The 64,905-nt window shown below is 39.6% G+C and overlaps 1 protein-coding gene across 1 annotated transcript; it reads left to right on the top strand.

The window, feature by feature from the left end:
- Positions 1-25,882: 25,882 nt before the first annotated feature.
- LOC127619809 (mucin-5AC-like) lies at positions 25,883-63,355 on the top strand. Its single transcript, XM_052092807.1, has 33 exons — positions 25,883-25,961; positions 27,851-28,112; positions 30,628-30,742; positions 31,170-31,260; positions 31,682-31,788; positions 33,736-33,946; positions 34,050-34,178; positions 36,203-36,320; positions 36,487-36,625; positions 37,296-37,406; positions 37,629-37,698; positions 37,785-37,922; positions 38,211-38,375; positions 38,468-38,562; positions 39,652-39,778; positions 40,029-40,284; positions 40,438-40,490; positions 41,580-41,680; positions 41,787-41,938; positions 45,169-45,307; positions 45,594-45,710; positions 45,801-45,980; positions 46,117-46,356; positions 46,437-46,593; positions 46,707-46,835; positions 48,082-48,232; positions 58,825-58,922; positions 60,321-60,502; positions 60,980-61,265; positions 61,350-61,525; positions 62,003-62,249; positions 62,334-62,521; positions 63,122-63,355. The coding sequence occupies exons 1-33, from the start codon at positions 25,883-25,885 to the stop codon at positions 63,353-63,355; spliced, it is 5,043 nt and encodes a 1,680-aa protein (XP_051948767.1).
- The last annotated feature ends 1,550 nt before the right edge of the window (positions 63,356-64,905 follow it).

Raw genomic sequence — 64,905 nt, 5'->3', positions numbered from 1 at the left:
GAAGTTAAGCTCCGTCAACAGCATTTGTGGCATGATATTGATTACCACAAAATTCATTTCGACTCATCCCTCATTTTCTTTCAAAAAACCAAACATCGAGGTTCCAGTGAGGCACTTACAATGGAAGTGAATGGGATTAATTAATTGAGGGTTTAAAGTAAAGATGCACCGATACCACGTTTTCTCTTCCAATCCAATTCCGATATCATAAAACTCAGTATCGGCCGATCCTGATCCGATACCAGTGTTGTTGTTTTTTTGCATTATCAGTTTAGAATATCTTTACATTATTGTGTGGAACTCTTTAATATGTAAAGAAACACAAACCTAATAATATATTGTTATTAATATTATTATTATTGACTTTTAATTTTAAATACAACAGTAATATATTTAAATTGTGCACTTTTTAAACCTTCGCGCTTTTATTTTGACATTCTGAACTCTCCAGGACGTCCTGTATGTGTCTGTTTGTGGGCAAGTTCACAGTAGTTTAAATCGCTTCTTATTAAAATTCTGGTCAAATGCTCCTCCGGTGCCGCTCTAAATGCATATTATAAGTGAACCGAACTATTGAACATCTACATCTGAGATGTTGTTCGTGAGTAGCACTCAAATATTGCGCACCGCTGTGAAGGCTAAAAATAGCCGCGAGTGCATCAACAGCCTGTGCGTGAGTTTGTGTCAACAGAGCAGCGCCATTCACTAACACGCTGCACATACTATATATTTACTTATTAAACAGCTGTTTGTGATTCACAGCAGTGGGGATTTCTTTAAGACTGCAAGGGAAGCTCAGCTTCCCCTATAATGTCAAAACAATAATGGTCAAATATGTACTATTGTGTAAACAATTTATTGACTAAAAATGCGTTAGAACACGTTCATCTCGAAGACGAGTTCGTTCAGAATCAGCTACATTACATATAGCAGGTCGGCTGACTCGATTTACTTCTCATACATTCCCGTAGCGTCAGTGCATTTCCCTGTTGAAGCCGAGCGTCCATTGACTTCAATGGGGCTGCTCTGAACAGTTTTTTTCAGTGCTCCGAAAATAGACGGTCATTGGATAAATGCTGCGATTATGTCCCGCCCACGGACACTCAGCGTCTCTGGGGGTGAATGAGGAGTGGGCTGGCCCGGACTCCGGGCTTCCGCGTGATGATTGGAGGATCTGTCGAAAGACTGCATCTCCTTTTGATTGACAGCTGAATCTGTACTATAAGAAGTCACTGAAGCTATTTCGGCTCAGTCCCATCGTGGATTTCTCAAGTGTAGTCGAAAGACAAACTGCTGCAACCTATTTCTTCATATTTGTTTGGCGAAATTGCTAGTCAATTTGCATAATACATTTCACACAATTATACACCACATTCCTTGTTTCAGTTTTACCAAGTTTAATATATTTTTGTTTTAGCGCTCGTTCGTTCGTTCGTTCGTTCGTTCGTTCATTCATTCATTCATACAGTAGGCTAGGCTAGCGTCGTACGGGTGAAACTGTGCACGATGGCAGACGGTGCTAATATTGTCGACCTGATTTTGGCGAAGCCATTTGAAAGTCTTCCTTACGAGGAAAAAATTAGAATTAAACAGCAGGGCAGATCAACACCTAAGATTGATTTAGTGCAAAAAATAGGGTAAATAAGTTTATAATGTAGGCCGAAAATGAGCTTCCCCTCTTTGAAAGACCAGCAGCTGCCACTGATTCACAGAGATATCGCACGTCTTCAAGTGACTTTGAATAAAATGCACGAGTCATATGAACTACTTTAATGGTGTTTTTATGGTTCTTTTATGTCATTTTAGGAGCTCGACAGTAACGAAAATGACACACTTTTTCTCCCAATTTTGGAATTCCCAATCAACCAATGTGCTTTTAAGTCTTCGTGGTCACGTAGTGATTTGCCTCAATCCGGGTGGCGCAGGACGAATCCCAGTTGCTTCCGCGTCCGAGACCGTCAACCCACACATCTTATCATGTGGCTTGTTGGGCGCATTGCCACAGAGACATAGCACATGTGGAGGCTTCACGCCATCCACCGCTGCATTCACACTCAACTCGCCACACATCCCACTGAGAACGAACCAAATTATAGCAACCACGAGGAGGTTACCCCATGTGACTCTACCGTCCCTAGAAACCGGGCCAATTTGGTTGCTTAGGAGACCTGGCTGGAGTCACTCAGCATGCGATTTACTCACATAGTAGAGAGTTGCGCATATGCTGTGTAAAGGGATCAATGGAAAGGAGGAGGCGAGAACCAGCTTGATGATATAAATAATGGTTTAATATAAAACTGAAACAAAAGACACAAACACACACATGACGGACATGTCCGTAAACGATCTCTCTCTCCCGCACGATCCTCTGCAATCGACCTTTATGGGGCCAGTGTGTAGGATCACGACCTGGCCCCGCCCTCCACCCTGCCACATACTAAAAGATCGATCTTGAGAATAAAGAATTCAAATGAAGATTGTGATGCATCGTAAAATTTATGTTTTTACCCAGTCCTACTGTTAAGTTGTTTAAATATGAATTTTACGGTCATTTCAAGAGTTTAAGGTTTACGGTGTTACGTCACCATGGCAACGTTGTAAAATTACATATAAATTCACACAAAAAAGATTAAGTGATTTTATGACACTAAAATCACGTTAACACAAATATTGTTTACATCTTTTGTCTAAACCTTTGAAAGTTTACTTTTGTTTACGGATTGGCCCAATTCTCTAACTAAAATCTTAGCTTTTTTTTTTTTTTACAGAAAATGTGGTCAAATACACATTGTGCCACAAATGCTGTCAATTGAGCTTAACTTGTATTGAACCCATAATATTGCTTTAAGTCTACTCCTGTTGCGTTGGTTGATTATTATAACCAATCCCAGACATGTCCGTTGAGCAATGAAACGGCAGTTTTAGTCTTAAGACTTATCAGTATAAGTTTTAAACAGATGCTTGCTTTACAGTATGTTTCACCTCTGTTCGCGGAGGCACATGAATATTAATGCTGAAGAAACATCACGCGACACTCGAAAATAAGCTTTAAAACTAAAGCAAAAAACATAGTCGTCATTTGGAATTATTTTGGATTCGTTACATGTCGCGCATCTCATTTGCAATGTTGGCGGAAAGACACTGTAAACGAGCAACGTGGCAAAACTACAACACTCCCATTTTAATCAACAAGGCGTAGACGCGGTGAACGTAAGTGATTCATTTATTGTGCCATGTAGACTGCTTAATTTATAACGCGAACATTTGATATAATCGCGATTACAATATCAAGGGAAGTAATCGACATGTAGGATTCAGGTCATAATTGTGCAGCCCAAAATTGTAAGAGATCAAATTTTAGACTAGGCTATTTCTATTTAATTAGTCTTAGCTCTTTCTATCTAAAGATTGGTCTTTTGACTGCAGCCCGATCACATGTGAACATTAAAGCACATTTACAAGGGAATGACCTCAATATTTCTATTGCTCTTTGCATTTATCATTGCAACCTTTATGCATGAGAGACTCTTTGGTCTTAGTATAGAAAATAATTCATTTTCTTTGTAGCATTTACTCCTGATTGTAGTCCAAATAGGTCAGTTAGTTTCTCAAAATAATGTATTTGATTTTATTCTCATGCAGCGCTATGATTCTGTCATTTTCAAAAACAAAACAAATACAGCACACCAGTCTAAACTTGTAAAGACTGTATTTGCCAGTTTAGTTTGTGAATGTATATTGGTATACTGTAAATTTGTTCTGTCATTAATGATGCATTTGTATATATATCTATATATATATATATATATATATATATATATATATATATATATATATATATATATAGTGCATGTATTTGGCACAGCAGGGAAGTGTTTATGTTTGAACTTTGCATGTAAAGATTTTACTAGGAGTTCAAACCACAGAGGCCAATAAAAGCCAATGTTAACTGCAGACATTTGTTTACTTCATTTTTTTATGGTGCACTGTGAATTCCACGATCCATGGTTGGGTTATGCGGACGAACCAAATCACAGAGATAATGAGGTGCAAGATTGTTTAAGGATTTATAGATAAATGTTAAAATGTTAAAATCAATTCAAAATCTGATCAAGAGTTCTGATTGCAACCAGTGCAAGGAGATCAGGTTGGGAGTGATGTGTTCATATTTACGACTGACAGTTAAAAGTCGTGCCGCTGCATTTTGGACCATCTGCAGGTGGGATAGAGCTGATAGGTGCAGGCCAGAGAACAGAGAATTACAGTAATCCAAGTGTGAAGAAATAAAGTAGTATGGGCGGCTGTGGCTCAGTTGGTAGAGCGGGTCAGCCACTAATCGCAGGGTTGGTGGTTCGAATTCTGGCCCACACGACTCCACATTGGGGTCTCTCTTCCCTCCATCAAAGACATTTGCAAAAAACACTGTATCCGCAAAGCAACCAGCATTGTGGACGACCCCACACACCCCTCACACAAACTCTTTACCCTCCTCCCGTCTGGCAAGAGGTACCGAAGCATTCGGGCCCTCACGGCCAGACTGTGTAACAGCTTCTTCCCCCAAGCCATCAGACTCCTCAATACTCAGAGACTGGTTTGACACACACGTGTCCTGAGTTGCACTTTAATAACTGTCACTTTATAACTGTCTGCTTCCTCAATAACTGCTATGTGCATAGAACATTATCTCATAGTATGTTATGTTTACATTTTTAGAAACTGTCATCTTTTTGCACTACTGAGTACTGGTCGGCGCTGCACTGTCTATTGTCCTGTTCATTGTCAGTAATTTGTTGTACTGTCCTGTAATTTTTGCACATGTTTGCACGTGCACTTTATATAGGTATATATAGGTAGTTTATATAGGTATTTTATTTTGTTGTGTAGTCTCATGTGGTCCTATGTTGGTCCTTTGTTGTTTTTATGTAGCACCATGGTCCTGGAGGAACGTTGTCTCGTTTTGCTGTGTACTGTACTAACTGTATATGGTTGAAACGACAATAAAAACCACTTGACTTGACATGCCGAAGTGTCCTTGGGCAAGACACTGAACCCCAAGTTGCTCCCAATGGCAGGCTAGCACCTTACACAGCAGCTCTGCTGCCATTGGTGTGTGAAGGGGTGAATGTGTCACAGTGTAAAACGCTTAGAATACCGTTAAGGCTTAAAAAGACACTATATAAGTGCAGACCATTTAAAGGCATGGATCACAATTTCAAAAGTTTTCCTGGATAGGAAAGGTGTTGTTTTAGCTAGGTGATGTAGGTGGAAAAAACTCAATTTAACCACTTTGTACATTTGTTTGTCGAACTTCAGGCTACTATCAAAAAAAAGCCTAGGTTCTTAGCGTGAGAAGTGAGATAAGGGGTGAGAATATCAAAGTCAATGTTGTTCACTGTTTTAAGCACATATGGTCCAAACAGGATAATTTCTGTTTTATTCTCATTTAGGTGTAAGAAATTTTCTGTCAACCAGGTTTTGAGTTCCTGCAGACAAGCTAAGAGTGGGTCAAGAGCTTGTTTGTCATGACATTTTATAGGTACATAGATCTGTGTGTCATCACAGTAACGTTGAAATGACACCCCATATTTGTTGGAAGCATTTATAAAGAAAAAAGTGAAGGAGCGAGGACTGAGCCCTGCGGAACACCACAGGTAAGCTGTGCCACAGAAGAGGTGTGCTGGCCCACTGCAACAGAGAAGCTTCTATCTGATAGGTTTGACCAGAACCAATTCAGAGCCGTACCTTGAATATCAACACAATGCTCAAGGCGTGAAATAAGGATATTGTGCTGAACCAGGTCAAGTGCTGAGCTAAGATCGAAGAGCACCAGGGCTATGACATTCCTAGAGTCTGTAGTCATTAGGATGTCACTGAGTACTTTTAGTAGAGCAGATTCTGTACTATGTAAAGCCTTGAAACCTGACCTTGAAACCCTTTAACTGGGTTAAAACTGCCTTCTCCATAATCTTTGCAATAAAAGGAGTGGTGGTGGCGTAGTGGACTAAAGCACATAACTGGTAATCAGAAGGTCGCTGGTTCGATCCCCACAGCCACCACCATTGTGTCCTTGAGCAAGACACTTAATCCAGGTTGCTCCAGGGGGATTGTCCCTGTAATAAGTGCACTGTAAGTCGCTTTGGATAAAAGCTCAAATCTGCTGTGACTGCCATTAATCCAACTGACTACATCCTCAAACTCAGCAGCATCGCTTCAAATTCATCCATCAAAGATTGTAAAGGAAGAACAGTACGTTTTTCAGCAGGAAAACAAATCTGCTTTAATGATGTCGTTTGCATCAAACCAGCATGCCGTTTTCTGCACATCTGCAGCTTCTGCGGAGGAGCCCACACTCACTCCATCTGTCTGGTCAAATCTTCAATAAAACATTCATTCAGAAAGCACCTCCATACTCCTGTCATCATTTCAACACTAGCTAAAGAACTAGTCAATTATCCAGACAAAACTTTCACAAAATGTTTTATTGTTCGGTATAAAACACGGTTTCAAGCCTGGTGTAGAAAGCCTGCTGACCTCAAATCTCCTCTGTCACAACTTGCAATCAGCCCTAGTTCAACATCAAGTAGTCGATGATCTCCTTAACGAATAAGTCAAATCCGGTTTCATGATAGGTCCCTTCGTCAAACCTCCCTTTGAGAATGTTTGCATCAATCCCATTGGAATAGCCACCAGAAATGTTTTTGTTAAAAAACGCCTCATCATAGACCTCTCAGCCCCTCATGGCGGGCCTCACCAGAGCATCAATAGCTTGATCTCAATCAATGAATGCGCTCTTCACCATCATAACTTCGACTAAGCCTCATACAAATTTTAAAAAAAATTGGCAGGGAGGCATGGCTCGCTAAAGTCAACATCATTTCATCGTTTAAAATCATGCCCCTGCACCCAGATTATAAACCACCTTTTCAGACTCCTCCACCAAGCTTCCTTAGACTCCATCCTTCATGCCATTTCCCCTCGAATCCTTCAAACCAACTGGACGGCGTGGAAATTCTTTAAAAATGTTCCCTTCTCTCCTCTTTCGCCTCATACCTCAAACAATCAAAAATTCAGGAAACTCCATTCAGGAACCATAAATGGATACCTAAGCGGCATCCATTTCTCTACAAATTAATTTTTGTCCAAAACTCCTCCACGATAAACCATCCCCAGATCTAATTTCTCCTTAAAGATATTCGCAAATCCCAACCCACCAGAACCGACACCACGCTCCCTCTCACCATTGACCTGCTAATCAGATGTTTAAATACTCTCTGACAGGGCTTAATTTCCCCAAACACCACATAAAAACTAGACAAAATGTTCATCCTCACATTCTTTGGCTTCCTTCGCTGTTCAGAACTCACTACCACAGCTAAATTTGACACAAGAATCCACCCCACCATGTCAGACCTTCATATCATAGACAATGAGACAGTCAAATACTTTATCAAACAAAGCAACCAGATCAGACCAAAAAAGGGCATCCAATTTTCATTTTCAATTTACCAACTCCCATCCAGCCCTTCCAATCGCTAGCACACTCTCTCCATTACAGAAAATCCCTTACCAGAACCCCTCTCATTCCACTTTTTGTAGACAGCAAATACCTTGCAGTTTCCTGAGTCTGGTTGCAAAAACATCTCAAACCTGTCTTGATAAATTCTGGCATTCCTGAACAACTATACTCAAGCCATTCCTTCCGCAACCCAAAAAGGACTGCCCAAGCAATAAATATGCCTATTAGGCCGTTGGCCATCCGATCACCTCATGTACATCCGTACTAACATCTCCATATCACAAATGCACAACAAGCTCTCATCAGCTAACCATGAGGCGTTCATGACCAGGGCCGGGGTAGACGCTTGCTTATCCCTGTCAACCAGGCTGGCCCCACCATTTGGATGCTGCGGGAGTCTTTCCGGCCAGTCCGAGGGCCCCCATCTCAAAATGCTGGACGGGCCTATGACTACGCTCAAGGGTCCTCCTGTTCATATCGCAGCAGGGGGTTCTCCTGTTCAAAAGCATGCAAGCTAACTCACATTTATTTGTATCATGGGCTCTCCCGTTCGAAGCCAGGTTGTCTCCCCGTTGAATGCTGTGAGTGCCCTTCCCCTTCGAATGCTTGTTGGCCTTGCTTGCTTGAGCGGCCACCGACTCTCCCATGGGGATTGTACCATTTGCCACACGAGCCCATCCATCAAACCAAGCCAGGAGGAAGGCTTAAGGTTGGCCTGGACGGTCAAAATTCACCCCTCCGTCCAGGGCGACCATGCCCTTTCTCGTGGGCGCCCCCTGCATTAGGGCTTTACGATCCCTTCTACACACAACAGCTCTTCAGTATAAATGTGCTTTTACTAATACGAAAGCCATTTTGAATATAAGTGGTAAATAAATGGTAGATAATCTTGAGAGGAATATTTACCTAGCTCTAACCTTGGGCATAGCTCGTGCAAATACAGTAAATGCACACAAACAAAACTTGTCTCACTTTAAGCAACTTTGCTTATTCATGGAGGGACAATAGAGGGCAGCAAAGGACACCTGAAGCGATCTCTGTTCCTCTCTTCTAAAGTGCTTGTAATCTATAATAAAAATGTATTGAGATTTTATTCATCAAGGCTAGCGGTGGAGGAAACTTCTAATTAGTTGAACGAAATACTTAAAAAAAGAAAATAAATAAATACAAATAAAAGAAAGACAGCATGCTGAGGACATCTGCTGATATGCAAGAATGGTGAGTTAAAGACTTAATTAATTTGATAGAATAACCAGTCCTATGTCGTAACTTGTTAGCAACCTAGATTTTGAAAGCAAGTTTGAAAAGCAGTTTAAAAAAATACTGTTAGAATTAAAACCTAGATAAAAGTTTAAATGTAAAATATTCAAACAAATAAAAAAGTGATGTTGAAATAACATACTTGTCATTGACTAATAGGCCTCAGCCAATATGCAAATGAGGGGATTATCCTCTTTCCACTTCAAGCTCTCCTTTCTGTAATTTTGTAATTGTAATTTGGCACATTCAGCCTACATATTAAGATTCAACTTTATTGTCATTGTGCAGAGTACAGGTACAGAACCAATGAAATGCAGTTGTTTTCGCATATCCCAACTCAAATGCTTAGAGTTGGGTCAGTTGGGTCAGAGCACAGGGTCAGCCATGAAACAGCGCCCCTGGAGCAGATAGGATCAAGGGCCTTGCTCAAGGGCCCAACAGTGGTATCTTGGTGGTGCTGGGGCTTGAACCCCCAACCTTTTGGTCAGTAACCCAGAGCCTTAACTGCTGAGCCACCACTGCAAATGTCTGTTAAAGAGCATCTTAAAAAAAAGACACCAACTGAATATCTATTTGACATCTGAGAGAAAACTTCTTACAGACGTATTGCAGATGTCTTCCAGATGTAAACACACACATCAAATAGATGTCTGGGAGATGTACATGTGCTATCAGGGTAGAGGCGCTACAACAACAACAACAACAACTTTTATTCACTTTCACACATATCACAAGAATGCTTACTTATGACATCTTTTACTAGAGTGCATGACTTGTAAGGCGATGTATTTTAACATTTGCATTAAACCAACTACATTGCCAAGGTTGCTCAATTGTGTTTAAATTACGCATTAGATGTCTGTATTTTTAGGCTGCCGTCAGCAATTTTTCACACTTAAATTTAAAAGCTCAAATTAAAGAGCTTCTCTCTGTGATTCTTTTGAAAATCTTTTCAAACTGTGGTATTAGTGCAACAAAATAAATTGTACTTTCGCTCCTGAGAATGAGAGCCTTCATTTGATTTGTCTATTTAAGTGCTATTATATATATTCTATATTCATAATAATATTTCTACTACATAACCACGAGGTTGCGCTGATTTGCGACGCGGATGTTTTTAGGCCTTATTTTGTTAATTTAAATAAAATAAATGCAAAAGTTCAGATTCTAGGCTTTCATATGCCTGACTTATGTATAAAGGGTATTGAGCATTTTAAGCGAAACTTTTTCCCGATATAGCGCCCCCTTTTGGACTCGCCGGCGGGTCCACAGAATTTGACACCGTTTGACACTTCATCACTTTGGGAGAAAATTTTACTCGCTTTTAGCGCCACACAGTGGACATTTCCCCTCAGAACCTTCGCGATATGTGAAATGAACCATGTTATATCACTTTGCAAGAATATCGCCACAGTCTGCCTACAACACAGTGTAAATGTGATATCTATACAGATGATGTGTTGTTGAACAAAACAAAAGCAAGAGCCTTTTAACTTTCTGTAGGGGTCAGCAACGGGTCAAAAATCATTCTCACATTTTCTGTTACATTTCAAATATATTGTATATTAAATATATTGAATAGGCCCATTTAATTTACTTGAAGGATTACAACTTTAAAATGAAAATACTACCCAAGATAAACAGATCTTTAGTCTCATTTCTCTCATCATTTACTCACCCTCATTCATCCTAGATGTGAGGACTTTCAGCCCTCCTTTGTGTATTCAAAAGTTCACAGAATAAATGATTAATAATTCATATTTGCACAACAGCCCAGCAGTTGGTGATATGCACGAAGAGAGCAAAGTCCTTTATCATTAGGGTGACCACATCAATTATAATTGATGTGGCATGCTGCCATCTTTGCTCATGGGCATACTTTGCAAGTGAACATAATTAAGTTCGGACAATAAAGTTGGGATTCACGAGTTCCCGATGTGGGAAGTCACAGCGACTGATGATCATTCGTAAATGATTCAAAGAAGAGTTTGAATCTGACATATACATCTCCTACATGCACTTATTATTAAGATTGTCATTGTTAAGTTATAACAGACCGTATAACTTTATTAACTATACTTTATATACGTATCTAATAAATGAGGTTGATTATTCAAAAGCTGTTGAAAATATTTGATTTACGCATTTCAATTTCATAACAACATTTTGTCAAATTGAATTGTGTAATTTTTAAACAAATAACATTAATAAAAACTTAAATATTTCGATTTCAATTTTTTTTTTCTCAATTTGATGGAATATTGTTATGAAATTGAAATGTGTAAATCTTAATTATTTTTGAGTGAATAACACAAATAGCAGGAAATATGATTGAAAATTATTGAAGAACATTTTGACTGAACAGCTTTGTTTTACATTAGTTAATTTAATTTGAAAATCCAAATACTGTATTTTTGATGAATATTTATTTGTAAATTGATTAATTATTGTCTAAATATACATTAATAGTTAATAGAGTCTATGGGTGTCTTGCAGTGATATTCACAGTTGCTGGTGAACAGGTTTTTCACATCATCTCTGGGATGCACTTAAAGAATTACAAAATGATCACATTAAGTCCACACAATCATTTAGCAGTTTGTCAATGTCCACTCCCATCTGCCCGGTGCTAAAAATGCCACTCCTGCTTGCCAAACAACACTCACCTAATGGCACAATGACAATGGAAGGTGCGGTTATGTAAGAAACTGAGCTTGATACATTCTATTGTTCTAGAATATCACTACAACAATATACCAGTGCGAATGAGACCTGTTGTATTTATCAGTACTGATGTCCGCTAGGATGTTGGAAAGGCCGAACATGACTCATAGCTAAAATGCCAACATTATCTAATATTATATAAATTATTGTTGAGGTGTCTAAAATCACTAGAAATGTGAGTTTGTACCGGAGTCAGATTCACAAAAAAACACAAAAAAAAAAATCACAGAAAAGTTTATTGAACATATAATGGAGTATGATTACTTATGTTACATTTATTCATATATAAGTGTTTATAATCATACTTATTATTTATATTCAAATCAATGACCGCCATTAATTCCCTGCACAGCATTAATTCCGTATTGGTGTCAAGCGCTCCAATGCAATATTTTGAAGTTGAATTATTATGTTCCCAGCAGTTCTAATTATACTCATAAAATATTGACATTGTCCAGGACTAATGAAAGATTAGTTATTGGTGTTTTGTTTTAGTCTAGGACAAGTGGTTATATGAGTTCCTCCTTCAAAACCTAAAATAAGTCACAGGTATTATTCTAATGCATGTAAAAGTCCCTTAATAGCGTGAGAAAACCAGAACGTTCTGTTTTGTTTTCTGCAATTCTATTTGGAGCCATCGACGTACATTCACATCAAATATTTGTTAAAGAAAAGGCTGCATAAATATTGATGCTCTGACGTCCAGTTGTGGCTCTGCGCTTTAATCACATTGGCAAATATTTCATAGTGCGTGCCAGACCATTCATGGTTACACTTTTGATTGTAGCAGTTTGTGTAATTAAGTGTCAAGACTAGACATGATGCCCATTCACTGGACCATAAATAGCACCTTTTTCAATTGAAATAAAAAACACATTCAGGTGATTCTCAAAAAGTGTTTTATTTATTTTTATTTTATTTTAAAATGTCAGTGATCCCTGAAAATGAATTTCAGTCTTGCTGCATTGTTATATTATTTCATTGCAACATGGAATTCTTACAATATCCCCATCCATCCATCCATCCATCGTCAACCACTTATCCTGTGTACAGGGTCGCGGGGGGCTGGAGCCTATCCCAGCTAACATTGGGCGAAAGGCGAGGGACACCCTGGACAGGTCGCCAGTCCATCGCAGGGCCTTACAATATCCCCAAAACATTTATTTAATTTAAAAGGTATGGCAGGAATAATAACTTTAAAATTAATACTAGTAACCAAACGAGGAAATTTAACATGATAAGAACAAATTAACAACCAGTCTTGCAAAAACAATGCTATCTGCAAAGTACTGATTATTCAATATAGAAAACATCCATCCAGAAGCAGGTTTGTGTATTTTAGTCAATATAAATGTAAGTTAGTATTTTAGTTTGTGTATTTTGCACTATATAAATGTAAAGAATTTGTATTTTTATTAATTATTAGTAGTATTATTCATTATTTTGGGGTTTTTCATACTGAGTGTTGAGAATTGACAACCTCAAGTTGACTTCACATGAAACTCAAAACAATACATAAAAAAATAAAAATATAATACAAAATCCACAAAACAAGCACTATGTGATACAAGTCATTTTACCATTTTGAAACTATGCTTCCCTTTCACCCTCTGCAACTTGTGGTTAAACTGAACAGAAGAAGGGCAATCGTGTACAGCCGTGGCCAAAAGTATTGGCAGTGACATCAATTTTGTGTTTCGCAAAGTTTGCTGCTTCAGTTGTTGTGGTGCTGATTCACATTATTTCTAGATTATTGTGCTGAGTGATCAGATGCATTTAAATAATTGCAAAAAGCTTCACTGGCCAAAAAAATTAACGTTATCACAAAAACCAAATGTCACTGTTTTTTGGCTCTGGCACAAAATGACCAGCTAACATCATTTCACTAATCATATCAGCAGCACCTGGGAAAGTATGAACAGGTCCTAGTCAAGGGAAATCACTCTATCATTCTGATTGGATTATAAGAGCAGACTGATTACTATAAAAGGAGGGAAGAAGTGCTTCCAATCATTGTGTTCTTGTTAGCAATAGTTACCTCTAAAGAAAGACGTGCAGCCATCATCACTTTGCATCAAAACGGCCTCGCATGCAATGAAATTGCTGCAAAGAATTTTGCACCTGAAAGAACCATTTACCGAATCATTAAGAACTTCATGGAGAGAGGTTCAACTGCAGTGAAGAAGGCTTCAGGATGTCCTAGAGTGTCCAGCAAGCGCCAGGACCATCTCCTCCTGAGGAGTCAGCTACGGAATTGTGTCACCGCCAATGCAGAGCTCAATATTGGCAGCAGGTTGGTGTGAGTGCATCTGCACGCACAGTGAGGCGAAGACTTTTGGACAATGGCCTGGTGTCAAGAAGGGCAGAAAAGAAGCCACTTCCTCTCCAAGAAAAACATCAAGGACAGACTGACATTCTGCAGGAAGTACAAGGATTGGACAGCAGAAGACTGGTGCAAAGTTATTTTCTCTGATGAAGCCCCCCTCTGACTGTTTGGGACATCTGGAAAATCGATAGTCCGGAGAAGAAAAGGTGAACGCTAGCATGAGTCCTGTGTCGTGCCAACAGTAAAGCATCCTGAGACCATCCACGTGTGGGGTTTCTTTTCATCCAAGGGAGTGGGCTCTCTCACAATTCTGCCCCAAAACACTTCCATGAATTAAGAATGGTATCAAAACATCCTGCAAGAGCAACTTCTCCCAATGATCCAGGAGCCATTTGGTGACAATCCGTGCATTTTCCAGCATGATGGAGCACCATGTCACAAGGCAAGAGTGATAATGAAGTTGCTCAGAGATCATTACATTTCAATTTTGGATCCCTGGCCAGGCAACTCTCCGGATCTTAATCCCACAGAGAACCTGTGGTCAATCCTCAAAAGGCGAGTGGACAAGCAGAAGTCCACAAATTGTGATCAACTCCGAGCACTAATAAGTCAAGAATGGATCGCCATCAGTCAGGATTTGGCCCAGAAGCTGATATCCAGCATGCCAGAGTGAATTGCAGAGGTTATGAAGAACAAGGGTCAACACTGTAAATATGGACTCTGGAGTGTTTTTTTTGCTAATAAAAGACTTTAAAACTTATGAAACGCTTATCATTGTTTTCCAGTATACCATAGAAACATGTGAAAAAATAATCAATATAGTTTAGCTAAAATGACACCAATCAATCCTTATGGCACTATAATTCACATGCTTTGCAGTTATGTAAGCTTAACTGTCCAATAGAAGAACGCCAATTCAGGGTCAGTTTTGATGGGGGGCTATAATAGGGTTCAAAACAGTGCTACTATGAATGCAAACTATAATACAGTGAAATAGACACTCTATTAGCATAACATAAATATATATAAATAAATAAAAATGTCCATGTACTAAAATAACATATTTGATGCCATGAGTGTACCTTCATTTACTATTATTTTGAATGGCCATGGGAGAATGAAGCAATGTGATAACAATTTTACCTGGTCGCAAAAAGTAGTCCGTACATTTACCTGATGAACTTTCACCTTTTGCTGACGGTTAATGCTTCGCAGAGCTAATGTGTGCTTCTAAATCACTTGCACCTTTATTAGAAACTGGCACATAAGTCATTTGCTGCTACTGTCAAGCAACTGTTTGATGCCAAACACAACAGTGATTCGCGTTCACGGAGCGATTGACAGGCATATTATAATCGAACAATTGGTGTGTATATATATATATATATATATATATATATATATGAACAAGTACAAGTATTAGACCAGATGCACATCATAATGCAACTACAGCCGAATCCCAGACATTTATGCAAATTTAGAAATTTGAAATTTAGAAAGGTCTGAAAAAGAGGACGTATGGTCACCCTAAGTTAGCTTGCTGATGTTAATGGAATTTGGTCAAATACAAGCTATTTTCATGGTGTAAATTTTTTAAAACATGCATCAAACGGTTGCTGACATACATAAATGTATATGACCGAAACGGCAAATGCTAACAATTAGCTGTATTCAGACAAATAAATGAAACTGTCATACTCGACAGAAACCGTCCTATCCTCGCCATGTTGAAAATTTTCTTCTCTTTGAAACTCTGGTATCAATATCATCTGAGTTTCCCAGTTAATTACAACTTGAGGGGTCATTCATGATCAACTTCCGAGTGGGAAATTCATATTTACGATAATTCAGATGTATCAATATGATCTTCTGACATTGTTTTGCTAATAACAAGTGCCAGATGTTGCACTACATATTACCTTTAGGCCTATTTGCCACTCAGACTCACTTGACAGATTTTTCAGCATATTTGTTTTCATTTCCCCAACAAGTACTATTTGATATTGTCTTGATATGGCCAATATGAACATTTTTAGTAGACCAAAATAAAAATGACAATTTGTAGAAAGCTTCGAGTCTGGTGACAAGTCTTTTTAATAATTTGAGTTGGGTAAAATAAGTAATGAAAAGGAATGTTATATAATTTTTTTGTTGATGACGAAAATAATTGCTATATATTCCTTTGTATGGAAAGCGTGTGTTGATGTCATTTTTCATAAAAAAATAAATACATTTTGGTCACTTCACTTGCAAAGAGAGAGAGGCCATGTAAAATAAAATGAAAATGCACTTGGTTTAAATGGCTTTTTAAGTTTATCCCCTTTTCTCCCAATTTGGAATGCCCAATTCCCACTACTTAATAGGTCCTCGTGGTGGCGAGGTTACTCACCTCAATTCAGTTCACAGAGGACAAGTCTCAGTTTCCTCCGCTTCTGAGACCGTCAATCCGCGCATCTGATCACGTGACTCGTTGTGCATGACACCTCAGAGACTCACAGCATGTGGAGACTCATGCTACTCGCCACGATCCACGCAGAACTCACCACACGCCCCATTGAGAGCGAGAACCACTAATTGTGACCAAGAGGAGGTTGCCCCATTTGACTCTACCCTCCCTAGCAACCGGGCCAATTTGGTTGTTTGGTTGCCAGGTTTAAATGGCTTTTAATGTCAAATACACACGCACAGAATGTATGACTTCTGTAAAGAGCTCGTAAGTATAAAAAAAACCCAATCCTGGAGATTTAGATAATTTAGAAATACCCGCCAGACACTTTGTATATGTATCTGTTGTTAAAGTGGTTTGTGATGGATGTTAAATACCCTGCATGCTTAACCACAGAATGCCATGCCAACTACAAAAACGTCTATTGCACTCCGATGTTTATGTTCTAAACATGTAATATGGATCAGTTATCTGGATGCTGAGCGGATACAGTTACAGGCAAGACTGGTGCGCTCTAGCGTTATTGTGGCGGTAACAAACTTCATTACTCAAGGGGGCGATAGTTACCCTTTAATGTCTGTGCCATTAAACTGGATGTGTTATTATTCAGCTAAATTGCTGAACATTTATTGACTTTACGTTCACGTACTTGCGTAGAGTATGTTTGGCCCTAAGCCTCAATTTGTTGAAAGGTCGAATGTTGAAGAGGTTTGTGAACCTGCTACTTTGAATTCTGATGACATGGAAGCAGGAATATAATGAGCAAATCTAATTTCTAACAATTACTGTATTATTTTCTCTGTCTAGTCAGTTGACTTTGGATATAACAGTATCATGCTTTGAAATTAAAGTGGTGGGTCTTTAATCTGTTGGATTGAAAATGGACTTCACTTGTTATTTCAATTGCAACGTATTGACTCCATTCAGCTGTATTCATTTCCTCAGTAGACATTGGTTCAACACGTTTCTTGTTAAGTTTAGCTCCTAATGACAGGCCTACTTTTGTCATTGTCCTGATGGTTGTCTTGACATTTACACTTGGCTTCAGACACTCAACAGTCCACTGAAATCTGAGCACATGGCGAATCGTCAGAAAGGTCTTTGTAATATATGAGTGCAATCAATCATTAAGCAATGCATTAATTATGAACATCCTTGTTCATGAGAGGATACATTCAATGTGACTCTGAGCTTGGTAGGAAGACGCTTTTCATTAATGGCTGGATAATGAGTCAACAGATGTGATTATTAGATTAGTTTGTTCAACAATCATTTAACAATCGCTTGCAATTTCATAATCTTTCAGTCACGTCACTGTACCTTTCGTATACCTTGGCAATTGTTTGTAATGGCTTTTATTAATAGTCATAGCATTTTGTTGCTTTTTGAAAATGTGATCACAGTTGCCATTGGCTTCGGTTTTGCATAGAAGTTTAGCTTTATATCTGTTATCATTATCTTTAAAATGTTCCTTGAATTCCTGGAAAATATCTTTGTACATTTTTTCATTGAAAATAGATGTATGTTAAAGATTGATATTCTGCCTTATGCGATAGCATTTTTCATTTAGTTTATACAATTCCACTTATTTAAATAACACTTCTGTATCTTTAACTACACATTGTCATATGAAAAACAAGTCAGTAACTGTGCTGCCTGATTAATGTCTCACATGTCTGAAATACAATATTAAATAAACAGAAACAGTTCAAGGAACAGTTTAGAGTAGACTGTTATGTAGTGTAATGTTGCAAATTGCATGGAGTGGTGGTGGTGTAGTGGGCTAAAGCACATAACTGGTAATCAGAAGGTTGCTGGTTCGATCCCTATTGTGTCCTTGAGTAAGGCACTTAACTCCAGGTTGCTCTGGGGGGATTGTCCCTGTAATAAGTGCACTGTAAGTCGCTTTGGATAAAAGCGTCTCCCAAATGCATGAATGTAAATGTAAATTTCAGGCTTGTTAGACTTCCACAATTCTTACACTGCCTGGCCAAAAACAAAGTTGAATACTTTCATATTTCGTTGGACGCTTTTAGCTTGTATTAAGGCACGCATTCTTTGTGGCATTATTTCCAATGTCAAAACATTCATTTCCATCCAGAGTTGCATACATTTTTGACCGAGATCTTGTATTGATGACGAGAGAGTCAAACCACTCCACAAAGTCTTCTTCAGCACATCCAAAAGACTTTAAATGGTGTTAAGGTCAGGACTCTGTGGTGGCCAAATCATGCGTGAAGATGATTCCTCATCCTCCCTGAACCACTCTTTCAAAATTTGAGCCCGATGAATCTTGTCATTGTTGTCCTGGAACATGCCTGTGTCCTCAGGGAAGAAAGAATCTATTGATGGGTGTAATGGGTAAGGATGGGCAAGGAGAAGACGGGAACTGACATAAAAGAACTGGAACACAGATGCACACACACAGCGGCAGCATGTGTCTCTTTTTTGAACTGGTGTCCCTGGCTCCTCTTTATCCCTCTCCTGGCTGATTCAGCACTGTGCGTCCATCGTTAAAACCGGCAATGCCCTTCTCCTCGTCACACTACTCTACCGCCCCATTCAGTCTGGGGGAAACTTGTGGCTTGACATTCTCCCCTCCCTTCCTAGAGTTGAGGTGTTGCTCTTCCGGCCGTCCTGCTGCCGGCAGGTCTTCCCCGCTTCTCTGGAGCCCTGGGAGAGATGAGGGGATCGAGGGGGGAGAGGGAAAGAGAAAGAGAGAGGAGAGAGTGTGAGAAAAACTTGCTCGCCGGTCCCTGGACACGCCGTTGCCTGGTCCTCAGCCACTCCTCCGCCCTCTGGCAGACAACAACCGCTCCTCCCCTGGCAGAAGTCAGCGAGTTCTCGACCCCAGGTGGACGGTAACGGCTTCTCCACTTCCTGACGGACAACAGCAGTTCCTCTGACAACTGGCAGACAGCAGTAGGGAGGACTCCATGACAGCGCATCCCTCCTCCTTCTCGGGTTTCGGCACCAGTGTAACGGGTAAGGATGGTCAAGGAGGAGGTGGGAACCAGCAGAACAGTCAACATAACTTTAATGATATAAAAGAACTGGAACATAACATAAAACACACAGACACACACACAGCGGCCATGTCTCTCTCTCTCTCTCTCTCTCTCTCGCCATGCATCGCTTCATGCGCTTCCCTTCTTACCCTGACATGCCCATCGATTTGGAATAGGGTAAATCTGGACTCATCAGACCACATGACCTTTTTCCATTGCTCCACAGTCCAATCTTTAAGCTCGTTAGCAAATTGAAGTTGTTTTTTTCAATTAGCCTCACTAACAAGTGGATTTCTTGTGCCACACTGCTGTTTAGTCTAATCCTGTAAGTTCTCGTTGAGTTGTGCGTGTACAAATGTTCTGACTTTCACTATTAAACATAGTCGTGAGTTCTACTGTCGATTTTTTACGATGTGACTTCACCGAGCGCTGTAGTGATCTCCGACCACATTTCTTCCGGGAATCTGAGGGTTCACCACCATCCTTCCAGGTTTTAATAATGCGTTGGACAGTCCTTATCCCAATTCCAGGGATTTCAGAACTCTCCTTAGTTGTTTTCTTTACTTGATGCAGGAAAATAATTAGTTCATGTAACAGTTGAAGGATGGGCAAGGAGGAGGCGAGAACCGGCTTGTCAACATAAATTATATTTTAATGAGAAACTTAAACTCAAAAACACATAAACAAACACACATGACGGACATGTCCGTAATTCTCTCTCTCTCGAACCATCGTCACCAGCCGCCTTTATCCCTCGCAGCCTCATCAGGCTGATTGGGGACCGGGCGCGATATTCCGACCGGCCCCGCCCCTCCGCTCCACACTCCTCCCGGCGTTATCTCAGGCCGGGTGCCACCGGCATGACGTACACCCCCTATCCCTGGGGCGGGTGTATCTTGCATCTCAGCGTGGTCATCCCGCCTTCCTCGCCCTGGGAGGAGATAGGAGGGAAGACAACAACAACAAAACAAAATAGGTGCGGAAAAGGCCAACACGGTGTGACAGGGAGAGAGAGAGAGAGAGAGAAAAGCTCACTCACCGGTTCTCTGATGTACCGTCGCGTGGTCCTCGAACACTCCTCCACACTCAGGCGGACGACAGCCGCTCCAACACCGGGCGAACCGGAGTGAAACCGCCGACCCCCAGCGGGTAGAACGCGCCTCCGCTTTTCTGGCGGCAAATGGGGACACTCCTCCGCCCCTGGCAGCGGCTCTACCGCTCCGGGCGGTCGGAGAGTTTCTTCCCTCGACCCCTCCGCGTCTCTGGGGACGGCAGGGCACTCCTCCGCCCCGGCAGCGGCTCCTCGCTCCAGGCGGTCGGGTATCCAGTCCCCACTTGCCCCGCGGACGACAGCCGTACTCCGCATCCGGGCGGTCGGGCTACTCCGTCACCCGGCAGATGGCAGCGGCGCCCCTGGGTGGACGGCAGTGTCGAGGACTCTGCGACGGGCATCCCTCCTCCTTCCCGGGTTTCAGCACCAATGTAACACAGTTGAAGGATGGGCAAGGAGGAGGCGAGAACCGGCTTGTCAACATAAATTATATTTTAATGAGAAACTTAAACTCAAAAACACATAAACAAACACACATGACGGACATGTCCGTAATTCTCTCTCTCTCGAACCATCGTCACCGGCCGCCTTTATCCCTCGCGCGCCTCATCAGGCTGATTGGGGACCGGGCGCGCGATATTCCGACCGGCCCCGCCCCCCCTCCGCTCCACAGTTCAGTAACTGCTCCGATTGATTCTAAGTGTTTTTGATTCACTAAAAAGAACCAGCTCATATACGTCATTTGTTTGAGAATCGGAATATACCGGAATCACTGTATGTTTTTGTGCTGTATCTTCAAAAGAACTGCTCATTAGGAATCGTTAAAGGGATAACCCCCCCCCATCATTTACTCACTTTCATGCCATCCCAGATGTGTATGACTTTCTTTCTTCTGAACACAAACAAAGATTTATAGAACCATATTTCAGCTCTGTTGGTCCATATAATGCATGTGAATGGTGACCAGAACTCTGAAGCTCCTAAAAGCACATAAAGGCAGCATAAAAGTAATCCAAATGACTTTGTTGGTTTAATCAATTTATTTAGAAGTGATATGAAATGTGCGAGAAACAGATCAATATTTAAGTCCTTTTTACTATAAATCTTAACTTTCACTTTCACTTCCACATTCTCATTCTTTTGTTTTTGGCGGTTCTCATTCTTCATGTACAACATCACCTATTGGGAGGAAGGAGAATTTATAGTACAAAAGGACTTAAATATTGATCTGTTTCTCACCTACACCTGTCATATCACATCTGATGACCACTGGAGTCACTGGATTACTTTTATGCTGCCTTTATGTGCTTTTTGGACCTTAAACGTTCTGGCCACCATTCACTCAAAAATCTTTGTTTGTTTGGGTGAACTGTCCCTATAAAAGGAATCGAAATTGGTACTGGAATCGTTAAATTCCTCACAACTCCCATCCCTAATCTTTAAGTTCAGCTGATATATGCTCACACTAAACCTCAACACAGGAACAGTTTTTTCCCTCAGGCCATCCATCTAATGAACAATTAAATTGCCCCATTGAGCAATAATTATGTGCAATACACAGTTTAATTTTAATTTATATTATCCAACATATCCACTTCTGCCATTACTTACATTGCTCTGTACATAATATACAGTTTTTTGTTCTTTATATACAGATTGTATTAGATTTGCACTATGTGTGTGTATGTGGGTATGTATGAAGGTGAGTGTATGTACGTATATGTATAATTATTTATTTTGTGTTCTTTTCTGTTTTTAATTACCTATGTCTTGCTGCTGTTTTTGGTATTGTTTGTATTGTTGTAGACAGGAAGCTCAATGCACATTCCTTGGTCAACAAGACATTTTTACTCAACGACTTCTTTTCCATGCACAAGTTAGACTTCATGTTCATTACTGAAACCTGGATAAAGGTGGGAGATCTAAGTCCTTTTGCTGATCTGGCTCCTCTAGACTGTAAATGTTTTAATGCCCCCCGATTTATTGGACGGGGGTCGGGGGGGGGGGGGGATTAGCGGTCATTTAAAAAAACTCTTTTAAGTCTCTCTGCTAGATCGTATCGTGTACTTGGCATTCTAGCTTCGAAGCGCAGCTATTACGGCTGGAGTGGAATGGACTGGTGATGCTAGCTGTGGTTTATCGACCTCCACACTCAGCGAAAGACTTTATACATGAATTCACCGAATTCGTGGGATATATTACTACAAAATGCAACCTCTTTTTACTGATTGGTGACTTTAACATCCATGTGTGCTCTCAGTCAAAACCCTTAGCGAAGGAGTTCCTCAGCCTTATTGACTCTTTTAATTTAGTCCAGTGGATAAAGGACCCTACACACATTCATGGTCATACTCTAGACCTCTCTCCCCGGATCGGTCTTCGATTCCATCATGGGGGAGTAACTCCTATAAACCTGCGCTCCTTGGATAAAGGCACAGACTCCTCCAGTGTCCCCTTTATTATCTGTTTTTAAATCTTCTCTTAAAATCTTCTCATCCGTTGCAGATATAGAAGTCTCGGATACGTTGTTATCTGATCACCTGCCGATATTATTTTATATGTCTATCCATATGCTCACTCAAAGAGCAACTCTAGCTGAAGAACTGGTCCTTTATTACTCTCCTCATTTCTGTAAAGATTTTAATCAGGGTTTTAATAAGACCAGTACATCACTGTCCCTCGAATCTCCGTTACCAGATCTGGATCCTGACCACCACCTCAGGTTGCTAAACTCTGTATGGTTGGATGTTTTAAATGATACTGCACCACTAAAACAATGCAAACCGAAAAGTAGATCTGAACCATGGCCAGCTGAGTGAAAATGGAAAAAGGACAAACTTCAAGTTTTTTTCGAAATACTGAAAGACTGCTTGTAAAATCAGCAAAAGCTGCTTACTTTTCAAATGTAATTACAAATAATCACTATCGTCCAAAGGTTTTCTTTTCTGTTATAACCTCTGTTTTGACCCCCCCCCCCCCCCACCCCTGTTAATGCTATACCTAATCCTTCTGTTGTACTATGTGAAGGTTTCTTGAGATTTTTTAGAGAAAAAATTACGAACTTAAGATCACATTTAATGCCTTGAGGATCAATTAAATTCTATGCAGTAACTAGCCTCATAGGATGCCTTTGTCACTATTACATTATATACTGGGGCAGTGGTGGCTCAGTGGTTGAGACTCAGGGTTACTAACCAGAAGGTCGGGGGTTCAAGCCCCAGCATCACCTTGATGCCACTGTTGGGCCCTTGAGCAAGGCACTTAACTCCAGGTTGCTCAGGGGGGATTGTCCCTGTAATAAGTAAGTCGTAAGCCTGTAATAAGATTGTCCCTGTAATAAGTAAGTCGCTTTGGATAAAAGCATCTGCCAAATGCATAAATGTAAATGTAATACAGTTATATAAATAATTGCCAGTCTTAAACCCTCCTTTTGCCCCCTTGATACTATTCATCCTCAGTACTTCAAACAAATAGTAGATTATGTAGGTCCTAGTCTGGTGTCCTTCTTGAATAAATGTCTGTCTACAGGGTACATCCCCAAATCCCTCAAAATTGCAGCTGTCAATCCTTTGCTCAAGAAGCCTTCACTAGATGCATCTGTTTTAAATAATTTCCGAGCAATCTCTGTCTTATACCCTTAATTTCCAAAATAATGGAAAAGATTGTGCTTATGCAGCTTCAGGTATTTCTTAAGAACAACCAAATCATTGAAACCTTTCAGTCTGGTTTTAAATCTTCACATTACACAGAATCTGCTCTTCTTAGAGTTTTAAACGATATCCTAGTAGCTACAGATTCAGGTGATACTGTGATTTTAGTTCTTTTAGATCTGACCTACGCATTTGATACTGTTGATCACGCTATACTGCTCTCCAGACTAGAATCATGTGTGGGCTTAAAAGGGAATGTTCTTAAATGTTAAGCTTGGCAAATGTACCTCTTCTGTGGCCCGCCTCACCTGCTGTGTGCCACAGGGCTCTGTACTTGGGCCAGCTCTTTTATCTATTTACATGCTCCCTCTGGGTTCTACTATCAGAAAGCATGATATCTCCAACCACTTCTACGCTGATGACACTCAAATCTACTTACCGGTTAAATGAAATGATCACATTGAATTACAATCTCTTCCAGCTTGCCTGGAGGAAATGAAAGGTTGGCTAGTCAAAACCTTTTTGTTTTTGAATAAAGATAAGCCCGAGGGGATTGTCTTTGGCCCTACAGAAACTGTTGATGTCAGTAAGGCTGATTGCGGAAATCTCAATGCTTTCCTCTCTCCTCAAGTACAAAACCTGGGTGTCCAGTTTGATAGCCAGCTGAAATTTGACAAACATATTAGTGCTGTCATAGGTTCCAGTTTCTTAAACTACGTCTACTCTCTAAAGTTAAACCCTTTTTGTCGGAGAAAACGTTGGAGATAGCAGTTCATGCTGTCATCACTTCTCGTCTGGACTAGTGTAATTCTCTCTATTGTAGAATTTCCAAATCTCTTCAGTTAGTTCAAAATGCAACAGCTACATTTCTAAAAGGAGGTCGAAGTATGATCATGTTACCCCCGTTTTAAAATCACTTCACTGGCTGCCGGTTCAAGCTAGAATTGATTTTAAAATGTTATTGTTTGTTTACAAGTCATTACACAACCAAGCTCCCAGTTACTTATCAGACTTACTACATCCTTACAATCCACCTAGAAGTCTAAGATCCGATGATCAATATCTCCTCGATGTCCCACGCTTGAGGCTAATGCATAGAGGAGGGAGAGTTGTGGGTCCTATTTTATGGAATAGTCTGCCTATCAGTATCAGATTGTCACCTTCATTATCTGTTTTTAAATCTTCTCTTAAAACTCATCTCTTTTCAATGGCTTTTAGTAGCATGTAATGTCCTGGTCTTAAATTGTTGTGTGTTTTTATAACTTTGTATTTATAATTTTGTATTGTACAGCACTTTGGTCAGCCTTGATGCAGTCTTTAAACGTGCTATATAAATAAAAAGAACTTGAACTTGGTCATGGTGGAAATGACGGAGTGACAGTCGTAGTTTGTGTAAAAATTGATACAAATAATTTTCAAACATTAAATATTGAAATAGTTTGTTTGTTTCACGCTTTGTAAAGATTATCACTGTTTTAAAAATTCCATTATTTTTATGTTGATTTAAGATTGAAACTTTGGATCTGGGACAAGGGTAAAAAAATCAAACTATACATAAAAAAGTCATTAAAATGTATCAACATTAAATGACAAAGTGTCCGCAGTTGAACAGCAGATTATGAAAGGACAACTTTGAAATCTTGTTGACATCAGTTTACTGTTTTGTTTGATTTCACTACTACATTATTATGAGCTTGGGCGTTTTTTTTTTTATTTCATAAAAATGTCAATGAACTATAAATGATTTTAGATTGCTTTTTAATTTGACATTGACATTGTGTCACAAAGCCAAGATCAGCCCCTCCTTTGCCTTTACACAAAAGCGGGTAGTATAAGGCGTATAGCCAAGGAGGTTCCGTTCTCAAACACCTGTGGATGATCAACGAATCCACAGGACAAGGATGGAGAAATGTCCTGGAATATTGAAATGGACGCTTGAATGGATATTACTATTTGTTGGAATAATCGCTGCTCAGACAGGTAAGGAATCCTGCTCTTTTAAGAATATAATTGAGTGTCCACTGAAGTATAAGAGAGTACAGAATCTCTTATGTGATCTTGACCAGAAAGGGACCTTTGAAAATTCTCTGTCTTGCTATTCCAGTTTTCCTTCTTCCATTGTGACACCATAAGCCTGAGATATTATTCATGATTAAGCAATCCTAAGGAGAGGCATTAGGATTTCCTTTAACTAAGTGTTAGTGGGCATTGTTACATAATCTTAGTTTCACATTGATCATTGATGTCACTCATACATGAGACACAACAGTCAATATCATTCATCAAATGAACACAATGCGTGCGGTCTAGAGTTATAAAAGAATATTTATTGTTAATTATTGACTTATCATTAAGCTGTGGATTATAAATATGGTGGTTTCCAAAGGGCCACATTGATTAATGTATTATGAATTTCATAGAGCTTTCAATCTATAACCTGGACAGTTTTAGGATTTTGACTAATTTAAAGAAGTATTTAAATAAGAAATATTTAACGATTGTGCACTTGGAAATTTGTGACATTTTCTCAACTGCTTTAAAAAAAACAAATGTCAGATTTATTTTCATTAAAACACACATTTGAAGGTGTGTGAGTGTGTGTGTTTTATATATACATATATATATATATATATATATATATATATATATATATATATATATATATATATATATACACAAATGCTGGTATAACATGGACCCATTAGGTTTTATCCAAAATAAGATATTTCATATTTCAATTTAACTTGTCACTCAATGCTAATAATATAATTTTGGTAACACTTTACAATAAGGTTAAACTAACATTGGACAGTATCATATTTATACAGCATTTATTAATCTTGTTTAATGTATAATTATTCACTGTTAGTTTATCTTCATAGTGCATTAACTAATGGTAACGTAAACAAAGTTTCATTTAAAAAATGTTGAAACTAACATTAACCAATATTAATAAATGCTGTAAAAGTATTGCTCATTGTTTTTCATGTTTACTAATGCAGCTAAATAATGTAAACAAATGGAATCTTATTGGAAAATGTTCCCATCATTTGTAATGAAAAATGTAATTGTATTAAATTTAAAAAAAAATGCAAAATAGCTGCATTTTCACTAGTGGTCTCGGACATTAGTACGCTGAAAACTCCTTTCCTCAATGGAGTCATCAAAACTCATGTAATTAAGTTCACATAACTTAGTCTTGGTGTTCATATAGACTTCATTTAAATCATTTAAGGTAGCTAAATGAAAGTAGACTTAACTCAAATGTAATGTTTTAATAATAGTTGTTTCTGCTTTATCATTTCAGTTGAATTGGCTCCAGTTTAGATATGATAATCATACTATAACACCGCACATGAAAAGTAACTAAGTGTTTCTAGGTCGGTTGTTAAACTTGATTATATGTAGAAGTGCATATAAAACTGCAGTTCAGTTGTACGTGTGGTCAAACTTGACCGAAGGGGGCAACGGTGACTTCACAAGAAACTATTTCCAACAAAACAACATTTTTTAGACCAAAAAAGTTCCCTTTAGACCAAGTAAACGTGATTCAATAATTCAAGTTTAAGGTGGATATTAACCAAAGCCTCAATTTTGTACTTGATTGTTTGAGATATTAACACTTAAAATGTGAATTCTATAACTTTCTGAGATAAGTACGTCTTTGGGTGTTTGAGTTCAGTGCCAACACTTAGGACATTAGGGTTTATGTTGTAGGGATTTGCAAAACTAAATTGACCAATATGTTCACTTTATTGAACAGGAGATAGCAGCTAAACGTTTTTTAGTTGAGTTAAAACAAGCTTATTTTTGCTGGATTTGCCTATTGTTTGTAAACTCATATCAAACTTTGTGAACCTCCCATTCAGGAGTAAACCCCTCTCATAATGGGCAAATCTGTAGTACATGGGGGAACTACCACTTTAAGACTTTCGATGGATACAGCTTCCGATTACCATCCACTTGTAATTATATCCTCACTGCGACGTGTGGAAGCAGCTATGAGGATTTCAACATTCAGTTGAGACGGCAAGTGCTACATGACCAACCAACCATCACTAGCATCACCATGAAGCTGGACGGCACTGTAGTGGAGCTCATCAAGAGTTCTGTCAGAGTAGATGGACAACTGTAAGTATTTGGATGATTCTGTCATTATTTGCTCACTTTCGTTTTGAGTTGAACCCATAAGGAGAATTTAGACAGAGAGTCCCAATTCACTTTCATTGTATGGGGTAAAAAAGATGCAATGAATGTGAATGGTGACTAACATTCTGCTAAACATCACATGAGTGACTCAATGATGAACGAATTGACATTTTTGAGTAAACTATTCCTTCAATGGCAAATATTCGCCTTGTGGAATAGATTTTCAAGGGCATTTTGTTTTGTTTTTTACATTTATGAGGGCATATGGTTTTTCTAACCATATATAAAAATAAATAAATGTCAATGTAGATAAAATGCCGGGGTCTGGTAACTCGGCGAGTAAAGACGCTGACTACCACACCTGGAGTCGCGAGTTTGAATCCAGGGCGTGCTGAGTGACTCCACTCAGGCTTCCTAAGCAACCAAATTGGCCCGGTTGCTAGGGAGGGTAGAGTCACATGGGGTAACCTCCTCGTGTTTGCTATAACATGGAGTGGTGGTGGCGTAGTAGGCTAAAGCACATAACTGTTAATCAGAACTAATCAGAAGGTTGCTGGTTTGATCCCCACGGCCGCCACCATTGTGTCCTTGAGCAAGGCACTTAACTCCAGGTTCCTCTGGGGGGATTGTCCCTGTAAAAAGTGCACTGTAAGTCGCTTTGGATAAGTGTTTGCCAAATGCATAAAATGTAAATAACATGGTTTGCTCTTGGTGGGTGTGTGGATGCTGCGGAGAGTAGTGTGAAGCCTCCACACGCACTAGGTCTCCGCGGTAATGCGCTCAACAAGGCAGATAATTAGATGCGCAGATTGACGGTCTCAGACGTGGAGGCAACTGAGATTCGTCCTCCGCCACCCGGATTGAAGCCGTCACTATGCCACCACGAGGACTTAGAGTGAATTGGGTATTCCAAATTGGGGGGAGGGGGTTTGATCAAATAGTTCAATTAAACCAATTAATTGAAATAAATTGTCAATCTGATCATTTATGGATGGTTATTGTTAATTATAGAATCACATCAACATCATATACAAAACGCAAAACTGCAAAGAATGCACAAGATATCCTAGCGCAGATAATAAACGCTGTGCTGGAATACATTTTAAACAATCTTCCATTCCCGATGTTATTGTAAGCCATCATGTATTCTTTACTGAAACAAATCAAGTTGTTTTACTTAAGCATTACGTAAAATGTCAAGGTTCGGGCTCATGACTCAAATATCTTTGGTCCTTGAACTCATTTATCTTAAAAGTCTAAAAAGATTTGAAAGGAATATTCCTGATTCGATGAGCTTAATCGTGGCATAAAGTTTTTTACCACAAAAGTGTATTTGGACTTGGGGACCAATCTGTAAACGTTAAAATACCCACCGTTTCAAAAGTATAGCCACTAGAAATAAACAACATGTGTGTTAACATGATTTCAGTGAGATAAAATCACTTACTAACCTGCATCTGTGTAAATCTATAGCCAATTTTACAACTTTGTTGCCATGACAATGTAATGTAATGCCAACAAACCCTAAAATGACTTCACAGCTCAAGTAATACACACGTTTCAACAGAAGAATTAATGTAAGAGCTTTTATTAAATTATTAGCTTCACATTTCTGCCTTTAAACTCTCCATTGACTTCCATTGTAAGAGCCTCACTGAGAGATGACTTTTGCTTTTTTGAAAGAAAAGGAGGGACGAGTCAAAATCATTTTTAGTGGAAATCAACTTTAAGCCACAAATGCTGTCGAATGAGCTTAACTTGTAATGAACCCGGAACATTCCTTCAAGTGTTAATAACTCAACCTATAGTCTCTTATGCCTGAAGTATTTAATTATGAAGTTTGGTCAGAGAGAATTCATTGGGGACATTTATATAGTTGTTATTTAGGTTATATAGAGGTTTTTGCTCTTTTTTGGTATCATATATGTTGTTTTATTGTAAATAGATATTTCGTTTAATGGGTGATCTGTGCCCCCTGTGGTCAAGCTGGACCTGGTTTACTTTAACTTTGTTGTCTTTGTGAAAGTGAACTGCAGTTTTATATGCACTTAAAAAATAATTAAATACTATGGTAGCCAATGGTGCCCCACAACAAGTTTTGGAGACAGCATTACTCAATTAAATGAAAGGAACAAGTTTACTCAATTCAGTTGAGTAAAGTCAACTTATTAGGGGTTTCAGCTCTCTACCATCATGGTAGATTTGTATATAATCGCTCTATTCAGTTATGGAGCTGTGGGGAGTGTTTTTTGTTCACATTCAGAGTTTTTAATTCTAGTATTAGTTGTATTAATAAACACAATGCATTCTATCTACATTCAATAACTCTTATCTCTGGTTTGGAGGAATTTTTGTGCCCCATTACAAATATCAGTGGCATTTTAATCACTTTCGGTGGCATTTTTGCCCACAGCCCTTTTCTGACTCTACCTCAGGGTCAAAGTTAAAAAACAATTGTTGTTGAAAAGACTGAAATTCACTGTAGTTTTCCTATTAGGACGACTCTGCCTTTCAGCAACTATGGAGTTCTAATTGATAAAAGTTCCTCGTACATCAAAGTCAGTGCCAAGCTTGGGCTAGTGGCCATGTGGAATGTGGACGACTCTTTCATGGTGAGTATAACAGCAGCACACTAACATGATCTCAGTATTCAAAGGTCATGTGTGATTGTAGCACACGCTTGGATAGACACTGAAACGTACAAGCTCACTAATATCACTAATTTGACATTGTAGGTGTTTCATTCTGTTCTGTGAGATTTCTAAACATGTTCATGTTGTACTTGAGCTTTGTTGATAATTACATTCACTTATGCAAAGAGTGTGAATGGCTTTAAGTGTATTAATCCCATTTGGATTTTAAAAGGTCTTTCTCTGACCAAGTTTCTCTGTCATTTACTGATCAATAAGTCTGTTCTTGTATAAAAGAGTTCACTTTGTTCAGTGACTTAATATACAAATAACTAGAAAAGAGCCTGAACGTGAACAGCACCTACTGTTTCATGAGAAATACAAGCTTTAATTTCATTTTCTTTTTTAGGTTGAATTGGACAAGAAGTACCAAAATAAGACCTGTGGTTTATGTGGGGATTTCAATGGCGTCCAGCTGTACAATGAGTTCATCAAAAATGGTGACTAATATACACATAATACAAATGGTAACACTTTCCAGTAAGGTGGTGTACGTTAACATTAACTAACGCAATAGTAAACATGAAATAACAATGACTTTGATAGCATTCATTAATCTTAGTTCAATTTAATTTCTGGTTAATATGTTGGCATTAGTTAATGCATTATGAACCATCAATGATCAATAGTGTATTTCTAAATTAACATAAATCAGGATTAAAAAAATATGGTTAAAATGATTGTTCATCATTAGTTCATGATATCTAACACATTAACTAATAACTTCTAGAACCTTATTGTAAGGTGTTACCAGATCAACACTATCCTTCCCCCAAAACAACTGTCTTCAACTAAAATATGATTTATTTGGATAATTATATAAAGTTCAACATATATATCATTATAATTTTTTTAATTAAGGTGTTGAGACGTCTCTTCATGAATATGGCCACCTTGCAAAGATGGATGGTCCCACAGAGAGCTGTACAGAACTAGTCCATTCACCAGACGATTCATGCCAAAATCTGGTAAGATCTTTGATCTTCACTGTTTGACAATCAAAATTTAGAAAATAGAATTACATTTATTCACTGGCAGACAGTTTTATTCAAACTGACTAACAAATAATAATGTAGATATTATTACTAATAATAGCCTAACCATTATTATTATTATTTTATTATATAATTATTTCTTTGACTGGAATAAAACCAATGAATTTAGATGACATACACTCAAGGAGCACCTGTACACCTACTTATTCATGTGATTATCTAATCAGCCAATCGTGTGACATCAGTGTAATGTATAAAATCACTCAGATACGGGTCAGGTGCTTCAGTTAATGGTCACATCAACCATCAGAATGGGGAAAGAAACTGGATCTCAGTGATTTCGACAGTGTCATGATTGACCGAGGCAGACGGGCTGGTTTGAGTATTTCTGGGATTTTCACGCACAACAGTTTCTAGAGTTTACTCGGAATGGAGCCAAAAACAAAAATAACATCCAGTGAGCGGCAGTTCTGAGGACGGAAACGTCTTGTTGATGAGAGAGGTCAACGGAGAATGGCCAGACTGGTTCGAGCTGACACAAAGGCTACAGTAACTCAGATAACCACTCTGTACAATTGTGTTGAGAAGAATATCATCTCAGAATGCACAACATGTCGAACCTTGAGGCAGATGGGCTACAACAGTAGAAGACCATGTTGGGTTCCACTTCTGTCAGCCAAGAACAGAAAGCTGAGGCTGCAGTGGCACAGGCTCACCAAAACTGGAATGCTGACGACTGGAAAAACGTATCCTGGTCTGATGAATCTCGATTTCTGATGAGGCACACAGATTGTAGGGTCAGAAATTGGCGGCAATAGCATGAATCCATGAACCCAACCTGCCTTGTGTCAACAGTCCAGGCTGGTGGTGGTGATGTAATGGTGTGGGGAATGTTTTCTTGGCATACTTTGAGGCTGTTAATACCAATCAATCATCACATGAATGCCACAGCCTATTTGAGTATTGTTGCTGGCCACAATTTACCCATCTTCTAATGGCTACTTCCAGCATGATAATTCACCATGTCACAAAACAAAAGTCTTCTCAAACTGTTGACCTGAACATGACAATGAGTTCACTGTCCTTCAGTGGCCTTCCCCATCACCAGATCTGAATCCAAAAGAACACCTTTGGAATGTGGTAGAACGGGAGATTTGCAGCATGAATGTGCAAACTGACAAATCGGCATAAATTGCGAGATGCAATCATGTCAACATGGACCAGATTCTCAAAGGAATTTTTCCAACATCTTGGAAAAGAACTGAGGCTGTTTTGAGAGCAAAAGGAGGCGCCACCCAGTATTAGTATAGTGTTCCTAATAAAGTGCTCAGTGAGTGTATGTGTTTTATGTTTTTTTGATAGTGTAATAAAGTGATGCAAGCAAATGTCATGGAAAGTACTGTAGAACAAAGATAGATTCGTTCATTAAAAGGAGTAGTTCACCCAAAATTAACAAAATTATATTTGATGTATTTTAATATATTGCATGAACAATACAACTTAAAACAGTTGTAATCAACTTGACACAAGTAGCAAAAGCAGAAGGATAAAAAACGTTATTCTTCTAAGCCAAAGTGTTCAAAAGTTATAAGCAATAGAAAAGTGAAACTTTGAGCTGATGGTGGGGCTATAGATTTTGATTGGGTGACCCCAAAATTGGCCTGGTGACTTTTCAGACCATCCCAAATCATTGTGCCAAATTTCATAACTTTCCTCCAAATGGTTCAAAGGGCAATAGACTCCCAGATAGAGTGATAATAATTATAACACAAAGAAGAATAGCAACAATAACGAAGAAAATAGGGGCTAAGCCCCCCTTCTGGGCTTGGTCCCTTAAAAGCCACCAACATACCAAATGATGAAACAAACCATTTTGAAATGTATTTGTGCACATGTGATGTTTTTGAACATTTCTCCTAGACATCACTGTGTGAGCAGCTGTTCTCGGGCCCTCCTTTCAGTAGCTGTAAGGGCCTCGTAGACTCCTTCATCAAGACCTGCGAGTTGGACTTGTGCCACTGCACCAACACCACCAGATCCTTCTGCCTCTGCAGCACCTTCTCAGAATATTCTCGCCAGTGTGTTCACGCTGGAGGAAAACCTGACACATGGAGAACTGAGCAGTTCTGCGGTACATCTAAACAAACTCTTCAACAGTCCGTTCTAAAAGTGATGCTGATAATATTCCAGTTAATAGTGTGAAGTTGCTTTAGCATTACATAAACCTTTTGCAGGTCAATCATGTCCTTACCACAATATGGTGCACCAGGAGTGTGGAAACCCTTGCATCAACACTTGTTCAAATCCTGACAAAGCTCATATCTGTGAGGACCACTGTATCGATGGGTGTTTCTGTCCTGAAGGTAAAATTGGTTTTTAAATATATACTATTCCATCTTTTAGATTTCACTTTCACTTTTTGACATGCAAATGCTCATTTTTTAACTTAGAGTTCATAAATCAATATTTGGTGGAATAACGCTGATTTTCAATCACAGCTTTCATGCTGAGATGCTTGAATTTTTGCACCAGGAGTGGCATAAAGTCACCCAACATGAATGTGAAAGACTGGCAGAGAGCATGCCAAGACGCATGAAAGCTATGATTGAAAATCAGCGTTATTCCACCAAATATTGATTTCTGAACTCTAAGTTAAAAAAAAACACGGCATCTTTTTTTTATTTTGACCAGTTGTCATTTTCTGCAAATAAATGCTCTAAATGACAATATTTTTATTTGGAATTTGGGAGAAATATTGTCAGTACTTTATAGAATGAAACTAAAATGAAAATCAAACACACACATATAAATAGTAAATCCAGAGAAACTGATCATTTTGCAGTGGTCTCTTCATTTTTCGCAGAGCTGTATTCACTAGCATACTCCAAAATTAAGGTTGACAAAATGTACTTTTAGCAAATACACATTTACAATTTGTAGTCTACTTCTTCTGTGTAAAATAATTGTGGTTGTATGCAAAATGTTGTCTTCTTAAGTTAACCCCTTATGCTCTGATGTATTTTTGGGCTGCCGACTGCAATTTTACACACTCAAATTTAAAAGCTCACCATTCAAACAAATTGTGGACAAATTGCAAAAATTGGTCACATTTTTCAGAGAACCCCCCAAATAAAAGACAAATGCTCAAATTATTCATAAATAATAGGTTTATCATAATCTTATGATAAACAGAAAGTGCTAAACTTTGTAGGCATGTAATTCTAGTTCTGTTCAATCATCTTCACTTTGAAAAGACTTATTTTATTCCACTCGATTCTCTTTATATCGTATTCCATACAGATCTGAAATGTAGGTGGTGCTCTAATGCACATTTGACGTCCATAGACATTCAGTCTAATTTTAAGTTCAAGCACAAAAGGTGGTGCTTGAACCTAAAATTAGACTGAATGTTGTTTCATTGAATATCTCGGCCTCTGAGTGGACTAGAAGCTCATTCTAGGAATCATTACAGTATATATATATATATATATATATATATATATATATATATATATATATATATAACACTGATCAGCCACAACATTGTATAGACCACCCTCGTGCCACATTCTGAGATGTTATTCTTCTCACCACAATTGTACAGAGCGGTTATCTGAGTTACCGTAGACTTTGTCAGTAATAACCAGTCTGGCCATTCTCCATTGGCCTCTCTCATCAACAAGGTGTTTCTGTCCACAGAACTGCCGCTCACTGGATGTTTTTTGTTTTTGGCACTAAAAAGAGACTGTAAATCCCAGGAGATCAGCAGTTACAGAAATACTCAAACCAGCCCGTCTGACACCAGCAATCATCTGTGTGATTATCTAATCAGCCAATCATGTGGCAGCAGTGCAGTGCATAAAATAATGCAGATATGGGTCAGGAGCTTCAGTTAATGTTCACATCAACCATCAGAATGGGGAAAATGTGATCTCAGTGATTTAGAGTATGACATGATTGTTGGTGCGTTCATTTTCAACGGTAATGTTTTCAGGTCTTATTTTGTTATTTTAAGTAACATGCAGAAGTGATTGTTATCTATGAAGAAAAATCTGATTCTATGCTTTTAAATGATACCTCATATGCCAGACTTATGTATACAGAGACTCTAACGTTTTAAGCATAAACGTTTTCGCAATATAGGACCCCCTTTGGACCCATCAACGGTCCTTCTCATAATACCCCCTGTCACCGACTAGCAATAGCAAATCATGGTTCATGACCTTGACTATAAAGCTATTGGGTATTTTACAAATGAATGGGACAAACCATTCCATATGTCCCTCCAAAACTTCTTGGTTCAGTAAAAAATAGATCAACACAGGATATAAAACAACCATTTCATGGAGTCTTTATGCAACTGGCTATATCATTTGCTGTGTTACAGGATATGTGTTTGATGACCTCACTGATAAAGGTTGTATTGCCAAGGATCAGTGTTCCTGCATTCACAATGGAAAAATATACCAACCTGGACAGACTTACAAAAGCAACTGTAAAGAATGGTGAACATGTTTTTTTATTGCATATATACACTAGCTTTATCATTTAAGTCACTTTGTAGCTCTACACTACCACTGAAACACTACACTAGTGTACCGCTTCTATACAATTATCTGTTGGTTCCCATAATTGGGGACATCACATTTTTTTGTTTTGTTCACCATGAAGCACTTGTGTTAATGATCAATGGAGCTGCAAAGAAAACGATTGCCCCGGGACATGCTCAGTGGAGGGTGGCTCCCATATCACAACCTACGATGGGAGGACATACAGTTTCCATGGAGACTGCACTTATGTGCTTACTAAGGTCAGTCATTTCCGAAAGTAGATCCTGTACCTGAGATTACAGAAGAAGCAAACCAATGTATACTATAACTGACATTGTCACATTTACAGAACTTTACTTCATTTACTGCAGCTTTACTATATCTATTCTACACATTTAATTTGATCATACATCCAAAGAATACTAAAGATTATGCAATGGGGTCATTTGAATGCAAAGTTTCGTATGTCGTCACACTTGATTGAAAGGTATTCCCGAGCAAGTCACATTGTTTAATTATGGTGCACAAATACTTGAAGGAATATTTCGGGTTCAATACGAGTTAAGCTCAATCAACAGCGTTTTTGATATTATATTGATTAACAAAAAAATTTATGTAATCAAAATGGTAACCTTCGTTACCATGATGATGTAATGCCAACAAACATTATAGTGACTTAACATGATGATCTGAACAACTTAACAGAAGAATTAATGTAAGTGCTTTAATAAAGAGTCTTTAAACCCTCCAAAAATTGGCCCCATTTTACCTCGACTTTTTTAAAGAGGAGGGACAAGTTCATATCTCTGACTTTGCATACATCGCACAGGTTGAGACACAATCTCGTCTGGAAGATTAAGAGAAATGTACATTCTCAGATAAACTGCCTCTGATGGTTTGTTAATGGTATTACGTGACTGTATATTTCAGCAGACCAGTGGCAATGAGTTTATAGTTTTGGGGGATCTGATGAAATGTGGTCTCACTGACACTGAAACATGTCTGAAGGCAGTGACCCTTTTTCTGTCAGAGGGGAACACAGTAAGTAATTGCACATTTAAAATGAATTTAAATTCAATGTATGGGCTTACAAAATAATTCCTTTGTTTTTAATAGTGCTGTCAGTTGATTATTGTTTTATTTCCATATCATTGAACTTTAGCCTATCGCTGACCTACCCATCCATTTCGTTTTTCAAAGCAATTCTCAGAGAATCTTTTTGCATTTGACTCGTCCCTTCTTAATGATTGTTTTGAATCGTAGGTGTTCAGCATTCAGTCTGATGGAAAGGTCTTTGTGAACAGAATCTATTCACAGCTACCACTTTCAACTGGTAATTACTGAACTATACAGAACTACTGTGAAATCACCAAACAGACCAAAGTCATGTCCACTAAAAGTACATTTGTTGTTTTGCAGCGGGCGTGATGATTTTCAAACCCACCACATTTTTCATCATCGTCCAGACGTCTTTTGGCCTTGAACTGGAGATCCAACTCATACCAATAATGCAGGTTTACATTAAAGTGGATGTGAGTCACAAGCAGAAAACCAATGGTGAGAACAATTCTCATGATATATTAAATGTACGTTCTAAACATCCCGCTCATGTATTGCTTTGTGCTAAACTAAATGGAGTTTTGTGGCTTTTTGTCCATGTCTGTTGTTTTTAAGGTCATCTAAATGCTTGTATGCCGCTAAAAGTTGGCATTTCTAATTCTAAGTAGGCAGACTTTGGCCTGCATGTAATGAACATTATTTCTCAAATAAAACCAATCACCTTTACTGTTTTTTCCATCTGATGTACAGTTTAAAAACAAATAACTGATCACCCTCTTGTGCCAGGTTTGTGTGGGAACTTTAATAGTATTCAAGTGGATGACTTCATAACTGTTAGTGGATCTCTAGAGGGCACAGCGGTGGGCTTTGCCAACGGTTGGAAAACGAGAGCACACTGCCCTGATGTTAAGAGCAACTTTGTGGATCCTTGCAGTCTCAGCCTGGATAACGGTAAATCTTGTTTCACTCTCTTGCACATTTCAGCGTCGGTAATAGATGATGTCTTGTTGTCATAAAATTGCTTTTAATGTCTCTGTTCTCAGAGAGATTTGCTCAGAAATGGTGTTCTCAGCTGACAGACCCTAAAGGGGTTTTTGCTCCCTGCCACAAAGAAATCAGCCCTGATGTCTATCAAAAGGCGAGTTGAACCCTCAGACACCTAAGCATTGATATTGATTATGTATTTACATTTTTTTGCTATCTTGAAAGTGATTAGGAAGCCACTGGTTATACAAATCATGATGTTTACGCATGAAAATGAGTTTTATTTAGTTCTGGTTTTATTACAGTTTAGTTTTAGTTAGTTTTATTGGCAAATCGGGGCAACGGCGGTGATATTGCACTCGCTCTATCGCAACGTTGTCACGAAAAGAGAGCTGAGCCGGAAGGCAAAGCTCTCGATCTACCGGTCAATTTTCGTTCCTACCCTCAACTATGGTCATGAAGGCTGGGTCATGACCGAAAGAACTAGGTCTCGAGTACAAGCATCCGAAATGGGCTGTCCTCAGAAGGGTGGTGGGCTTCTCCCTTAGAGATAGGGTGAGGAGCTCAGTCATCCGTGAGGAGCTCGGAGTAGAGCCGCTGCTCCTTTGCGTCGAAAGGAGTCAGTTGAGGTGGTTTGGGCATCTGGTAAGGATGCCCCCTGGCCGCCTCCCTAGGGAGGTGTTTCAGGCACGTCCAGCTGGGAGGAGGCCTCTGGGAAGACCCAGGATTAGGTGGAGATATTACATCTCCACACTGGCCTGGGAACGCCTTGGGGTCCCCCAGTCAGAACTGGTTAATGTGGCTCGGATAGGGAAGTTTGGAGCCCCTGCTGGAGCTGCTGCCCCGCGATCCGACATCGGATAAGCGGTTGAAGATGGATGGATAGTTTTAGGATTCATCCGTTATAACTTCCCAAAATACCATTTGTAACACTTCACAGTAAGGTTGTATTTATTTAACTACATTAGTTAGGTTAGTTAACAATGTTAAAGGAATAGTTCAACCAAAAATGATAATTCTCTCATCATCTCCTTACCCTTACGCAAAAAGGAGATAAAGGCAGGATAAATGTAATCCGTAAGACTCCAGTGGTTTAATCCATGTCTTCTGAAGCAATCCAATCTTTGATCTGTACATCTTGACATCTGCAGTCTCTCGGCACGATCATGATTTCACTTACTAGCGCCATTTAACTTAAATTGTCCAACACATTGTCCAACACATTGTGGTTTTCATTCGACAGACCTGCATGTATGATGCCTGTAATTGTGAGAAAAGTGAGGACTGCATGTGTGCTGCATTGTCTTCATACGTACATCAATGTGCAGCAAAAGGGATACTTCTCTATAACTGGAGAAACGCCACATGCGGTAAGTGATTAAATAGAAACTTGTGCAGTTTGGATTATTGCTTGCAAGTCTCAAAACCTGTGTAAATTATAGAATTTGAAATAAAAGTGTTGTAGCTTTTTGTTCATTTCTGTTACAAAGGACAAGCCCATTATGTTACAGTATGTCCTGCCCTAACTTACTGTTTTAATAGGAAATACGTCATCGCAAGGAAACGGTTATCATCAAACCACTTCATGGTGTCTTTAATATAATTCATTGTTGTTCACAGGGAAATTTTCCGGTAGCTGCCCCAGCACAATGGTTTATTCTTACAGAGTTCAAAACAACAGTCGTTCTTGCCGTTGCCACAGCGACCCGGACTTCACCTGCGGTGTCACATTTGAGCCTGTAGATGGGTGTGTTTGTGCAGAGGGAATGTACCTCCATGAAGAAGGACAATGTGTTCCACCAGCTAATTGTCCATGCTACGCAAAAGGAACAGTTATTTCACCAGGGGAAGTTATCAATAAGGATGGTACTACGTGGTATGGATCCCTATGTTAATATCCATATCATTAAATTTAGAGAGCTCTAAATAGTTTTTTTTACTTAAAATAATTATGCAAAAAGGTCACAAACCAGAGTAATCAGCACAAATGACAGATGTTTTCAAAATGTTTTATTGACTTCAATTTCAGCACTTGCAAGGGCGGGAAACTCAGTTGCACTGGACAGAGAATTGGTCGACCATGTGAGTAATCCCATAACTGATTGTACTTGATGGTGAAGCGTTTCATTCATCAATTTGTTGAGCTAATGTGCCCAGATGGACAGCTCAAACAAACCAATTGCAATTCCATTTGGTGTTACTTAACACCAAAGTAATTTCAAAAGCAATCCACTACAAATTGCTAATATACTATTGTAATCAGATTACTTTACTGATTACTTAATCAAAAAGTAATCACACTACTAAATACTTAACTTTTAAAACAGTTTTTACAGAAAAGTTTGATTTTTGCTCAAAGCATTCCAAAAATTATTTTACATTTCCTCATACATTTTTTCATGTAAGTCAAAATCAGCACCACTCGTTTCTCCCTCGCAATGTCTTAAGAAGGGGCGTATGCTCAGTTGTTACCGGGATGCAACGAGAAGTACATATAAACATAATTCATGTATTAAATTCTACATAAATAGTGCATTAAAACTGTAATCTGATTACTAGAATTTAAAATGTAATGTGTTGCGTTACTTTTAGACAAAATGATTACCGTAGCTTCTGTACATTACGTGGTGGTGGCTTAGTGGGCTAAAGTACATAACTGGTAATCAGAAGGTTGCTGGTTCAATCCCCACGGTCACCATCATTGTGTCCTTGAGTAAGACACTTAACTCCAGGCTGCTCCGGGGGGATTGTCCCTGTAATAAGTGCTCTGTAAGTCACTTTGGATAAAAGCGTCTGCCAAATACATAAATGTAAATGTACGTGTAGGTCAACTTGAAAGGCCATGGGTTCCCTCACAAATTTCTAATGGATTATTGAGAATGGCACCTTTTTCAACTTTTGAGTACATTAATGTCTCAAGTAAATATGACAGTTTTGTTCAACAACATAAATGATACACAGTCTTACCCTAATTGTGAATTTTGAAGCTTTTGTGTGCTTTTAAAATGTAACAGTTGGTCATATCCTTGTGGGAGCTGTAGCCCTTATTTAGCAGCTTTTTAGCAGTTTTTCTTTTAAATAACATCTTTAAAATAACTTTTTAGCTTTTAATGTACTTACACTGACATATTAGAATGGCATTGCTAATAAATGCCTTGTCTTTGCCATCAGCATGCCCCAAACATATGGTGTTCTTTAACTGCACTAATGCTGCCCCTGGATCTACAGGATCTGAGTGCCAAAAAAGCTGCAACACTCTAGATATGGCATGTGTAAGTGTTCGAAATTTCCATATTTTGCAAACGTACATCTCCCACAATCTTAAGGCAGGTAAAAGGTGTTGTGTGAGGTATATTGTCTTGTATCTCTCTATAACAGATTAGCACTGAGTGCATCTCTGGTTGTATGTGCCCTTCTGGACTGGTATCAGATGGCAGAGGCCACTGCATCGAAGAAGACCTTTGTCCATGTATTCACAATGGTAATGCACACCAACCAGGAGACACAATCAAAGTGGACTGCAATACCTGGTAAAATCTAGTTTGTTTTTTTATAACTCTATAAGCCTTTATAAAAGACCTAACATCATGTCTGTTGTCTTGTGTGCATGGTTCGGCACAGTTCAGAACCTAAGAATTGGCTCCCTTTAAATGTACAAATTGGAATTTGAATTGGCAATGCCTTAGAATATGTTGAATTGGAAGTTAAATTGAAAGGACTGGAAGAGGAAATTAATTCATTCGAATTTAAAGAAATTCAACGCTGTAGTCAAACAGATGTTTTGTGGTGAAACATACAGTGGAAAGAAAAGTATTTGAACACATTGAAATTACCTGCATTTATGTATAAATTTGTCTTAAAATCTGTTTTGATCTTCATCTAAGTTACATATAATGAACACAATTTGTTTTAACTAATAACACACAAATTATTTGTATTGTTCTTGTACAACAAAAAAGGCTAATTAGAGTCAGGAGATGACAAACCTGGCATTTAATTAATGAAACGAGATTGGAGGTGTGGCTTAGATCTACTTTGACTAATAAAAAGCACTGAAACATTTTGAGTTTGCTATTCACAAAATGCATCTGCTGACGTGGACCGTGCCTTGCAAAAAAGAGATCTCAGAAGACCTAAAATCAAGAATTGTTGCTTTGCATAAAGCTGGAAAGGGTTACAAAGTTATCTTGAAGAGCTGAGATATTCTACTGTCCACAGTTAGACAAATTGTCTATAAATGGAGGCGATTTAGTACTATAGGTACTCTCACTAGAAGTGGCTGTCCAGCCAAGATGACTCAAAGGGCACACCGCAGAATACTCAATGAGGTATAAAGAAACCTAGAGTGACAGATAAAGACTTGAAGGAATCATTGGAACTGGTTAACATCTCTCTTTATGAGTCTACTCTATGAAAAACATTAAACTTGCATGGTGCCCATGGCAGGAAACTATGAAGGAAGCCGCTGCTTTCCAATAAAAACATTGCTTCATGCCTGAAGTTTGCCAAATATCACCTTGACACTTCACAGCGCTACTGGGAAAATGTTTTGTGGACTAAGTTTCAACTAAGTTTGAATCATTTTGGAAGAATACATAGAACTACATATGGCTTAAAAAGGACACCATATACCAACATGAAAACATCATCCTGTAAGGTGAAGTACAGTAGAGGGAGCATCATGATTTGGGGCTGCTTTGCTGCTTCTGGGTCTGGAATGCTTTCCATCATCGAGGGAAAAATGAATTCCCACATTTATCAGGATATCCTACAGGATAATGTAGCTGAAGCTCAGTAGAAGTTGGGTGATGCAGCAGGACAATGACCCTAAACATCGAAGTAAATCCACTATAGAATGGCTTCAAAATAAGAAAATCCACCTTTTGGAGTGTCCCAGTCAGAGCCCAGACCTTAACCCAATAGAGATGCTGTGGAATGACCTCAAGAGAGGCGTTCACACCAGACATCCTCAGAATATGGTGAGCTGATGCAGTTCTGTAAGGAAGAATGGTCCAGAATTGCTTTTGAACGTTGTGCAAATCTAATCCGCAGCTACCGGAAATGCTTGATTGAGGTTATTGCTGCCAAAGGAGGATCGTCCAGTTATTAAATCCAAGGGTTCACTTACTTTTTTCCACAGCACTGTGAATGTTTAATGGGATGTGCTCAATAAATACATGAAATATTAAAAATGTTTGTGTGTTGTTATCTTAAGCACATTAAAGGATAACTAAACCCCTGCTCAGAGTCTGACTCCACCCACTAGCAATATTTGAAAAATGCTGGAAAAGTGGGCAGACCCCAGCGGGGATAGAGGGGACGAACCGAGGGCGGGGTGTGCACCTGAGACCCATAGTGACAGATTAATTGACAGCTGCTGTCAGACTCTAAAATGGAGAGTGACTGGAGTGACGCAAGTAGCTTTGCCACGGAGCGGTCTTCACCTGAAGTGGAGGAGGGTGAATTGTCTGTGGACACAGGGCCGGAGCCATATCAATTCGAGCCGCTGGCTCAAACTGCGGTTTTAACTCCCGCATCGCGATCGGCATCCGACGATGCTAGCAAAGCAGCCGCGCAAGGGAGAATGGGGTCAGTGTCTAGCTCATACCAAGGGCGTGGTGAGCTGGAACCTGCTTACGTCAGCTGTCACCGCTTACGTCACGAAGTACCGCAAACAGCCAATAGGAAAATTCAACTGCAGTAGCCACCATTCAACCTGAAGAGGGCAGCACTCAGACGTTTTTACACCATATATTGTAGAATTAAAACACTTTATACACAAATGTCAAAAAAATTACTTGAATCAATGACCAGTACTAATAAAGCCCCATTCTTACAGATCATTAACTAAAAAAAGTTGGTTTAGGGTTTAGTTACCCTTTAAGTTTGTCTATACATATGATTTTGATGAAGATGAGATCAAATTTTATCACCAAGTAGTGCAGAAAACCAGCTGATTCCAAAGGGTTCACACACTTTTTCTTGCCACTGTACATACCTATTTCTCTAAACTTAGTTCAATGCTGTCAAAATAATATAAAATGGGGGTACTTAGCACCCCCATTTTCACCTAAAGTCACCAGACTGGGTACATATATAGTTCTCATCAAGCCGAACATCTTTCATACTCACAGTCATTAGCTCCGCCCAACAGGAAGTTGGTCATTTTGGATTATTTGAAAATTGCAGGCTCTGAACTTTTAAATATTCCTCCTAGGGGATTCATGTGATTGGCACCAGATTTGTGCAACATCATGCCAAGACATTTTAGATGCTAAATTATGACCAGATTTTTTATATATTGAATGGTGTTGCCATGGCGAGGCATTAAATTAATGGCGAAAAATGGGAAACAGGATGTGTCTCATATCTTCTATTTGCAATGTGTGATTTGGATCAAAATTGAGATGTATGTTGGAGGCTAATCTCATGGATGTGACTATTTTGGGTCATGGTCATAGCGCCACCACCTGGCAGCAGGAAGTGTGGCTCTTACAACAGACTTTAAAATAGTCCTTTTTATATTTACCCAAATTTCTTCAAAATTGTTTGGAATAATGTCAAATGCATGTCCACCTTAAATTTTTTTCCAAAAGCCACCATGGTGGAAATTTACCCATCGTGCTTGGGCCTTTCATCGCTGTTTGCAGCTATATTTTTAAAGTGATATTCAACGAATATTGTAAAAATGCAGCTGTTGTGCAAAGTCACTAATTTATTCATGTGTCCAAGCGTATAAATGTTATCTGTGTTCATGCAGTACCTGTAAGGGTAAGAAATGGAAATGTACCAAAAACCCATGCCATGGAACTTGCACAGTTTATGGGGATGGCCATTATATTACATTTGATGGGAAAAGATATACATTTGATGGAGACTGTGAATACACATTAATCAGGGTGAGTACACAATAAATCAAGATACATCTATACAAGATATACTTTTTCAACATTTTGCGTCTTTGCCTTCACTAATTCATTTTAAATGGTCCTGTGGTTTGAAAAATGAATTTGATCTCATAAAATTGCTGCATTCAAAACTATAAAATAATTAGCAAAGGTTTCAATTGATTGTATAAATGTTTAGAATTTCACACTGGAGGACATGTCAACTTTCCAAAAGTATTTAAAGACAAGTTAGACTAATAAGAATTCATATTAACACATATTTTTGTCATTTATACAGGATTATTGTGGTCATGCCAATGCCAATGCCAGTGGTACCTTCAGAGTTCTCACTGAAAACGTACCATGTGGTACAACTGGCACCACCTGTTCTAAGGCTGTCAAAGTCTTCCTTGGGGTGAGAGCTTTGATTGATTGTTTTTGTTGTAACACATGTTTGAATGAGCAGCTAACAGGTGACAGATAAATAAACGTATTTCCCTCTTAGAACAAAGAGCTCAAACTGACCGATGGAGGTTATCAGATTCTTAATAGAGATGAGGGGGAGGAAATTCCATTCCAAATTCGGATAATGGGAATTTATATGGTCATTGAGGCAAATAATGGACTTATTGTCATGTGGGACCAAAAGACAAGTATGTTCATCAAACTCAGTCCAAAATTTAAGGTGAGAAAACGAAACTAACGACATCCATCAAATAAATGATTGGATTGCTGTCTGTGTATGTAAGTGATTTAGTTGTCTAAAAAAACTGTTGGATGTTTTATATGTTTTATCTTAAGTATCTTTTCGTTCATGACAGGGTACCGTTTGTGGTCTTTGCGGAAACTATGATGGGAACGCTAACAACGACTTCATGTTGAGAAGTCAAGAGGTGGTAAACAAAGCCTTGGACTTTGGAAACAGTTGGAAAGAGTCCTCCAGCTGTCGTGTTGCTACTGAAATTAAAAATCCCTGCTCGAACAACCCTTACAGGCAGTCATGGGCTCAGAAACAATGCAGTATCATCAAGAGTGACGTTTTTACAGTCTGCCATTCTCAGGTAAGGGAACACTATGTTGGGTCTGCTCACAATGCCTCGTGTTTCGTGTACAGATAATTAAGATACATTGAACTGTTAAGGTGGACCCGTCTCCTTTCTATGAATCCTGTGTGAGAGACTCATGTGCCTGTGATAGTGGTGGGGATTGTGACTGTTTCTGCACTGCTGTATCAGCCTATGCGCAAGCCTGTAATGAAGCTGGAGCTTGTGTTACCTGGAGAACGCCTCAAATATGCCGTGAGTCACTGATAGCTTTGATTTGCATTACTAAAAATTATATATATATATATATATATATATATTAAAAAAAAGAGGCAAGTACAAACACTCAATGTTTTTTTTTTTTGCAGCATTGTTCTGTGATTATTACAATCCCCCTGGTGAATGTGAGTGGCATTACAAACCTTGTGGAGCTCCCTGTATGCAGACCTGCAGAAATCCAACTGGGCATTGCTCCAATCAGATTCCAGCACTTGAAGGTAAAAAAGTAGTAATGTTTCCGTAATTAAAAAAATGAATAGAAGATATAACGGCATTCCAGAAATGGTAAAGCTTAAAAGTGATGTATGGAGTCATATGTTTCAATGTTAAAATACTTCCCTCTATACCGAGATAGACAACTCAAGGTTTCTAGGATTTGTAGCTGGATTTCCCCGAAAAGTTTAAAACATTGCTGTTTGTTTGAGCATACTAACCAGCCCAACACAACCACGAACGATTGCATGAGTTTGGGGTGGAATTATCTATCTGTCCGTCCAATAGAGCTTTTCAGTTTGTAGTCCTAAAACCCAAAAGAGAATTAGCATTGTAAAGTCATGCTATTGAGTTTTTAGAATAGGGTTTTTCGAGTTATGAGTAAAATAAGAAAGGTGGTTAAAGGGACAGTTCACCCAAAAATGAAAGTTCTCTCATCATTTACTCACCCTCATGCTATCCCAGATGTGTATGACTTTCTTCCCTCCGCTGAACACAAACTACGTTTTTTAGAAGAATATTACAGTTCTGTTGGTCCTTACAATGCAAGTGAATGACGACCACAACTTTGACACAGGCAGCATGAAAGTAATCAATAAGACTCCAGTGGTTTAGTCCATGTCTTCAGAAGCGATCTAATCGGTTTTGGGTGAGAACAAATCGAAACCTTTTTCACTGTATATTGCCATGGCAGCCTTTAGACACGATCATGATTTCAAACTCGATTACTAGCACTTGTCGCATGCACAGAGCGCTAAATTGCGGTAGGAAGTGTAATCGAGCTTGAAATCAAGATCGCCAAGGAGACTGCAGATGTCAAGATTTATAGTGAAAAGGTTACTGTATATTTTTGTATGTTCTCACCCAAAACCAATTGGATCGCATCAGAAGACATGGACTGAAACAACTGGAGTCAGATGGATTGCTTTTATGCTGCCTTTATATACTTTTATCAAAATTTTGGTCACCATTCGCATACATTGGACCTACAGCGCTGAGATATTTTCCTAAAAGCCTTCCTTTTTTATGTTCTGCAGAATAAAGAAAGTCATACACATCTAGAATGGCATGAGGGTGAGTAAATGATTAGATAATATTCATTTTGGGTGAACTGTCCCTTTAACATTACTTGAGACTTTTCACCTTTTGCTCTGTTACACAATTATGTTTGTTTGCAAGTTGCTAAATAAGTGCTACATGATACATAGATGATGAAGTTTTATGATTTGTATTTTATTTACCTTTCAAAAGGCTGTTACCCCAAATGTCCCCCTGGACAGCCTTACTTTGATGAGGATACAATGAAATGTGAGAAGAGGGAGCAATGTGGCTGCTATGACAAGCAGGGGAATCATTATGACAATCAGGAGAGTGTTCCTACGACAAAAAACTGCCAAATATGGTATGCTATCATTGCATGTCCACTAATACAGAATAATTTGATAAAAGCTTATTTTAATTAAACATTTTTTTCCTAAAGCTATTGCAATTCCATGGAGATCAGCTGCAAATACAATGCATCTGGTAAGAAAAGATATTTACACTTTTTATTCAGTGTATATTTATATATATATATATTGCTTAAAGTAAATTACATTATTCCGAAAATTTCAGCTTGCACCTGCACATTCAAAGGGGATACGTATCAGTATGGAGATACTGTATATAATACTACAGATGGGCTTGGCAGCTGCATAACAGCTGTCTGTGAAGAAGATGGAATAATTAAAAAGAATTCCTACCCTTGTCAAACATCACATCCGACAACAACCTATACTCCAACTACAGTCTTTAACTTCACAAGTACAGCAACAGGTATCTGTTTTACTACTATCTTTAGAGGGTTAGTTCACCAATTTTTTTTTTCATTTTTTAAATCTGTCATCATTTGCCCTCATATAGTTTCAACCCATATTACTTTCTTTCTTTCATAAAACACAAAAGGAGATTTTGGGCAGATTGTTTGAGACTGACAGCCTCAGTCACCATTTACTATCATTGATGTGATGAAAGTGAATGGTGAATTAGACTAACATACTGCCTAATATACTGCTTTTATGTGCCAAAGAAAAAAGTTATACACGTTTAGAACAACATGAGGGTTAGTAAATGATGACAGAATTGTAATTTTTGGTAAACAATCACTTAAACATATACAGTATATATATATATATATATATATATATATATATATATATATATATATATATATATACACACACACACACACATATATATAGTATTTGTAATTAGCTATTTATTTATATGTTATTGTTTCTCTAAGTTAGAGCAAGTACTTCATGCTTTTAACTGCTTATTCTAGAAAGACCCTTTAAATAAATGGTTGACTTAAATGAGGCTTAAACTATATTTCTGGTAATTTGAAAGAGGCCATCATGAAAAATCTGGGAATTTAGGAGATGAGATTATCTTTACCTAATTCATTGAGCAAAACCATGAATATTTCATCAGAATTTGCCTGCTTCAAAATTGGAGAACTGATTGGGGCTTTTAAGAATGTCTTGATTGGTATATAGTAGGGCTCGGCGATATATAAAATATATTTATCTATAAAATATAGCAATATCCGATTATATCGTCAACCCCCTCTGCCCAGGATTGTTTAATATTTTTTGCTTTATTGATTTTGCTTTAAAAATTAAATCCATTTATTGAAGACAAAAAAACAAAAAAAAAATTCAAATTGCACTTTAAACTAATCAAAAAGCAGCGCAACTATTAATAAAAAACGTCTAGGTTACGGATATAACCTCCATTCCCTGATGGAGGGAACGAGACGTTGTTTCGAAGAAGCAACACTACGATGAAGCCAAATATGTCTCTGATCTATGAAAAAGGCCAATGGGAATTAGACAGACAGTATTTGCATACCCCACCCCGGACATAAAAGTGGGCAAATACGTCGAGTTCATTCAGGAATTTTCTGAGGAGCGGAATGGTCCGGCCACTACAGTGGCTCGGCTCAGCGATGTGGCCGGGAGGACACAACGTCTCGTTCCTTCCATCAGGGAATGGAGGTTACATCCGTAACCTAGACGTTCCCTGTCTGTTGCTCACTTCGACGTTGCCTGGTAGAGGGGGCTCTGGCTTGGCTGATCGTGTCTGCGACGTCAGGTGGTAGACCAGCTAGATCTTCCGTGTCCCATCAAGGGGCCAGATGTGGAGTTTCTAGAGGTCTGGATGCGGGTGCCAGAGTGTGCCCCGTCCATGAGAAAGAAGGTCCTTAGTCAAGGGAATTTGCCAGGGAGGGGCTGTTGCGAGGAGTACGAGGTCCGAGAACCAGTAAGGGCCAGTAAGGAGCCACTAGGGTGACTTGCTCCTCGTCCTCCCTGACCTTGCACAGCACCTGTGCAAGAAGGCTCACTGGGGGAAATGCGTACTTGCGCAGCCCCGAGGGCCAGCTGTGTGCCAGCGCATCTTCCCCGAGGGGAGCCTCTGTTTGGGCATCAAAATACAGTCAGCAACTCGAGGCAGTGTCCCTTTCCAACAGCCCGTGGCTGCGTGCCCGTTGCACACCCAACCCGATCTGGAGGCGTCGGTTGTGACCAGGACGCATTGGGACACCTGCTGCAGGGGTACTCCTGCCCGTAAAAAGCAGAGGTCTGTCCAGGGTTTGAACGTTTGGCGGCAGGCGAGGGTGATTGTTACCCGGTGCATGCCATGGCACCATGCTTGTCTCGGGACTCGAGTCTGAAGCCAGTGCTGAAGCGGTCTCATATGCATTAACCCCAGCGGCGCGGAAAAGTTTTAGAGGGACCGTCGCACCTGGCCTGAATGTGGCGAGGCAGTCCAGCACTGACTGCGCATGCTCGTTGGTGAGACGTGCTAACATCGAGACTCCATGCTAACTCCATGCCAAGAAAAGAGATACTCTGAACCGGGGTGAATTTTCTCTTTTCTCGGCTGACCTGAAGCCCCAAGCGGCTGAGGTGCCTGAGCACCTGGTCTCTGTGAGTGCATAGTAACTCTCGGGAGTGGGCCAGTATGAGCCAGTCCTCAAGGTAATTGAGAATGCGGATGCTGGCTTCTCGGAGCGGGGCGACAGAAACATGCCGAAGGGGAGAAATTTGTACTGATACGCCTGGCCGTCGAACACGAACTGTTGGAATGGTCGGTGTCGAGGCAGAATTGAGACGTGAAAGTACGCATCCTGCAGGTCTACTGCTGCGAACCAATCTAGATGCCGGATGCAAGTTAGGATGTGTTTTTGCGTGAGCATTTTGAACAGGAGTTTGTACAAGGCCCAGTTGAAAACTCGCAAGTCCAAGATCGGTCGTGCGCCGCCGCCTTTCTTGGGTACGATGAAGTAAGGGCTGTAGAAACCCTTCTTCATCTCGGTTGGAGGGACAGGCTCTATCGCGTCTTTGAGTAGAAGAGTAGCGATTTCCGCGCACAGGGATTTGGCATGTTCGCCGGGTACTGAGGAGAAGCGGATGCCCGTGAAAGGGGGCGGGGGTCTGGCAAACTGAATTACATAACCGAGTCGGATGGTCCGGGCCAGCCAGCGTGACGGATTGGGCAGTGAGAGCCATGCATCCAAGCTCCGTGCTAGGGGAAAATGCACCTCCGGGACAGCCGCACTGTCCTCAATCCCGTGGGAAGAAGGAGCAATGCGGGGCGGCTGGAGTGGTGTGATTTCGGTTGAAAGCAAGCCGCGACCGCAACGTTGCCATGGTCATGCTCTCGCAGTGAGAACATGAACCATCCACAAATGCTGCCTCGGTGTGATCGCAACCCAGACACATGAGACAACGCCTGTGGCCGTCTGAAGCGGAGAGCAATCTACCGCATCCAGGAACTACGCAGGGACAGAAGGGCATCTTTATAAAGACGCGTCCTGAAAAGGACGTTCAACGCCAGCTGCGTATTTGCTCTTTTAGAGGAAATAACTCTTTTAGAGAAAATCACTCTTTTATAACTCTTTTAGTTTCTTGTGCTGTCGAAGCGCCCAGGGCCAAACTGCACTGCCGTGCAGAGAAGGAGAAAGCTGCTGTAATGCGCCGTCGAATCCAACAGGCAAAGCGTCTGAGGAAAACAGGAACAGGTGTGTAACTCGCAGCTGACTGAAACATGACCATCAGCTCCGAAGAACATTTCTGAATGAACTCGACGTATTTGCCTGCTTTTATACCCGTATGTCCAGGGCGGGGTGTGCAAATACTGGCTGCCTAATTCCCATTGGCCTTTTTTCATAGATCAGAGGCATATTCGGCACTCAAGAATGACCCCTAGTGTCGCTTCTTCGACACAACGTCGAAGTGAGTGACAGACGGGGAACTCTTATATTACCACCTTCCCAAATCCAAACATTTACCGTCTTCAGTGGTTCATTTGCAATCACGCAAGTATCTGTCTATGAAAACAGGTGGGAAATTACTTATAGCCTAAAAATTAAGAACTAAAGACATTAATAAATGTAAAAATAATAATTATAACAATATTTAAAAATACATAAAAAACATTACCTATAGAAAGTTCAACATATTACAGTTTAAAATAAGGTGTAAACCTAAAAAAATTACCTTGCGATCGAATCTGTGTTTGTATTGCGTTTTGTTAATATGGTTAATGATATCTAAAGAAAATAAAATGGAACTCAATTTTAGGTTCAAGGTGAACGTGGTCTTGTATTATTTTATGATTTAATCACTTTCGTCTTTGTTTCTTTTATACAAAGATATATTTGAGTGCACCTGCGGAGTTGCGTTCACAATGCATGTTAATCACAAACTGTTCCTTGGAAATAAAGCAGCCATGGCCCGTGCATTTTAAGTCTAGGCCTTCAGTGCGATTCATGCCATTAAGAAAACACAGTTTCACAATTAATAAGAGACCATATGCCCATCATACATTACATGACAGTCAAATAATAATACTAATTGACATTTTAAAAACACGTCCATGCACGAAAGCTAGAACCAGTGAGGTCTAATACCAAGAAAAAGCTCTCTAATAGTATTTGCGATTTAAATTGTGATTGCTATTAATTTTGGTACATGGTTAATTTTCAAAACTTTACCTGATGCTGAATGCTCAAGCAGCCTAATTTATACTTAGAAAACTCCTGATGTTGCTATAACAATGCAAAAATCACTTAACTAATTTGCTTGAAGTGAAAAATCAGTCATCTTCTGTTTAATTAATCAATTGCAAGATCATGAAGAATATCTTAGGTTTATAAATCCATAAGGATCTCTATCTCAACGGCAATAACAGCAGTGAAGACAGCCGACTCATCAGCAAGATCTCTCGCTTTTAAATTACGTACATCACTTACAGCGTGATTGCTTCACTCAAAGCCAGCTAGAAGGCCTGGACTGGGACTTATCCTAAATACCACACCCACAAGAACAAATAAATCAATCTGATTGGCTGATGAATCTGACAGAGAAATCCCCTCTGAAATTTAGCGAACTTCTCAATTGCAGCATTCTCATACATGACACTATTCTTGCAAACAGTTTTCAGATGAATGAAACACAGAAGAAAGAGTTATAACTCAAGACAGGCTCACGCTGCATGCCACTGATCAAACAGCACATCAGAAAAGGGCATTTACGGCTTTTCTTTTGTCTGTTCTTGAAAATATAATAAAGTGTGTTTTGCTGGATTCAGTCTTGTTGCATTTGATGGGTGGGTGATGCAAATTTCACACCCTGGGCTACTGTTTAATATATCTGGTGACTTCCCAGATCCATGGTTTTGCCATTTACCGACATTATTGATCATCATCTGTCAAAGAGTGTCAAAATCGTCATCAGGAGATTTGTAAGACATCGTCGCTATCTGATTGCATTGTCCTATCGTCCAGCCCTAGTATGTAGTAGGGGTGTTCCCTTAGAACACAGGTGTTTACAAATATTATAGTGTCCATTTTCAGGAGTATTTAAAAATGGTCTCTTTGAAAAATAAATTTGGACAATCGATCAGAATGGTAAAAGAAATATCAGAAATGTTTTTTTGTAGGTGTGAAATTTCTAAATGAAATCATGTTGTTTCCAGTCAGTGAGTGGGACACCACCTTGAATGACAAAGCAGTAAAAATAGCAATACAGTAATCAACCTGTTATAAATTTGTAGTTAATGTTTCGACCATATTTTGGAAGAGGATACTGTGCCTAGGTAGTTAAAATATTTCCCTGGGCATTATGAAATGCAAAATCACTGACTGTTTTTAAACTTTGCATTTAATTTCAGGGACAGCTGTGCCTCTAACAATTTTAACAACTTCTCCAACTTCCAAAACACCAAAAACAACCAAGCTTACTCCTACACCTGGATGCATTTGCCATTGGTCAGACTGGATTGACTTTGGTGGCCCAACAAGAGGTCCTTTAGGGGGTGAAATAATACCAATTAAAATAATAACAGAAACTAATCCTTTTATCTGCTCAACACCAAAGGAGGTGGAATGCCGTGCAAAACTTTACCCTGGAGTTCCTCTGTCACAGATTGGCCAGATAGTGAAATGTAATACAAAAGATGGACTGGTTTGCTTAAACAAAAACCAAGCCATGGCAGAGCAATGTTTTGACTATGAGATTAGAGTATTCTGTTGTGATGGAAACTGTAGTAGCACTACTACACAACCACCAACTCTAACAACTACAATGTCTTCAACTAGCATCCTTACACCCAATTTGACATCAACAGTCCAAAGTTCCTCCACTCACACAAGCATATCCACAACTCCAACATCTAAAGTCACATCTTCAAAGACATCAATTATTAAGCCTACACTACCAGCAGTAACAACAATAGTCCAGAGTTCCTCCTTAAGTACAAGCATATCCGCAACTCTAACAGCAACAACATCTAACACAACACAGTCAACAACTTCAAGCAAACCTACACCACCACCTACAACATCATCCGTCCATAGTTCCTCAACAAGTAGGAACATATCTTCAACTCTAACAGCAACAATGTTGACAACTACACAGTCAACAGCTTTACCAAGCACAACTATACCACCAAATGTAACATCAGTCCAGAGTTCCTCCACTAATACAAGCTTATTGACATCTACGACAAAAATAAAAACTACAGCTACTCCTTCAGTTACTTCAATTAGAACAACTACACCACCCACTGCGAAATCAACAGGCCAGAGTTTCTTCACTAGAACAAGCATATTCACAACTCCAACAACAACATTTTCTTCAACTCTTTCAACAACCTCACCAACTTCCACTACAGCAATAACAAACACGTTTCACTTAACTCCTGGATGCAATTGTCATTGGTCCGAATGGATGGATTTTGGTGTCCCAACATCAAGTCCTGAAGGTGGTGCAATAGTACCAATTAAAAGAATAACTGATAACTATCCTACCATCTGCTCAGCCCCAAAGGAAGTGGAATGCCGTGCAAAACATTATCCAGGACTTCCACTTACCCAACTTGGCCAGGTTGTGAAATGTAATGCAGAAGATGGACTTATTTGTCTAAACAAAAACCAAGCCCTTGCAAAGCAATGCTTTGATTATGAGATTAGAGTGTCCTGTTGTGATAGAAACTGTGGCAGCATAGGAACCCAATCACCAACTCCAGCCACTATTAGGGTGTCATCAAATAGCATGCCTACACCAACTTCGACATCAACAACCCAGAGTTTCCCCACTAAGACTAGCATTTCCACAACGCCAACAAAAAGGTCTACAGCGTTACATTTAACAACTTCAGCTAGCACGTCTACACTACAAACTGCAACACCGATAATCCAGAGTTCATCCACTAATACAAGTATAACCACAAATCCAGCAATAACTATGTCTACTGTTACACCTTCAAAAACTTCAATTAGCATGTTTACACTACCAGCTGCCAATACAACAGTCCAGACTTCCTCCACTAGTACAAACATATTCACCACTCTAACAGCAAGAACTTTGTCTTCCACAAAGTCAACAATTTCAAAAAGCACAAGTGCACCATCTGCAACACCATTAGTACAAAGTTCCTCCACTAGTACAAGTGTATCTATAGCTACAACAACATCTACTACAACACCTTCGATAAGCACGGCAACACCATCAACTACAACACTAACAGTCCAGAACCTTTTTACTAGTACCAGTGTATCCACAATTCCAACATCTACATCATCGATTACAACTCGTTCAACAACCTCACCAACTTCCAATACACTAAAAGCAATCACGCTTCACCCAACCCCTGGATGCAATTGTCATTGGTCAGAATGGATGAATTTTGGTGGCCCAACATCAGGTCTCAATGGTGGAGTAATAGTACCAATAAAAAAAATAACTGATACCTATCCTACCATCTGCTCAGCTCCAAAGGAAGTGGAATGCCGTGCAAAACTATATCCTAGACTTCCTCTTTCCCAGCTTGGCCAGGTTGTGAAATGTAATGCAGAAGACGGTCTTATTTGCCTAAGCAAAAACCAAGCCCTTGCAAAGCAATGCTTTGACTATGAGATTAGAGTATCCTGTTGTGACAGAAACTGTGGTAGCGACAGCACCCATTCACCATCTCCAGCCACTATTAAGGTGTCATCAAATAGCATTCCTACACCAACTTCGACATCAACAATCCAGAGTTCCTCCACTCAGACAAGAATTTCCACAACTCCAACAAAAATGCCTACTGCTTTACATTTAACAACTTCAGTATCATATTATGGAACACCAACAGTCCAGAGTTCATCCACTATTACAAGCATAACCACAACTCCAACAACTATGTCTACTACTACACCTTCAAAAGATTCAATGCCTGCACAACCAGCTGCAACAACAATCCATATTTCCTCATCTAGTACAAACATATCCACCACTCTAACAGCAACAACTTTATCTGCTACGCAGTCAACAATTGCAACAAGAACACATACACCGCCTGCAACATCATCAGTCCAAAGGTTGTCCACTAGTACAAGTGTATCAATAGCTACAACAACATCTACTGCAACACCTTCAAGACCTTCATCAAGCATGGAAACACTGTCAACTACAACACAAAATGTCCAGAACCCCTTTAATAGTACCAGCATATCAACAATTCCAACATCTACATCATCAATTACAACTCATTCACCAAACTCACCAACTTCCACTACCACAATAACAATCACGCTTCAATCAACCACTGGATGCAATTGTCATTGGTCAGAATGGATGGATTTTGGTGGCCCAACATCAGGTCCCGAAGGCGGTGCAATAATACCAATTAAAAGAATAACTGATACCTATCCTACCATCTGCTCGGACCCAAATGAAGTGGAATGCCGTGCAAAATTATATCCAGGACTTCCCCTATCCCAACTTGGCCAGGTTGTGAAATGTAATGCGGAAGATGGACTTATTTGCCTAAACAAATACCAAGCCCTTGTGAAGCAATGCTTTACTTATGAGATTAGAGTGTCCTGTTGTGACAAAAACTGTGGCAGCACCAGCACCAATTCACAAACTCCAACCACTATAAAGGTGTCATCAACTAGCATGCCTACACTGACTTCAACATCAACAATCCAGAGTTCCTCCACTCAGACAAGCATTTCCACAACTCCAACAAAACTGTCTACTAATTCACATTTAACAACTTCAGCTAGCACATCTACACCACAAACTGCAAAACCAACAGTCCAGAGTTCATCAACTAATACAAGCATAAACTCAACTCCAATAACTTCGTCTACTGCTACACCTTCAAAAACTTCAATTAGAATACCTACACTACCAGCTGAAACAACAACATTCCAGACTTCCTCCTCTAGTAAAAACTTATCCACTACTGTAACAGCAACAATTTCCAATGCTACACGTTTAACAACTTCAACAAGCACACGTACACCACTAACTGCTACATCATCAGTCCAGATTTCCTCAACAAGTAAAAACATATCTTCAACTCTAACAAAAACCACTATGACTGCTACACAGTCAACTACTTCAACAAGCACACCTAACCCACCAGCTGAAACAACAACAGTCCAGAGTTTATCCACTAGTACAAGCATAACTAAAACTCCAACAACAGATACATCTACTTCTACACCTTTAAAAACTTCCACTGGCGTGCCTACCCTACCAACTGGAACAGTCCAGAGTCCCTCCGCTAGAACAAGACTTACTGCAACTCTCACAACAACAAAAACAACAACGTCTAATGCTACACCTACAAAAACTTCAGCTGACACACCTAACGCACTAGCTGCAACAACAACAGTCCAGACATCCTCCACTAATACAAATATATCCACAGCTCAAATATTAAAATCATCAATTACAACTCATTTAGCCCCACTAACTTCCACTACGCCAGTACCAACCACGTTTAACCCTGCCCCTGGATGCAAATGTCATTGGTCAGATTGGATGGATTTCGGTGGCCCAACATCAGGTCCTGAAGGCGGTGCAATAGTACCAATTAAAAGAATAACTGATACCTATCCTACCATCTGCTCAGCCCCAAAGGAGGTGGAATGCCGTGCAAAACTATATCCAGGACTTCCCCTTTCCCAACTTGGTCAGGTTGTGAAATGTAATGCAGAAGACGGATTGGCTTGCCTTAACAAAAACCAAGCCCTTGCGATGCAATGCTTTGACTATGAGATTAGAGTATCCTGTTGTGACAGAAAATGTGGCAGCACCAGTACCTACTCGCCAACTCCAACCACTATTAGGGTGTCCTCAACTAGCATTCCTACAACAACTTCAGCATCAACAATTCAGAGTTCCTCCTCTCAGACAAGCATATCCACAACACTAACAAAAACGTCTAGTGTTTCACTTTTATCATCTTCTACTAGCATGTCTACACCACCAACTGTAACACGACCAGTCCAGAGTTTGTCCACTAGTACGAGCATAACCACAACTCAATCAACAAAAACTACATCTACTGCAACACCTTCAAAAACTTCATTTGGCACGCCTGCCCTACAAGCGACAACAACAAGAGCCCAGAGTTCCTCCACTAGTACAAACATATCCATGACTCTATCAGCTACAACATATACTGCTACACAGTCAACAACTTTAACACGCACACCTACACCACCAGCTGCAACATCATCAGTTCAGAGTTCCAACATATCTTCAACTGTAACAACAACATATGTGACTTCTGCACAATCAAATTCATCTACAAGCACACCTTCACCACCAGCTAAAACAACAATAGTCCAGAGTTCATCCACTCAGACAAGTATATTCACAACTCCAACAACAACATCTACTGCTACACCCCCAAAAACGTCAACTGGCACATCTACCCTATTGGCTGCAACAACAACAGCCCAGACTCCCTCCACTATTACAAACATATCCACCACTCCAACAGTAACAACTTTGTATGGTGCACAGACAAAAAATGCAACAACAACACCTATACCACCACTTGTAACACCATCAGTAAAAAGTTCCTCCACTAGTACAAGCATATCAATAGCTATAACAACATCTACTATAACACCTTCAAGACCCCCGATAAGCATGACAACACCATCGACTACAACACTAAATGTCAAGAATCCCTTTACTAGTACAAACATATCCACAACTCCAACATTAAAATCAACATTTAAAACTCATTCAACAACCTCACCAACTTCCGCTTCACCAATACCAACCACGCTTAACCCTACCCCTGGATGCAATTGTCATTGGTCAGATTGGATGGATTTTGGAGTCCCAACATCAGGTCCAGGAGGCGGTGCAATAGTGCCAATTAAAAGTATAACTGATACCTATCCTACCATCTGCTCGGGCCCAAAGGAAGTTGAATGCCGTGCAAAACTATATCCAGGAATTCCTCTTTCCCAGCTTGGCCAGGTTGTGAAATGTAATGCGGAAGACGGACTGGTTTGCTTAAACAAAAACCAAGCACTTGCAAAGCAATGCTTTGACTATGAGATTAGAGTATCCTGTTGTGACAGAAACTGTGGCAGCACAAGCACCCACTCAGCAAGTCCAACTACAATTAGGGTGTCCTCAACTAGCCTGCCAACACCAACTTCAACATCAGCAATCCAGAATTCCTCCACTGAGACAAGCATATTCACAACTTCAACAAAAACATCTAATGCTTCACGTTTTACAACTACAACTAGCACGTCTACATCAGCAACTTCAACACCGATAATCCAGAGTTCACTGACAAGTACAAGCATAACCACAAATCCAATAACAACAACTATATCTACTGTTACACCTTCAAAAACTTCAATTAGCATGCCTATTCAACAAGCTGCAACAACAAGAGCCCAGAGTTCCTCCACCAATACAAACATATCCATGACCCCAACCGCTACAACATATACTGCTTCACAATCAACAACTTTAACAAGCACACCTACACCACCAATTGCAACATCATCAGTCCAGAGTTCCAACATTTCTTTAACTGTAACAACAAATGTCACTTCTACACAATCAACTTCATCAACAAGTACACCTTCGCCACCAGCTAAAACAACAACAATCCAGAGTTTGTCTACTCAGGCAAGCCTATCCACAACTCCAACAACAACATATACTGTAATACCTTCAAGACCTCCAATAAGTCAGCCAACACCAACACCATCAACTACAACACTAACAGTCCAGAATCCCTTTACAAATACAAGCATATCTACAATTCATTCAACAACCTCACCAACTTCCACTACACCAATAACAACACCGTTTAACTCTACTCCTGGTTGCAATTGTCATTGGTCAGATTGGATGAATTTCGGTGGCCCAACATCAGGTCCCAAAGGCGGTGCAATAGTACCAATTAAAAGAATAACTGATACCTATCCTACCATCTGCTCGGGCCCAAATGAAGTGGAATGCCGTGCAAAACTATATCCAGGAATTCCACTTTCCCAGCTTGGCCAGGTTGTGAAATGTAATGCGGAAGACGGACTGGTTTGCTTAAACAAAAACCAAGCTCTTGCAAAGCAATGCTTTGACTATGAGATTAGAGTATCCTGTTGTGACAGAATCTGTGGAAGCACAAGCACCCACTCAGCAACTCCAACTACAATTAGGGTGTCCTCGACTAGCCTGCCAACACCAACTTCGACATCAGCAGTCCAGAATTCCTCCAATGAGACAAGCATATTCACAACTTCAACAAAAACATCTAATGCTTCACGTTTAACAACTACAACTAGAACGTCTACACCAATAATCCAGAGTTCACCCACAAGTATGAGAATAACCACAACTCCAATAACAACAACTATATCTACTGTTATACATTCAAAAACTTCAATCAGCATGCCTATTCAACAAGCTGCAACAACAAGGGTCCAGAGTTCCACCACCAATACAAATATATCCATGACCCTAACAGCTACAACATATACTGCTACACAATCAACAACTTCAACAAGCACACCTACACCACCAATTGCAACATCATCAGTCCAGAGTACCAACATTTCTTTAACAACAGATGTCACTTCTACACAATCAACTTCATCAACAAGCACACCTTCGCCACAAGCTAAAACAACAACAGTCCATGGTTTGTCTACTCAGGCAAGCTTATCCACAACTCCAACAAAAACATCTACTGCAATACTTTCAAGACCGCAGATAAGCCCGCAAACACCATCAACTACAACACTAACAGTCCAGAATCCCTTTACAAATACAAGCATATCCACAATTCATTCAACAACCTCACCAACTTCCACTACACCAATATCAACCACGTTTAACCCTACTCCTGGTTGTAATTGTCATTGGTCAGATTGGATGTATTTTGGTGGCCCAACATCAAGTCCCAAAGGTGGTGCAATAGTACCAATTAAAAGAATAACTGATACCTATCCTACCATCTGCTCGGACCCAAATGAAGTGGAATGCCGTGCAAAACTATATCCAGGAATTCCTCTTTCCCAGCTTGGCCAGGTTGTGAAATGTAATGCGGAAGACGGACTGGTTTGCCTCAACAAAAACCAAGCTCTTGCAAAGCAATGCTTTGACTATGAGATTAGAGTATCCTGTTGTGACAGAAACTGTGCCAGCACAAGCATCCACTCAGCAACTCCAACTACTATTAGGGTGTCCTCAACTAGCCAGCCAACACCCACTTCGACATCAGCAATCCAGAATTCCTCCACTGAGACAAGCATATTCACAACTTCAACAAAAACATCTAATGTTTCACATTTAACAACTACAACTAGAACGTCTACACCAGCAACTTCAACACCAATAATCCAGAGTTCACCCACAAGTATGAGAATAACCACAACTCCAATAACAACAACTGCAACAACAAGGGTCCAGAGTTCCTCCACCAATACAAATATATCCATGACCCTAACAGCTACAACATATACTGCTACACAATCAACAACTTTAACAAGCACACCTACACCACCAATTGCAACATCATCAGTCCAGAGTACCAACATTTCTTTTGCAACAAATGTCACCTCTACACAATCAACTTCATCAACAAGTACACCTTCACCACCAGCTAAAACAACAATAATCCAGAGTTTGTCTACTCAGGCAAGCTTATCCACAACTCCAACAACAACATCTACTGCAATACCTTCAAGACCTCCAATAAGCCCACCAACACCAACACCAACACCATCAACTACAACACTAACAGTCCAGAATCCCTTTACAAATACAAGCATATCCACAATTCATTCAACAACCTCACCAACTTCCACTACAACAATAACAACCACGTTTAACTCTACTCCTGGTTGCAATTGTCATTGGTCAGATTGGATGGATTTCGGTGGCCCAACATCAGGTCCCGAAGGCGGTGCAATAGTACCAATTAAAAGAATAACTGATACCTATCCTACCATCTGCTCGGACCCAAAGGAATTGGAATGCCGTGCAAAACTATATCCAGGAATTCCTCTTTCCCAGCTTGGCCAGGCTGTGAAATGTAATGCGGAAGACGGACTGGTTTGCCTCAACAAAAACCAAGCTCTTGCAAAGCAATGCTTTGACTATGAGATTAGAGTATCCTGTTGTGACAGAAACTGTGCCAGCACCAGCACCCACTCAGCAACTCCAACTACTATTAGGGTGTCCTCAACTAGCCTGCCAACACCAACTTCGACATCAGCGATCCAGAATTCCTCCATTGAGACAAGCATATTCACAACTTCAACAAAAACATCTAATGCTTCACGTTTAACAAATACAACTAGCGCGTCTACACCAGCAACTTCAACACCAATAATCCAGAGTTCACCCACAAGTAAGAGAATAACCACAACTCCAATAAAAACAACAACTATATCTACTGTTACACCTTCAAAAACTTCAGTTAGCATGCCTATTCAGCAAGCTGCAACAACAAGGGTCCAGAGTTCCTCCACCAATACAAATATAGCCATGACCCTACCAGCTACAACATATACTGCTACACAATCAACAACTTCAACAAGCACACCTACACAACCAATTACAACATCATCAGTCCAGAATACCATCATTTCTTTAACAACAAATGTCACTTCTACACAATCAACTTCATCAACAAGTACACCTTCACCACCAGCTAAAACAACAACAATCCAGAGTTTGTCTACTCAGGCAAGCTTATCCACAACTCCAACAACAACATCTACTGCAATACCTTCAAGACCTCCAATAAGCCCGCCAACACCAACACCATCAACTACAACACTAACAGTCCAGAATCCCTTTACAAACACAAGCATATCCACAATTCATTCAACAACCTCACCAACTTCCACTACACCAATAACAACCACGTTTAACTCTACTCCTGGTTGCAACTGTCATTGGTCAGATTGGATGGATTTCGGTGGCCCAACATCAGGTCCCAAAGGCGGTGCAATAGTACCAATTAAAAGAATAACTGATAACTATCCTACCATCTGCTCGGACCCAAAGGAAGTGGAATGCCGTGCAAAACTATATCCAGGAATTCCTCTTTCCCAGCTTGGCCAGGTTGTGAAATGTAATGTGGAAGACGGACTGGTTTGCTTAAACAAAAACCAAGCTCTTGCAAAGCAATGCTTTGACTATGAGATTAGAGTATCCTGTTGTGAGAGAAACTGTGGCAGCACCAGCACCCACTCAGCAAGTCCAACTACTATTAGGGTGTCCTCAACTAGCCTGCCAACACCAACTTCGACATCAGCAATACAGAATTCCTCCACTGAGACAAGCATATTCACAACTTCAACAAAAACATCTAATGCTTCACATTTAACAACTACATCTAGCACGTCTACACCAGCAACTTCAACACCAATAATCCAGAGTTCACCCACAATAAAGAGAATAACCACAACTCCAATAACAACAACAACTATATCTACTGTTACACCTTCAAAAACTTCAATTAGCATGCCTATTCAACAAGCTGCAACAACAAGGGTCCAGAGTTCCTCCACCAATACAAATATATCCATGACCCTAATAGCTACAACATATACTGCTACACAATCAACAACTTCAACAAGCACATCTACACAACCAATTGCAACATCATCAGTCCAGAGTACCAACATTTCTTTAACAACAAATGTCACGTCTACACAATCAACTTCATCAACAAGTACACCTTCACCACCAGCTAAAACAACAACAATCCAGAGTTTGTCTACTCAGGCAAGCTTATCCACAACTCCAACAACAACCTCTACTGCAATACCTTCAAGACCCCCAATAAGCCCGCCAACACCAACACCAACACCATCAACTACAACACTAACAGTCCAGAATCCCTTTACAAATACAAGCATATCCACAATTCATTCAACAACCTCACCAACTTCCACTACACCAATAACAACCACGTTTAACTCTACTCCTGGTTGCAATTGTCATTGGTCAGATTGGATGGATTTCGGTGGCCCAACATCAGGTCCTAAAGGCGGTGCAATAGTACCAATTAAAAGAATAACTGATATCTATCCTACCATCTGCTCAGGCCCAAAGGAAGTGGAATGCCGTGCAAAACTATATCCAGGAATTCCTCTTTCCCAGCTTGGCCAGGTTGTGAAATGTAATGCGGAAGACGGACTGGTTTGCCTCAACAAAAACCAAGCTCTTGCAAAGCAATGCTTTGACTATGAGATTA

The sequence above is a fragment of the Xyrauchen texanus genome, chromosome 2 (genome assembly GCF_025860055.1).
Source record: "Xyrauchen texanus isolate HMW12.3.18 chromosome 2, RBS_HiC_50CHRs, whole genome shotgun sequence".
NCBI lineage: Eukaryota > Metazoa > Chordata > Actinopteri > Cypriniformes > Catostomidae > Xyrauchen > Xyrauchen texanus.
The sequence above is the reverse complement of the archived record's forward strand: the minus strand, read 5'-3'. Positions and strand labels throughout refer to the sequence as shown.

Bases quoted from the DNA above. Each gene is read 5' to 3' on its own strand.
- LOC127619809 (XM_052092807.1), top strand. From the start codon at position 25,883: ATGGAGAAATGTCCTGGAATATTGAAATGGACGCTTGAATGGATATTA. The intron at 46,357-46,436 runs GTAAGGGAACAC...TGAACTGTTAAG, and splicing joins TTACAGTCTGCCATTCTCAG to GTGGACCCGTCTCCTTTCTA. The intron at 46,594-46,706 runs GTGAGTCACTGA...TTTTTTTTGCAG, and splicing joins GAGAACGCCTCAAATATGCC to CATTGTTCTGTGATTATTAC.